This window comes from Erigeron canadensis, chromosome 1 (genome assembly GCF_010389155.1).
Source record: "Erigeron canadensis isolate Cc75 chromosome 1, C_canadensis_v1, whole genome shotgun sequence".
In the NCBI taxonomy this organism is placed as follows: domain Eukaryota; kingdom Viridiplantae; phylum Streptophyta; class Magnoliopsida; order Asterales; family Asteraceae; genus Erigeron; species Erigeron canadensis.
The window spans coordinates 41,609,550-41,680,310 of record NC_057761.1 but is presented as its reverse complement, the minus strand read 5'-3'; the positions used below and the strand labels follow the sequence as shown (position 1 = coordinate 41,680,310).

General features: G+C 33.6%; 9 protein-coding genes across 13 annotated transcripts; 5 read left to right on the top strand and 4 right to left on the bottom strand.

The window, feature by feature from the left end:
* Positions 1–260: 260 nt before the first annotated feature.
* On the top strand, positions 261–2,717 carry LOC122581609 (probable 6-phosphogluconolactonase 1). Its single transcript, XM_043753855.1, has 3 exons — positions 261–481; positions 579–714; positions 2,004–2,717. Exons 1-3 carry the CDS (start codon positions 309–311, stop codon positions 2,496–2,498), a joined length of 804 nt encoding a protein of 267 aa, XP_043609790.1. The 5' UTR covers positions 261–308; the 3' UTR covers positions 2,499–2,717.
* A 3,182-nt stretch (positions 2,718–5,899) lies between these two features.
* Positions 5,900–8,638, bottom strand: LOC122610315 (cytochrome b5). Its single transcript, XM_043783311.1, has 3 exons — positions 8,384–8,638; positions 7,103–7,169; positions 5,900–6,335 (listed from the first exon to the last, which is right to left on the bottom strand). The coding sequence occupies exons 1-3, from the start codon at positions 8,468–8,470 to the stop codon at positions 6,091–6,093; spliced, it is 399 nt and encodes a 132-aa protein (XP_043639246.1). The 5' UTR covers positions 8,471–8,638; the 3' UTR covers positions 5,900–6,090.
* A 2,166-nt stretch (positions 8,639–10,804) lies between these two features.
* On the bottom strand, positions 10,805–12,136 carry LOC122607397 (protein BIG GRAIN 1-like E). The gene has a single exon (XM_043780366.1). It carries the CDS (start codon positions 11,886–11,888, stop codon positions 10,896–10,898), a length of 993 nt encoding a protein of 330 aa, XP_043636301.1. The 5' UTR covers positions 11,889–12,136; the 3' UTR covers positions 10,805–10,895.
* A 7,918-nt stretch (positions 12,137–20,054) lies between these two features.
* On the top strand, positions 20,055–29,528 carry LOC122600284 (nuclear pore complex protein NUP155). Of its 2 annotated transcripts, none has more exons than XM_043772990.1 (13): positions 20,055–20,434; positions 21,257–21,426; positions 21,579–21,705; positions 21,810–22,072; positions 22,859–24,473; positions 24,894–25,106; positions 25,199–25,446; positions 25,845–26,256; positions 26,803–26,993; positions 27,417–27,741; positions 27,830–28,048; positions 28,584–28,912; positions 29,319–29,528. In XM_043772990.1, exons 1-13 carry the CDS (start codon positions 20,276–20,278, stop codon positions 29,434–29,436), a joined length of 4,389 nt encoding a protein of 1,462 aa, XP_043628925.1. In that variant the 5' UTR covers positions 20,055–20,275; the 3' UTR covers positions 29,437–29,528. The 2 variants fall into 2 exon arrangements, with proteins under 2 accessions (XP_043628925.1, XP_043628932.1); XM_043772997.1 differs by having other exon boundaries at positions 20,264–20,434; positions 21,247–21,426.
* Positions 29,529–32,310: 2,782 nt separating this feature from the next.
* On the top strand, positions 32,311–39,670 carry LOC122583672 (protein VAC14 homolog). The gene is made up of 20 exons (XM_043756055.1): positions 32,311–32,478; positions 32,551–32,664; positions 32,768–32,833; positions 33,490–33,579; positions 33,659–33,778; positions 33,871–33,899; positions 33,992–34,134; positions 34,235–34,329; positions 34,506–34,592; positions 34,691–34,798; positions 35,781–35,872; positions 36,026–36,107; positions 36,216–36,281; positions 36,385–36,500; positions 36,612–36,732; positions 37,546–37,707; positions 37,856–37,984; positions 38,163–38,231; positions 38,627–38,875; positions 39,265–39,670. Exons 1-20 carry the CDS (start codon positions 32,389–32,391, stop codon positions 39,370–39,372), a joined length of 2,136 nt encoding a protein of 711 aa, XP_043611990.1. The 5' UTR covers positions 32,311–32,388; the 3' UTR covers positions 39,373–39,670.
* A 616-nt stretch (positions 39,671–40,286) lies between these two features.
* On the bottom strand, positions 40,287–43,585 carry LOC122592691 (ankyrin repeat-containing protein At2g01680; the record flags this gene model as incomplete). The annotated part of the gene is made up of 3 exons (XM_043764983.1): positions 40,287–41,419; positions 42,013–42,422; positions 43,195–43,585. Coding segments are annotated over 3 exons (1,668 nt in total), but the record flags the coding sequence as incomplete, so codon positions are not given.
* Positions 43,586–50,451: 6,866 nt separating this feature from the next.
* Positions 50,452–51,065, top strand: LOC122592682 (probable calcium-binding protein CML25). The gene has a single exon (XM_043764971.1). It carries the CDS (start codon positions 50,523–50,525, stop codon positions 51,063–51,065), a length of 543 nt encoding a protein of 180 aa, XP_043620906.1. The 5' UTR covers positions 50,452–50,522.
* Positions 51,066–59,784: 8,719 nt separating this feature from the next.
* LOC122585147 (actin-histidine N-methyltransferase) lies at positions 59,785–65,106 on the top strand. Of its 4 annotated transcripts, none has more exons than XM_043757254.1 (6): positions 59,785–60,164; positions 61,261–61,427; positions 62,508–62,801; positions 63,137–63,400; positions 63,850–64,229; positions 64,786–65,106. In XM_043757254.1, exons 1-5 carry the CDS (start codon positions 59,813–59,815, stop codon positions 64,219–64,221), a joined length of 1,449 nt encoding a protein of 482 aa, XP_043613189.1. In that variant the 5' UTR covers positions 59,785–59,812; the 3' UTR covers positions 64,222–64,229; positions 64,786–65,106. The 4 variants fall into 4 exon arrangements, with proteins under 4 accessions (XP_043613189.1, XP_043613190.1, XP_043613188.1 ...); XM_043757255.1 differs by having other exon boundaries at positions 64,770–65,106; XM_043757253.1 differs by lacking the exon at positions 64,786–65,106 and having other exon boundaries at positions 63,850–64,353.
* Positions 65,107–66,289: 1,183 nt separating this feature from the next.
* On the bottom strand, positions 66,290–66,877 carry LOC122585145. The gene has a single exon (XM_043757250.1). It carries the CDS (start codon positions 66,732–66,734, stop codon positions 66,456–66,458), a length of 279 nt encoding a protein of 92 aa, XP_043613185.1. The 5' UTR covers positions 66,735–66,877; the 3' UTR covers positions 66,290–66,455.
* Between the last annotated feature and the right edge of the window lie 3,884 nt (positions 66,878–70,761).

The following is a 70,761-nucleotide window of genomic DNA, read 5'->3' as shown; positions in this document are numbered from 1 at the left end:
TGTTTTTAGTTTTTTGTAAGTTTTGGTGGGTTTTTTTTTGTTGGTTTCTTGACATATAGAATTTGTTCTTTTATTATCTTGATTCTGATTCCAAATTCACTATTTATGTGTTTTAGCATGTTCTTAGTATTTTTCTTGAGGATCCATTTTTGTTTGCTAATTATTTACATACATACATACATATATTCATGAATGTTTGCCCAAAAATGTCACATTTTTGGTTAACTGTTTTTGATCTTTTGAGTCTAATATAGAATTATGGTTTTTTGTTGTTTGATTATTTAGACATTATTAAGGTTTATATAAAGATGGCTCTTTTGGAATCAAACAAAAACAGAGGAGAGGTAAGGATTCATGAAAGTTTGGATGAACTTAGCACAGATTTGGCTGATTATGTTGCTGAATTATCTGAAGCATCTGTTAAAGAACGTGGTGTTTTCGCCATTGCTTTGTCTGGTGGTTCACTCATTACCTTATTGAGGTTACTAATTTTTTTTTTATGTGTTTGATCAGTTACTTAAAGTTTGTTACTTTAAGTTTGTATATATTTTGTATTGAATGATTTGAGTTGAAAACAGGAATTTGTGTGGAGCTCCATACAACAAAACTGTCGATTGGTCGAAATGGTATATATTTTGGGCCGATGAACGCGTGGTTGCGAAAAATCATGCTGATAGCAACTATAAGCTGGCTAAAGACCATCTTTTGTCTAAGGTAAATTTTAGCCTAGGCACATTTTTTGTTATATGTTCTTATCAGCTTTATATGTGCATAATGTGTCAGATTTAGGATCATTCTTCACATTTGTGATGTAAAGTTTCTGCATTTTGCACAGATAGACTGAAAGTGGTCTGGGTCAATCAAGCCGACCCGACCCATGTATTACTTACCTGTTTTAACTTGTTATCCAACCCGAATTTTTTGGTCAAATTTCAAGTATGCAATCTAATTATTGCAGGTCTTATTTTTTTTTAATATAAAAAGTTGACGTATCTTGCACATTTATAATATAAATGTTTATAAATCCTGCACATTTGTTAGATAAAGTTTGTAACTTTTGCTTAATTAAGGCTGGAAACACACATATATTATCTATTGCAGGTCCTTATCTTTTGTTATATAAAAAGTTGACGTATCTTCCACATTTATAAAATAATTGTTTATAAATCCTGCACATTTGTTAGATAAAGTTTGTAACTTTTGCTTAATTAAGGCTGGAAACACATTATTTTTGGTAAATAATGTTGCATAATTATGATAAACTATAATCTTGATTCTGCCTTATCCATTTCTTGGTTCTAAAATCTTAACTACATTTCCAGCTGTTACCTCACATTATTGATTATCCCTGTGATTGTTTAATTGGTAATTGTAGTGGGACAAAAAAGTTCCCCATCTTTATATTAAATATTCACTTGAGGCCAACAAATTAAGGGTCTATCCATTTACTTCAGTTCCGTTTTTGATTTGTAGTTTGTTCGGCTTTTTGTATACAGTAGGATGGATGGACCACCTTTGACTTGATGATATTAGAGGTGGCCTTTTTAGTTTTTACCCATTTACTTATGAATAGACATATTCCGGCTATATTTATCTCTAATGGGGCGAATGGGTAGGACTAATAAGTTTAGTGCAAGTAATATGGGTCAAATGGGGTGGGTCAAAAGTCACTCAAACGATATTTTTAGTGTATACGAATTTACAAACCGAATTCTTTGGTTCAACGATAGATAATTATAGGAAATGATGTTTATTTTTGTAATCTTGCAAGACATATATTTATTATAATTTATAAAGAGTTGGACAGGTAGTGATCTATGTAATGCGCCCAACCCATATTAAAGTAGCAGTTACCCAACCTGTCTGACATGGTCCTTCTGGACAAAGGTGATCCGGGTCAACCCAACCCAGCCCGTATATTACTTATCCATTTGACCAGCTAACAACCTGTTTGACTAGTTCTTATTTGTTAAATACTAACTATACAAGCTCTCCTTTTGCAGCTGCCTATTGTTCCGAGCCATGTACATTCCATCAACGATTCCCTCACTGCAGAAGAAGCTGCTAACGAATACGAGTTTGTGATTAGACAACTGGTCAGAACCCGTGTGGTGAATGTGTCTGACATCAGTGACTGCCCGAAATTTGACCTGATCCTACTAGGTATGGGTGCGGATGGCCACGTGGCATCTTTGTTTCCTAACCATTCAGTTCTCGAAGAGAAGAATGAATGGGTGACATTTATCACCACCTCCCCAAAACCACCACCCGAAAGAATCACATTCACACTGCCAGTTATCAACTCTGCAACCAATGTAGCAATAGTCGTGACAGGTGCTGGAAAAGCGGAAGCAGCCCGTCTGGCAATAGACGATGTGGGACCTGAGTGCCCAGTTTTGCCAGCTAGGATGATTGAACCAGATGTAGGGAAACTGGTGTGGTTTTTGGATAACCAGGCCGGGTCAAAGCTTAAGGGCTTTTCTCAATTTTCTAAGTAGAGAAGGTTAAGCTTAAGCTCTGTATGTGTAGTGGAGGAACTCAATACTTGTTTATGCTCCTGTTCATTTTTCTTTTTCTGTTTTTGGAAAGTTTTCTGTTTGAAGTTTTTGCATGTTTTGAAGGGGCTAGTGGCAAAAACTATGATTTACCCATTTTTGGGTTTTTTTTTCTTAGTTGGAAGAGGTGTTTGATAACATTACCCTTCAATTTACTCTTCAGTTATTTTGTTTTATTTTTTTAAGTCATGGACTTTAATTCTCTAATCATTAAGTAAAGGTAGTTTTTTCATAAATCCATCTCAATTTGTTTATATCATGTCTCTGTCTTTTTATCTCTTTAATCATCTATGCATGCGTGTTTTTAATGATTTGAAATATTAGTTTATCAATTGCTTGATATACATCTACATTCATCCTTATCAAAATCCATCTTAACCAAATAACTAAAATAGTGATAAAGTAGTTTATGTGTTAATAAATAGGTGTCATTAAAGGTATGGAAGTATTTTATGTGATAATTTTTTTTTTTTTTAATCCTTATCCTATTCATCTATCCATCTTTATCAATAAGCCTTACAAGTTAGGTATAAGGGGTCCATTAGTTTAACCAATTTAACACCACAAAAACCACTTTATTGGCTTGAAATTGATACGTTAGTTTTTTGGTTAGCAATTGGTGTGACTGATTGAGCTATAAAAATGGCATCTTTTATGCTAGAAATATCAAAAGGATTCCACATAAAGATGAAAAATAAAAAGGAAGTTTGTCAGCGCCTAAAAGAGACCGTGAATAATAATCCTGCTTGTAAAATAATTTCCGAGGAGTGTAAGCCCACCAGGCTAAAAAAAGTCAAACCCCGACCAGGTAGTATTAGCGGCGACGTCGCCGCTAATACTGCGGGCCCCCGTGTCCTTAATGGTAAATCTGGCAGAGAAACTGTCAGTGTCAGAGTATTAGCGGCGACGTCGCCGCAAATACCTTGGTCGGATTGACTTTTGCCTAGTGGTGTTACCCTGTGCCATAATTTTGCATATATTAGAATTGAACAAGGAGAGGATCAAGACTATTAGAAGATGAACCAACAAAGTGCCTGATTGAGTATATATGTTGTCATAAACAAAATATTTGAGAGCAAAATGATGTTATGACTTATGAGTTATGACATTATTGTAAGCCGTGTTCATATGTGTATTCAACTCCAATTCTAATATGTGAAATTATACCGTTTTTACTTGTAGGATGGTTAGACGTTGTATGGCTTGACGAGCATATGAATCACAATGCAGTCACTAGAATCGAATAACAGTATATTACTTGTTCAAATAAGGATTCTTGAAACATTAGTTTAGTTCATGATTTAAGTGTAGTAGTTCGCAAAATGTATTAGCAAAAAATGCGCTACTAAAGAGTTAGTATATTTTTATTAGCATTAATTTGTTTCCCATGATAGTACAAGAATTCACATCAATCAATAAAGGTGTGGAGAGGGTCTCCCCGCCACTCCCTAAATGCAAGGAGTGCTTCCCCACCCCTCCCTCCTCATCATTTTCTACTTAATTTTCTTTCTATTTATTTTTTATTCAGATAACTAAAACTTTTATTTAATAAATAAAAAATACAACCTAAAGTACAACTAAAACATATAATCTTTTATTCAAACACACAAAACAACTAAAACATACAACTTAACCATATAAACTAAGGCATATATCGGTCATCCGTATTTCTCACACATGGTGTGTTTCTGCGCCAACACCATCTCCAACAAAGGCCCGGTGAGGTGATCGTGTGACCTGGTGACGAAGTCCATATCGTTTATGATTGTTTGGGGGTGGTGGGTTTTTGCGACGTCTTGGAAGTTCTGATATAGCTTTTCCTTGATTCATTTTAGTGAATTTTGAAGTTGTTTAATTGTTTTTGGAAGAATTAAAAGAGAGAAAGAAAGAAAGAATTCGACGAAAGAACAAAAAGGAGGAAAGAAAAGAAGAAAGAAAAGAGAATGAAGAAGGGAGAGATTGATTGATCAATTGCATTGTGAGCCCCATTTAATTTTTATTTGTATTTATTATTATTATTTTTTTTTAACGGTCAAATCCCACCGGCACCACAACCGGTACCACCCTTCCCAAATCCCTCCCCACCCCACTGGTACCGGTTGGACGGGGCGGTGTTCAAACCAATACTAGACCGGTACGTACTTATTTCCTCACCACCGCACTCCGTCCACCCTAATATATGCTAATGTAGCCAAGTGTTCTTCAACATGGTTAATACATCATGATTAAGTGAACATATTAATCTTACATGTGTCAAACAATCTACGATTATCACACATTATAATATAATTTGATTAGTCCTACAAAACAGAATGATTAGTTCAATCTTTTAAAGCCAATTGGTATAAAAGTTTTATGCTTTTATAGTTCTATAAAAATGGAATTGCTATGTGCACTAGAAAAATGAGTAATAATGTTACATGTACTGTAAATAAATCATATTTAAAGAACAACGCACTAAGTATTATTTATATACCATAAATTTAATATAATAATAATAATGTCACAAGCACTATAAATCGGATTTAATGAACAATGCACTAAATATATTCTTATAACACTGCAATATGCACTATTGATTGCTTCAAATAACATGGTTACATGCACTATGAATTTATACGTGGAACAATGCTAGGTGCGGGACGGACCTTATTTAAGAACCTTGACATAAAATAGTGTTTAAATAAAGTGCCGACACATACAACCTAGTTTATTTGCCACGTGCAAACATAGATATGTTTTCCTCTTTCGTGGACACAAAAAATTGTGTTTTATGGCTAGAAAATTGAAATTTGGTGTTTTATGTAAATAACATGGTTTTCTGTACATAATAATGTATTAGGGATCGACATGACCTTAGGACGTAATTAGCAAAATCCTTTTAGCGTGTGTGACAATGAAAATGTAATATTTTACTAAAAATATAAAGCTGCTAGCCTAATATAGATTATAAGCTTTATCCATAGAAAACTTCCATTTTCATCTCTCTCGTCAAATCAAATGCTAACTTCAGTACTAAACATCAAATGCTAACTTCAGTACTAAACAGCCTAACCTTCAGTAATAATCAATGGGACAAAGGTGTCATTAGTCTCATTTATGTCTTGGGCACCTTGCAGGTGCTTCAAATTTTCTACATAGCCTGCCCCAATAGGCCCTAAATTGATTGCTTTTTCGTGGCATCTTGAGCATTAGTCATAAACAGAGAACAAGCATACACATGAAAAGGAACATTTTTTGGATTTGAAACGAATACAATGCAAAATTCAAGGCGTGTATGACTTTTGAACATTAAGTCTATTCGACATCACAGCTTTTTCTCAACTTTCTCATTCCAGATTGAATTGAGACAATGGCATGTTTATTTTTCTTTGGCAAAACCGAAAATAATATTGTCAAATGGCCATGATGACACAAGAAGTGCTGCAAATTCATATCCCAGCAGATTTCATATATCTTTACTCAAATCACAAATTTTCCAATGACAAATGCTAAGCCTGTATTATGGTTCAAAATCGGCTGAATGCAAAAAATCCTACTTCTTGCGCAAGTACACGAATGTGACAACCACCGCTATGCCTACAGCTGCTGCAGGAACCACCCAGTATTGCTTACCAAGGTCAACGAGCTTGTCAGGGATGTAACTTTTTTGTTTCTCTGCAACAACTTCAAGTTGAGGAATGTTTGATGTGTCCAACTCCCCGACACAGAAAGTCTCCATGAGTTCCCTGGCAGTTTTGCTATGCCCTGCATCTTCAAATTCATCTGTGGCGTCTTTCCCTTCAAAACCATATAGGTTCAGAATACAAAACTTGTATGGATAATGTTCATGCTTTAATTATAGTCACCAGAGACAAATATTTCTCCTTTTAAACCGAAACCATTAAACTAAAGAAATACACTGAATGTTGGTTTCTTTAAAGTGGTTAGAGCTTTCTCAGTGTAACTCAGAGGTCCAGGGTGAGTTTGAACTTCAAATCCTGGCAAGTTTTTGGATATCCAGAGAAAAAAGATACCGAACTTTGACCCTTTGCAGGTAGATGGGTCAATTTGGCTTATGCGTTGGCACTAATGTATAAAATGTGTAAAAGGAAATTCAAAAAGAGAAGGTCTTAACGGGTCACCAAAGTGTATTCAATATGCATAAAACCTCCTGAAATGATCTTGATAAATTCAAATATAAGATATTAAATATTTTTCAAGTTCAAGAAAAGAACATAATGTGTTTGAGGCCCAGCCTAACACCCTTTTCATCTGTAAAAAACTCTTTACCCGTTTTCACCTATTTACCCAACATGTTCATTTTGTCACCTCTAAGGAAGTAAGGATAACCTTACCTCTGTGAATAATTGCAACAAAAATAGTCTAACCTCGTGACACTTCAAAATAATGAAACCAAATATCTTGTAAACCAAATCAAACAGTCCACATGCTAATAAATGAGTTAACTTAAAAACTTGTTGAAAGCAGGGATTGCAATAAAAAATGACAACCAAACTGTTAATAATTTGCTAGCTTAATAGGATGTAGGAGGTACAAAGACTAACCAGTAGCCTGAAGGAGTACATCATCTCCACCGGGATGTTCGTCCAGATACGATGACACATCATACACCTGGTAAAGGGACAAATACAAAAGACAATAGTATTTCAGTTTCAGAAACACAGTATATGCAACACTTTCTTATTCAGGCCATTATTTGGTCATGCATTTTTCTCAAATTCTTTTATTTCTTTCCAATTCTCTCTATTTAAATTTATGCAGTCAACCATTTGAGCTATCTCAGCTGTATACATACAACAACCAATTCAGTGACCAAACATCTATCAACCTCTGAAAACTATTATATGTTCATTTATTACAGCATATGCAATCGAATAACTCCAACTTATACATGTCTTTACCGATACATTCCGAATCCATAGTCAATCAAGTATACAAGAAGTATGGCATAACTTCCAAGAATCAACTTCAAATATAATGGTTCTACAGGTATCTAAAGTACGAACGAGATGGATGTTTGTTGTCCCAACCATTCTTGTTAGTCCCGTTAGCATTCCTTCTGAGCCAGGATGAAGCTCTTGTTTTGACTATGATTTGGCCCATAACTTCATTAGTATTAGTAGTTCTAATAGTAATTATTACTGGGGAAGATTCATTTAAGAACCAGGAAGGCAGTCCAAGTCCTCAGATCATATATGACAGATCAAGATTCATACATCACATATGCATATAACCCATGTGCTTAAAGACACACAGGTGTGAATAAGCATAGTCACATTTCATGACTATACTGGCCACACGTTTATCAAGTGTCCAGAACGCTATCCTATTCCATAAAAATTTTTCCCCTGATTTTAGCATGAACCCATCCCTATAATGACTAAACCATATTTGCCGTTCTTTTTCATGGCAAAAAGTTGATAACTGGCAACCCAAACTAGCCCTCAATCAGCTGCCTATCCATAATGTGGGGGGCATACCTAGCTTACTCAACCGTTGCGACTATGGGGCATACCTAATTTGCGGCAATGATGCCCCACCCGTTACCAATTGAGTTACACATTCTTTTTATGTTTTATTAATCTATCTTATAACTTTATCATGACTTAAAATTAGAAAATAAACCAAAAAAAACGGGCATATCACTTATGAGCTAAGGCCAACCACCGGCTACGAAGTGTTTGAATCTAAAACCCTAATATCTATCATTAATTTAATTAATGTTACAAAAAGTAATAAATTCATAAGTATAACATGATGATATATACGGAAAGGTGTATGTATAGATATAGAAAAAGAGTAAAGGGAGAGAGAGAAAGACAGACCTTGCCATCGACAACAATCCAACAATCACCGGGTGAGTTATGTTCTGAAGCTTCTTTCATCGTGTACAATTTCGTTAATGTTGGCATTCTTTTGTTAATTTAACTCCTCTTCTCAATCTATCTGATTAATTAGCTAGATATATATCCCATAATTTATATTTATATTGGATTGGATTTGTTTAACGTTGTTGACTTGTTGGGACGACGACCGATCAGTAATGTACGATAAACTAGCCCTAGATACATGGAACTTAGAAATCTTGTCGCTCAAGCACATATTAATCAATCAGGTTATGTTTATTGGGTTGGGCTCTTTAGGCCCATTGGGCCTTCTTCATCCGATATCTTGAGAATAACTAAAGTAGTGTTGCACTAGGACTAGTGTATTTGCACTTTCACGAAATCATGATCTCTTTCGAAGATCTTAATTAAGTCTTGTTCGTTGGCTTCAACTTTCTTGACTTTTTCTAAATTTTTTTTTGGCCTCCATTTCGGGTAAAATTTGAGTAGTTTGACTAACCAAGTCATAATATTCGTTGTGAGTTGATGATTGTATGGTGATAAAAATGGATATTTGTGTGTTTAAAATTGGATGAACTGGAAAGCTAATGTTATGTACATATGTATAGTATGTAGCTCGATATATTCGAATCGTGACATATATACAACATAGTGGGAGTATGAGGTGCATTTGAGAAGGTGGGATAACACGCTTGGACCCTCCAAGCACTTAATTGGGCGTGTGGTTTCGGGATCAACTTGAAGTTGGCCGGACCCAGTTTGGTGCATGCATCATTTTTTGATATACATATGCACAAATCATTAAACTATACCCAGCCATCTCCTAGACACACATATATTCATAATCAAGTAAATTAAGGTGAATGGTGATCGATCACTATTATCATTATACTTGTTATATTCATATTATATAAATGTTATATTTGTATAAATTGTATAACCACATTTCTAAAAGCATATTAAAAGTCTGTTCGCTGAAAAATCATATACATAAGGTTTTAAGTATGTTAAACTTTTCACTTTTATATGTCTTTTGTTCATTTTCGGTTATTTTAAACAAAAGTTTTGGGAGATTTATTATAACTCAATTAGAAGCGTGACATATACAAGCAAAAAGGTATATATATAAAGGGAAAATGCATCAAACGAGTTTACCGCAAGAACATATTTTTATATAAGGATTAGTTCCCTCGAATGTAAGAAACTTTGAACGAATGTATATAGTAGAAAATAACTAAAGTTGTGTGTATTGTATGTAAACAACTTTGAAATAATGTTTATTGTATGTAAGAATTTCGTTTCAACCAATTACAATCCGACAAGTGGCACCTGTATATGGTTGCCACGTATGTTTTCTTACATACAATAAACATTTTTTCAAGTTGCTTACATACAATACACATAACTTTAGTTTTTTCCTACTATAGACATTCGGTCAAAGATAGTTACATTCCAGGAAACTAATCTCTTTTATATATTACGAGTAACTCTTCTAATTTATAGATGATACAAAATCCTTTTTTGATTTTCATGGTGCAACCAATATAGTTGCAGTCAATAGCAGGGAATATAAGCCCATATATAAGTATACAAAATAAATAGCCAATTTTATACATGAAGTATATTAGTTTTAAATTATGTTAACTGTAATGATAAATTTAAAAATAAAAATCATACTATGTGTCTAATTTAGTTGGGTAAAAAGAGAAGCTAGGGTCAAAATTTTGGATAATATGTGTCTAGGCACATTTTGCTAAACTCGTCTCACTTCATTGACTTAAATAATTTAACCAGTTCTTGTAGATCCGCCTCTTGTTATTCTGTTTGGTTTTTGTAGTTTGTTACTTAATTTTTTTTAATGAAACCAAAATATAGATATCTAATAAACTTGTGATGTGATCATGTAAAATCTGTAGGTTTGCTCCAATAATGCGGGGCCCGTGGGAGTTTACTCCAAGGTCTCGAGTTCAAGCCTTGGTAGGTTTTCCTCGGCGGTATTTTTCAATAAAGGAGGTGGTATGGTGAAATAGATTATTTAGGATCCGCTTAGTGCGGGACCCTTTCATTGTGCGATTAGCATACATCATACGCGTCTGAGGTAAAATTCACTTGTCAAAAAATAAATCTCTAGGTTTGCTTGAACTCGTAGATACCCACAAGGCCACGAATGATGGATATATGAATGGAACTCAATGACGATTGATGAATGTATGTGATTTCGTCCGAAAAAGTAAATAATGTAAAGTAAAAAAATAACTAAGATTTTTATAAAAATGTAAATAAATCTAAACTCAAAAAATGTAAAGTAAATGTTTATATATGTGTGCAAAAGGTGAGAACCAAATTTGTGATGATGTGCTATGGCCGGATGGGTTGAAGAAGTTATATAACACCAAGAAATCACGAATAAACAAAGAGATATTATTGATAAATTTACCATATATTTTGATTAATTTACCACAATTTTGATTACAAACATGCATACACACACTTAGCTTGAGATAGGTGCACCTCTCTTGATACTATGCATATGTGTAGTTTCATAAACAGGTAAACCACTTGAACTATAACCAAAATCACAACTAGCTAACTCAAAAAGATCAGAACTTGAATCGCTGTCTCCATCTTCGTCGTCATTAAACCTCTTGAATTCTTGAATATCTTCTTTCTGTATACACTTATTATGAGATTGATAATGGTCTTCTTGTGTTTCATCAAACATCTTTACTTTCTCCACAAACCCGTTCCCAAAAGTCGTGTTTTTCTCAATGAAGTCACACTTTTGGCTGGCATTGTCAATTTTGTTGATATTTCCATTGATGGGTGCTTTTGTAATTTGACTTTGTGGAGGCTTGAGATACGAATAGGCTTTAAAGTGGTCTTTATAGCTTGAGGTCTTTGTGGGTGTGTGTGCTACTTGATAAGTTGGTGGTGTTCTATAGCCCGAGCTTGACGAGGTTGAAAATAAAGATTTCGAATCGGAATAATGCATGTTGGTGGAGGTGGTGGATGTGTTTGAAGTCATAAAATGGCTAATGCTACTTCTTCTCTTCCTTCTCCAACCACTTGGATTCTCATCTTCATCCTTTGTTGATTTTGTTTTAGACTTTGATTTCTTTGAAGATGTTTGGTTAAATAGGGAATTCAAGAAATGAGCCAACTTTCCTCCCGGTGAGCTTGGTTGCTTGAACTTCTTCTCTTTGTTGATCATAATAGGATTCTCCAATAACATGGCTTGTAGGGGAATGGGATTCCCCCCTTTTGGCATGTCAAGACTCATTCTTCCAAAAGGCCTCATGCAATGCTTTTGTGTTGTGATACTGAAATTCCTGGATTCGTTACTGATGTTTTTGTGGGTGCCAGTAAAGCTTTCACTGACCCCCGAGAAATAGCGAGTGGCCTCAAACACATCAAGTTCGTCTGAACCGTTTCTTTGGTGAAAAGCTTTTTTCGGTTGGGATGAAAATGGGATATTGTCCGACATTGTTGAAACGAAATGGGGAAGTTTTTTTGAGAGAACAAACAAGATGGAAAAAGGTAGCCACTAATCCAAATTATATTAACAAGTACTCTTAATGTATTTAGGTTGAAGTATTATGTTAGCTTCTTTTCAATAAAAGATGTATCTTGAGTTGGAGAGAGGAGTGAATGAAAAGCATAATAAAAGAAAGAATGGGAGAGATCAGAAATGTCATTGAGTGATATGGATAAGTGCGAGTAAAGTTGATTGCTTTTATAGCAATCTTTGCCATCCATGTGTTCAAGATATGTGATTAATATATACAAATGCACAACTATTTATATTGATCATGTACAAGTTTGTGTTGGGACAGTGAAAATGGTTTGGTTGGCAGTAGGACATTGATTTTTGTGGTAATGGTAGTTTGTATTGGAGAAAATTGTAGGACTCAAAAAGAAGTGGAACACTCATTAGGTTAATTTGAGTAAAGGGACATGTAGGGTAGAACGGAGAACAGAAGCTGGAATCTTTATATCATTTTTCTCTTGGTGGGTTTAAAGCCATAAATTTTTGCTATGTGTTGTGGGGGACAAAGGATGATCCAAGATCTATTGGATTCTTGCTATTTTTCAAAAGACTAATATTCTCATACGGTAGCATTTTTTGTTTTAGGAACGAATAATGCATGGTTCCATGAACTATTTCCTTGATTTGGTTTTCTTGATTTGATATATATGAAAGCTTAGAATGAAAATTAATGCAATTTATTCAGTCAATAAATCAAACAAAATACGATAGTTTTATTCCGGTTTAAATTCAATCAAATCAAAACCATTATGCAAAGTCATACTACATATTATTAGCATAAAATGACATTAACAGATGGTTCAATTTGGACGGTTCTTATGATATTTTTATGCTTATTGGTGGTTTCTGATTATGGTCAGTGGTCAGTCATCACCAACAGTCTCTAGTGGTCAGTGACGGAGTTATGTGGTGGTCAAAGGTGGCAATGACAACCTCACAAATTCTATATAATTTGAGATTTCTAGTACTCTTTCTATGTATTTATTGAGTTTTAAGGTAATTAGCAACCCCATAAAATATCCATTTAAAATCTCATGCCTTCAAATAAACTTGTTATTATTATGAAAATGGTTTGGCAACCCTAGACTCAAAATCCTGGCTCCACCACTACCAGTGGTTCATATACCTTATCCTTGTACCACAAGTAATCTAGCAGACAAAAATATCGAGTGAAATTGGTGAGTGGTTCCTTTTTCATACTCGTAATAAGTATAAATCAAAAGTATACATTATGAAATCGATATCGAAAAAAGATGATGACTTATTAATATGGCAGAAATATTGTTGAAATTTCAAATATAAAAGAACAACTAATTAAATTATTTTGTCTTTGTACTTTGTGTTTTACATTTACATTTTGCATAGTTTGATTATTTTATTATCAAGCTGCAAAAATGGGGATGCAGGAACACATGCTTTAGAATGATACAAACAGATCTGCAGTTAACAATGTCATTGACAACTTGACTGCCAACAAAGCGGCACTCGCAGCCGAAATTGAACAACTTGAAGCTGCAGAACATGCTCGCAACACCGTTGAAGTTGAGTACATTATTTATCTTCGACAGCACATCGACTGACACACACAAGCTATTTTTCAGCTTACCGCAGCTACTAACACGTTAAACCACACTATAGACCACGCATTATACTGGCAAGGCGCTATCGGTGGTGGTCGTCCTGATGATTATCTGACTGAACCCGGGGAGGAGTACGCATCTCCGCAACCAGGCGACCATGTCGGGTCCCCTGAACGCTATCGGTACATTCATCGCAATGACGGCGACAGTACTGTGGACTCGGACTACTCCGAGGCTTAGTCTTATGTATTGTGTTAGTATTAAGTGTGTTTATTAGTAACGTGTTAGTGCTAAGTGTGTTTATGTTTTTATTGAGCACATGTTCGTATTATGTAGTAATGTTTTTATTTTACTGTATTGTATGTTATTTATTAATGAAATGTTTAAGTGTGTTTTTTATTAAATTATTGAACTTGTGTAAGTTAGAGGGTTAAAAGTGTTTAATTAAATAGATGGTAGAATATTGGGTTGAAAATGTAAAATTAAATAAACAGTGGGTCCTATACTAGTTTTGACATTGTGGGTGTTTTGGGGATTAGTCCTTGGTTAGTTCTTGGATGATGTGGAGCTGATGTGAAGCTGACAAGGATTAATCCTTAGAGAATAAATAACACCCACTGTGAATGTCGTTAGCTTCAATGAATTGCGGCTGCTTGGAATCAATGTATGTTGTTGTAGGTGTTTGACATTTGACGCATGGTTGCATTGAATTAAATGCGTGGGTGTGTGTCCGCACGTGATGATAGAAAGAGGTCCAAGTGTAGGTAGTCATATATAGGACCATTTTTTATGGCTTTTGTCTTGTACAACTTTGAACAGTCTTATTCGATTTTAGCCCGTTGTCACCTTCAGTCTTCTAACTGATGAGCAACATATAGGCCAATAGCATGTGGTTGATTATTGTTATGTTAAATTATTATACAGTCACCTTCAATCCGTCTAACTGATGAAATTCCGTTTGTATCCTTCTCAACTAGGGCTGTTAACGATTCGACTTAATGATTATTACCAGTGGATCTAACTAACTATGATTAAATGTTTACATTGTGTAAAAAAATCATAATGTTTAATTGTTTATGTCATGTAATGAAGTTTTAAATCCCGGTTATTAGATGTACACGAGTATATATTGCAACCATATAAACTGTCACTTGTGTGTTTTTTATTGATTGGGTACATTCAATAACCGAGATACGAAAGTTCATTTACAAGACATAGAATTTTTACAAGATATTTACGTAGCATAGACATTTGTTTATAATTAATTACATTCATATGTAATAATCTCTCCTTTTTTTAATTTTATTATGTTTGATTTTCTTAATTTGACAATTTTGACTAAAAGCCAAATCCATTTGAATAATCATAAACAAACCAAACCAAAATACCAAATGCAAAATGAGTTGATTTTGGTTTGGTTTCGATTAAACCAGACCAAATGAAATCAAACAATTTCAAATGATGTAGGTATTCTTTTTAAAATTATTAGTAGATGAAAATCTTATTATGACCAAGAGGTCTTTCTCTCACATCATTTCGCCTGCCCGTTTCACTTCTGTTCTGGAGGAAATGGGATTTAAACCCATTATACAATCTTCTTATATATCGATTTAGCAAACCAATGCCTTAAGCCACTCAGCCATACCTCTAAGTTTTTGATCGGAATGGAATTTGATGTGTCTGGTTTGGTTGGGTGCCCGAAAGGCTATCTGATCCGATCAACTGCGTAAGCCGTAGCGCGCTAGCGCGCGTACTATTCCCGGGACTCTATCCAGATCTATGGATCTCTCCATCATCTAAGCAAGACTCCATCAAAATCTGTCACTCTTTGGGAGACGTCTTCTTTTATCATTTATAATCACCAAATTTATTAAATAAAAAGAATATAATATATTAATTATAAAGCAAATGATATTGGTATCATTATAATAATTTTATCTTTATAAATAACTAAGAAAGAATATAAAAAATCATATATATGTTATACATTTATTTAGACGACAAATAAAGTTTTTGCTTAGTTGTAATTTTTTAAATATTGGATATTTTTTTCATGTCAAGAAAATTATTAAAATAAATTCTATACTTATTTCTTTGTAATCATTCAATTTATTTAATATATTTAATTTAATATATGTATCTATAATTAATTTATTTAATCTCTCTATATTTAATGTGTTCATTTCTTGGAAATTAATCTTGCAGTTTATGGTTTACGCATTGAAATTGAACTTATGTTGATGGTGTATTTATAAAGTATATTGTATATATTTTATTCTTTGATTTCATTTATTATTTCATGGTTGTATGATTTAGACATTATTAGATAAACAAGACTATTGATTAGTATAAAAATATATTCATTTATGCCTTTAATAAATAAGTTTATATTTGAATACATTGTTGCTACAATATTGTAGTCTTACACTTTAAATTTAGAAGATGCATTATTTCTTTTTAACAGATTTTTACGACAACAATTATTAACCATGCAACGCATGAGTTTAATCTAGTTTTTGATATATGTATCACATGTAACAATTACAGTTGATTATACAAGTTAGGTATGCATAGGTTGTGATACATCAATCAAAATAAGTGGTATTAATAATACTTTCCTAAGTATAAACCTTTCTAATCATTTAAGAATAGCACGGTACCCGCATAATGCGGCGGTGGTCGTGGCGAAGATGGTGTGGTGGTGGAAGCGACTAGGTAAATACATATATATGTATTATTGTTTGCTACATAAAAAGAAAAAAAAAAACAAGTGTACAAACAACAACTCTCTCACTAGTTTTTAAATTAAATCGTGAAAACATATCAATCTGAAGATAACATGTCAATCGATCCTACACCAAATTAAAGCCCACAATGACAAGTATATAAACCAGTAGTCATCGGACACCTCTCGTGGACTCCCACATTGCTACCCTAGTCTAGTATTGCCTCTCTTGGATCATGCTAAAGATCCTAGATGGTCATCTAACATGGCTGGTTTTGATTGTTTCACCCAAACAAACAAACATGTTTAGTTGCTTTCTTTTACTATGCACCATATATACCAAAGTCACAATTCATGGCCACTATTTGCCCATGAGTCTATCTCCATTAGTTTAGCTCTTGACTTCTATCTTGTACCCTTCAAACTTCACATTGAGTAGATCGATCGACTATTCATCTATAATTTGATATTCATATTTGTTAGTCCGACGATCAGATAATTAGTGATTAGCTAGCTGATGAAAGGACTTCGTGGGAATAAACAAGTTTAACATTGGTTATTTTTTACATGGACTAAAAATACATTCTCATTTTTGTGGGTAAAAGAAACAGGAAAAATATAAAGAGTTTGGAGAGACTCTCTATACGAGTATAATTTATAGGCAGCATAACACGAAATGAAAATGGTTACAAATTTATTCTAGCTATTTGAAACAACAGTAACATATGAAGTCTCAAAAAAATTAATTCTCGTATTTGAATTATAAAACCACATGACATGAGCCTACAAGTTTGAGCTGTTTTGACCCCTCGTGTATAGATTATGCCAACCACTTGAAGACATAATCAAACATACAACGAGCAACCCAATTAAATCGATAGTTTAATCAAAAGGATAAACTTAAAAAGACCTTCTGTAAAACGTGGCCAAGCTATTTTCACATATAGTGGTGGTATATTATAACCACTTCTTTAATGTGTTGCCCTCAAAAGTGGATAGTTTAAAAAGCGGCTTTTTCTATGCACACTTGGAAAATTGATGTGTACTTCTATGTCAATCTATGTGTACTTGTTGGCCGTTCTCATGTAAAAGACAAAAAAGTTTATCTTTAAACTAGATATTAAGATAAGATATGTTTTTCTTGAGAGGAAGAAAAAGGTTTAAGTTATAAGTTATGAGTTACTCGTATCTATTAAATGCTCCTTAACCATGATTACTACGTAGTCTCACTAATTCACTAAGTTCACCTAAACGAATTTCTAATTCTAGCTAGATCGATAGAAATACCTTAATTCCTCCTTTAGGCCAAATTAACTCTGTTCTAAAGACCGATATCAGGCAATGTGCATCATATGTTTTTAGATATCATCCCAAGAAGTTGGTTGCAAACTATTGTAGTTATGTTTTATAGAAGCCTTCACAGAATATTCGAATTCAAATACAGTAAGTAAAAAGCGATTACTATTCATCAAATACTTTTCTTTCTTTTTTTAAATGCCATTTTTAAACGAATAATTCACTCAATATAAGCCCTACTTTACACATTTATTTATCTTCTGAAGAACTTGAATGCACGATTGAAGTTAGACCAACTATGCCATATATATATGCGAAACTACGATTATTCCTTTCTAACATCTCAAAGAAATTCCATGTCCTTTTAGCATATTTCACCATAACTTTATTACATGTGTTATCACAAGGTCTATTCTCAAAATTAACGTTATATATATCAGAGGACGATCGAAGCTCTTGTTTTCTTTATACATATTTAACTTAAAATATTGTCACGCGAATTTAAAAGGTAATAATTGGCACAATAAACTAGTAGATACAACTTCTCTTAAGAAAATGTATTTGATGAGATGGAGAAGGGCAACAACACTTGTCGTTATAAGCCCAACGACAAAAAAAAAGGGAGGTTTTGCAGTTAGAGGTGCAAAAACTATCCGGCATCTGAAAACCGGTAAAAAAAAGGCGGGTTTTTGTACGGTCAAACTCAAGTTTGACCAAAACCAATACGGGTTTTGGAAAACCTGACGGTTTAAACTTGATTTGGAAACCCCATTTTCGGACCGAGTGGAGACTAGGTATTTAAAAAAATGACTAAAAAAGTATGTAAGTAAGTAACTGCTTAGTGTCGCCTTCTGCGGGTTTTGAGCCCTAATACCTCGAAGGTGTATGAGGGAGGTTAAGATGTAGGCAAACCTTACCTCTAGCTAAGTAGAGGGGTTGCTTCCAGTTTCTACCTAAATGATAGAAAAGACCCTCCAACCTTTGCATGGGATGAGGATTGAACCCTTGACCTCCGTCTCTAGAGGCAAAGATGTTTACCACTGATCCAACCACGCTGCTTTTAAAAAAAATGACTAAAAAACTTGGTAAAAAAACTAGTCCACGTTGACCAAGAAACGGTTAGAAACCAATTCAGGTATATGATAAAACCTGATTTTCATCCCGTTTACCAATAACCGGGTCGGGTTCGGATCGGGCAAAACCCAAATAATGTAAGTTGGATCAAACATAATAACCTTTTCTCTAGTTTTTTGCATGGGCCAAAAATAAAGAAGACGTGATGGACATCAAATGGGCCAAGTACAATCGATAATTAGTCACCAACACCATAATCTAATCTAAAAACAAACAAACACTTATCAGGCTCGTAACAAGCTAAAAAACTCATCACCAAAACCATAATCCACTATAAAAAAAAACAAACACTTATCAGGCTTTTAACAAGCCAAAAAGTTCTGTAAATGTGGATGTTGAAATTGTACAAAACTTGCTACTTGCTAGACCGCCTAGACGTTTAAATTTTGAAAATGATTTTGTTGAAATTGTACAGAACTAAATGTGGATGTTGAAATTGTACAAAACTTGCTATTCTAGATGATTTATGAGCTCTTTTTTAGTTTAATAGTTCCATGCTTATTTAGTTCTCATTTCCCTTTTGACTCATAAGTTTGGTATTTATTGTCAGCCAATGAAGGAACAAACGTTAGCGAACTAGACATATGAGCTTAACATAAGTGGCTATATGATTGATTGAATTACATAATCTACTGAGCTGTACTCTCTTATATATAAGTACTACTCCCTGTCTCCCTCCGTCCCATCATATGTGTCTTACTTTGAATTTTCAAAATCTTCGTTTTATAACTTTGACCATATAGTATTCAATAAATGTTATATAAAACAACAATTTGACCTTGAAATATTTGTTCAGAAAAGTATCACGTCTGACTGTCTGAGGAGGCAATGAGAAAAAAGCAACGCTCCACAAAAAAACGAACCAAAAGGTCATGCTAAGTTTACAATGCGAGTTTAGCTAGGTATGAGCACTGGTCAATCCGACCTGGCGAAACCCGAAATGTCACAAAATGCAGACCCGAACTAAAAGTAGGTCCAGCGGGCTCAAAATTGACCAGTTTCGGGTCAAGCTCTTGATTATTTGTTGAATTCATTCTTTAAAAATAAAGACAAATTTATAAATATAATAATAATACTAATATTTGATATCTTGCAAGTTCCGAAAACAAAAATTTAAGGTTGTCCGAAATCTAAACTTAGGTATGAGGTATGAAACTCCGTTCATACTAAATTTGTACTATTGTTGACGCCTGACCACTAGTATAGTATATAGTGTAGATAGATATAAATTTATAAAATTTTAAGGTTTTTCAAGGATATGAGAGTAAATAGACATTGAAGCATGACCAAAATTTGTTTAAAGAATTTCCAAAAGGTTTGACACATCGCTTAATTTGCCCGCCACTATTTTCTCACCCCAATTTTTATCCTCTTTCTTTTCACATACATATAAACCCTAATAATAATAACAACAACGACTTCACTCCCCCAAATTTATTACTTTACAAAAAAAAACCTAACCATCATTCATTCGTTCATTCATTCAGCGATAATCAAAACCCTAACAGTCATTCTTTCCAGTTCAAAGTTTTCCAATCATTATAAATCAATTTAACATATCTATATATTAATACGAAGGAAGAAGAAAGATGAGTTGGGAAAACGACGTCGTAATGCGGGATATAGCGAAAGCAAGCGTAGTAGTAAGTGATAGAATAGGCAGAGATGTATCCGCACAGCTGGACCTTGAAGAATCACTCGAAGCTTCTAGATATACTAGCCATCCTTATTCTACTCACCCTAGAGAGGTACTCTCTATCTCTATATCTGTCTCTCTCTCTCTCTCTCTCTCTCTATATATATATATATATATTTTAATACTTTTGGTGATTATTAAAAAGTAATAATGCTGGCTTTGAATCTAGGAATAGTAATAGTTTTAGAAATTTAAAAAAAATTGAAGTTTAGGTTAATGAGATTATTTACATGGGAAGTTGATTGCTTTTTAAAGTTTGTTAAGTGGAAGCTACCGAAAAGATTAAGTTTTTGTTATATATGGATTCCATGTGGCTTTTTGGTTTTCTCAGTTTTAATTGGGTGATTAATTGAAGTCTTTTTAGTTTAACCTAAGACAATGTGTGCTTGGCTAAAAAAATTGAGTACAACGAGCTTAGACAGGATCGTGTATTCCCCGAGAAAGACATGTGAATTCATATTTCTAGCCACATTAACTGATCTCCACATTTGTATTAATATATCTTTGGAGGGTTATTGAATTTCGCTACACACTTTCTTTTCTTTCCTTTTTTTTTTTTTTTTAATTTTCGGTGGAAAAACAGTGAGTTCCTATCTGTTAATTGTATGCCGAAAAGTTACGCATTGGTAATTGCCAATGTGGCATATAAGTACTTAACTTTAAACTTAAGCTGAATATATTCACTCCTAAACTCCTTAAATTGCCTCTCGAAAATATAACACCAGTTTTTTTATAACTAATGCATCATGTAAAAATCACTACAAAGTACAACTTGCCTGCTGCCAACTCATACTCTTTGGCATCAGAGTACATGCAACATTGTCATTTGTATAGTTTTTTTCTTCCATTCTCATGTTGCATCAGCTTATTGCAGTGGCCTCCTTTGGTTGAAGTAGTAGATAGTAGGGAGTTGCCTTCAGTACTTATAGAAAGATATAATTCTGCTGGAGGGGAAGGCACTGCTTTATGTGGAATATTTCCCGAGATTCGTAGAGCATGGGCATCTGTAGATAACTCCTTATTTCTTTGGCGATTTGATAAGTGGTGAGTATTGTTGTTTGATACTAATTAGATTTTCAAATGGTACTGGCATCCTTGTATTTTTACATGGCCTGTTTCTTTTGAGATATTTGTTGAATCATTAGTAGCCAGTGTTAACTACTTAAACTGTGTGATATTGTTATCTTTTGATTTAGGGACGGCCAATGTCCGGAATATAGTGGCGAGGAACAAGCTATATGTGCCGTAGGTTTGGTCAAAGCCAAACCTGGGATTTTTGTTGAGGCTATCCAATATCTCCTAGTCTTAGCTACTCCTGTTGAGGTAATCACCTATGTCTTTTTTAACTAATCATGTAATTTGTTTGACATATGGTACATGTACTAAAGTTTAGCTTTCGTAAATCACTTTATGTCTATGATTGTCAGTTGCTTCTTATTGGTGTATGCTGCTCTGGAAGTGGTGATGGGTCAGATCCTTATGCAGAGGTTTCATTACAGCCCCTACCCGATTACACCATACCATCTGATGGAGTTACCATGACATGTATTGCATGTACAAATAGAGGTCAGATATTTTTGGCTGGACGTGATGGACACATATATGAGATGCATTATACAACTGGTTCGGGTTGGCACAAAAACTGTCGTAAAGTATGTTTGACTGCTGGTCTTAGTAGTGTTGTTTCAAGGTATGTATAAGAGTCTATATAATACTCTTTTCACACCTTGTCAGATGTTTATGCTTCCCACATGCTGATGACTATTATTTAATCTGTAACCGGGTGCTTGGATGTGTGTTTTGAAATTGATTATGTGATACTGTATGAATACAATCGGATAGCCATCTAATAATTAAATAATAGTATGGCAGATTCTTATTATAAGAAATTAATAGATGGAATCAAACTGGGCATTCTTTATACTCTGTATCATTTATATGGGAAATAATAAATAATATCTATCCTTACATGCAGCAGCAACAAATTTTGAGTGAGGAGGGTATTTTAGGAAAGAGTAGTGTGAAAGGAGGACGAGGTCTACCCTTGCACTTCCTGTTTAAAAAAGGAGGAACCAAAATTGAACTTTTATGATAAACTAGTTTGTAGTTTTCATAACTGCTATGTATTTTTTTCATGGTATTATTGACAACAAAATTTTGGTAAAATGGAGGATTAAATAGGAGCCTTAATATATCTTAATCTAATATCAGTATTGCTAGAAAGTATTAAATCCAATTATCCTAACTGATGATTTGACTACTGCATATTCTAGAAAGTCATATTTTTAATTTCCTTCCAAACAATAAACTTCGGTCCTATAAGCTATGGTCGCAATAATCGCTAATCACTTGTATCATTACAACAATCGCTAAAACCTGAACATTAGTACTCCCATTCAGGGTTGAGGAACTGATTTTTGTTGTGTCCTTCTCAAACATGTTTATGCTATTTTTTCCTTCCTATTTTTTTATTCAGGTGGGTGGTACCGAATGTATTCAAGTTTGGTGCTGTAGACCCCATTGTTGAAATGGCTGTTGATAATGAGAGGCATATATTGTATGTCCGAACTGAAGAAATGAAAATTCAGGTTTACACTTTAGGTCCAAATGGCGATGGACCACTTAAGAAAGTGACAGAGGAGAAGAATTTGATTAATCAGAGGGATTCACATGGCGGCAGCAGGCATGCTGCAGCTGCTCGATCGACAAAAGCTTCTATAGTTTCTATATCTCCTTTATCTACAATAGAGTCAAAATGGCTGCATCTTGTAGCAATCTTATCAGATGGTAGAAGAATGTATCTATCAACTACTAAATCCAGCGGAAACAGTGGCTCGTTTAGTAATAATATTCAGAAACCAAGCTGTCTAAAAGTTGTCACAACCCGACCCGCTCCTCCGTTGGGGGTGGGTGGTGGGTTGTCATTTGGGGCAATATCTCTAGCAGGTAGATCTCAAAGCGAAGATCTTTCTTTAAAGATAGAAACAGCACATTACTCGTCTGCGACACTTGTTCTATCTGATTCATCTCCAACTACGTCATCACTTCTGATTGTGAATAGGGATTCAACTACACAGTCATCATCTTCCACTAGTTTAGGGACAAGTGTTAGGAGTTCAAGGGCTTTAAGAGAATGTGTATCTTCTTTACCTATTGAAGGCCGTATGCTGGCTGTTGCTGAAGTCCTACCCTTACCAGATACAGCTGCAACTGTGCAATCACTGTATTCACAATTAGAATTTTGTGGGTATGACAACTTTGGTGAGTCATCTGAAAAGTTGGCTGGGAAATTATGGGCTAGAGGTGATTTGCCAACTCAGCATATATTACCTAGGCGCCGGATTATTATTTTCAGTACTATGGGGATGATGGAAGTTGTTTTTAATAGACCAGTTGACATTTTAAGAAGGTTACTAGAGTCTAACACTCCAAGAACAATACTTGAGGACTTTTTTAATCGATTTGGTGCTGGTGAGGCTGCTGCGATGTGCCTAATGCTAGCTGCAAAAATAGCACACACGGAAAATTTTATAAATAATGTTGTTGCTGAGAAGGCTGCTGAGGCCTTTGAGGACCCGAGAGTTGTAGGTGTACCCCAGCTTGAAGGTAGTGGGGCATTGGCTAATACCCGGACAGGTGCTGGTGGGTTTAGCATGGGTCAAGTGGTTCAAGAAGCGGAACCAGTTTTTTCGGGTGCTCATGAAGGGCTCTGTTTATGTGCATCACGATTGCTTCTGCCGGTGTGGGAGCTTCCTGTCATGGGTTCCTCTGATGCTACAAGCGGAGATGGGATAATAGGATGCAGACTTTCGGCGGAGGCAATGCAAGTTCTTGAAGATAAACTTCGGTCTCTAGAGAAGTTTTTAAGATCTAGAAAGAATCAAAGAAGAGGACTCTATGCCAGTGTTGGTTTGGGGGATATGACCGGTTCTATTCTGATTGGGGCAGGTACTGATATGGGGACTGGCGACTGGGGTATGGCTAGAAACTTATTTAGTCCGTATTCTCGGGGTTTGGAGTCCGGTAATGCTGCCACATCCAATAAAAGGCAGCGGCTTCCTTACAGTCCTGCAGAATTAGCTTCGATGGAGGTATTGAACGTTTTAAATAGCTTTATATAAAATGGCAAGTTTGGTGGGTAATGGTCAAAACAGGAATTTTTGCTAAGTGGCAAAGTAGATTGGGATTGGTTCGCTCAGAGCACTCTTTCCCAAATTTATAATCTTTTAAAAATGAGTTGTATGTCAAATATGATAACAGTGTAAATATTAATATAAATATATATGTTAATCTACATTTTGTTTAGCTAAACGATTTATGAAGTTGCCTTCGGAGTAGAAAATCGTTGTAAAACCAAGTTAAACCATCGGAGAATAAACACAGCCTGAATCAACCTATTTATGAAAAAAAATTGGGTTGAAGTTGCCGCCTTTAAAATATTTTATGAAGATGTTAGATGATGAGTCGCAGCTTGCCAAAATGTTTAAATGTTAGTTCTATGTGGATTGTAGGTGAGAGCAATGGAGTGTGTAAGACAGCTGCTTCTTAGATGTGCGGAAGCGTTATTTCTTCTCCAACTTCTTTCCCGACATCATGTGACACGCTTGCTTCAAAGCTTTGAATTAAATATTAAACAAGCGTTACTTCAGTTGACTTTCCACCAGTTAGTCTGTTCTGAAGAAGGTGACCGACTTGCTACAAGACTTGTATCTGCTTTGATGGAGGTAATTATATCTGGAAACAAATTAGGTCATTTGCTGGAAACTATCAGTTCATGTCAATGATATCCCTAATATTGGATCCTTGAATCCTCCAGTATTACACAGGTCCAGATGGAAGGGGAACTGTGGATGATATCAGTGGCAGGTTAAGGGAAGGTTGCCCTAGCTTTTATAAAGAATCTGATTATAAATTTTACTTGGCTGTGGAATGTCTTGAGAAAGCTGCTACTGCTTCTAATAATGAAGAGAGGGAAACACTCGCCAGAGATGCCTTCAGTAAATTGAGTGGAGTTCCCGAGTCCGCAGATCTCCAAACGGTGTGCAAACGCTTTGAGGACCTAAGGTATGGTTAGGTTGATGAAAGGCGAGAATTGCTGTCAAAACTGGCGGGTTGGGTTGACTTCGTTAAAAAAAGTTTCCCCTAAATTTTTAAAACTTGCATAAATGTTTAGCATGTCAAGCATGATTAGAAAAATTACAACTCCTCAAAAATACTTTGTTATAGGATCAAGTAATCATATAACCCGAATGAAGTAACCTTACATCTTTAGAGATAAATGTGACCCATTTGACCTGTTTCCATTTATGCAATTTATTTGTTAGTACACATTTGACTTAATAGAGATTAGTGTAACTCGAATGAACTGCTTTATAGGTAAATGGGTTGAGTTTGCCATCTCTAAAGCCATCTACTACATTTTTCTTATTGTCAGTAAAATTAACAAAGAACCTAAACTGCAGATTTTATGAAGCTGTGGTTCGCTTGCCTCTTCAGAAGGCACAGGCTCTAGACCCTGCAGGGGACGCTCTTAATGAACAGGCCGATGCTGGAGTTCTAGAACATGCACTCGCTCAGAGAGAACGGTGCTACGACATTATAATCAGTGCTTTACGCTCTCTAAAAGGGGAAGTGTCTCTAAGAGAATTTCGTTCTCCCATCAGATCATCTGCACAGTCTTCCCTTAGTCCATCTGATAAGAAGAAATACATATGCCAGATTATTCAACTTGGTGTGCAATCATCCGATAAAATCTTTCATGAGCATCTGTACCGGTCCCTGATTGATTTAGGCCTTGAAGATGAACTCCTGGAGTTTGGTGGGCCTGACTTGGTACCCTTCCTACAGAATGCTGGCCGTGAAGCTACACAAGAGGTTTTCATCTATCATGTGGTTAAAATTTTGTTTCATATGAACTTGCTCTATGTGCGTGGATGTCAAAATCTTCCTGAGTACTTTACCAGGATTGCAATGTTGTAGCATCTTTGTAGAAGTGGCAAAATAGATGTGCTCGGTAAAGGGTCAAAATAGGTCGGTCATGATGGTGGGTTTGTATCTGTTGAAGCAGATGTGTCTGGTTGACTCGAAATAATTTTTCCCGAAAATTGGTAGTTTTTAAAAGAATATTTTGTAAGTAAAAGATAGTTTTTGAATAAATTTTTTATGTACTATGAATTGGTCGTCATTCAACTCTCTACTTCTTTGGCCTTTTTTTAATACAGTATCGACCCAATCCTCTTGAAATTAATTTATTTTGATTTTCTTTCCCATAGATAGAAGGTAACACACATCAACCATTCATTATCAGAATGGTTGAAATTGCCACCTCCTGTTTTTTACTCTAACAGATATTTATTGAAGAGATAGATCTTACCACCCAGTTACTTACTGCTCTTTTTGTATTGTAATTTATGTCTACAGCACCAGGCTGCTGCTTCTTTTACAACAGGAGTGTCACCATTGCGCTATTCAGGAGCACCAACAAAATACTTTGAGCTTTTAGCCCGATACTATGTGCTAAAAAGGCAACATGTTCTTGCAGCTCATGTACTATTACGGTTGGCAGAAAGGCGTTCTAGTGGTTTGGACAATATCCCCACACTTGACCAAAGGTATCGTTACTTGTGGTGATGTCAGTAGAGTTGTGGTTGGGTAATTTGTAAATCAGATGGTTTGTAAATAGATCCATCAGAATGGCGTTTGTTGAAAAATTTTTTTAGAGTGTCATATATGGCTAGAGAATATATTTCAATAAATATCTAGTTTTGTGGACAAGTCTTTTTAGGCCGTTCTGTTTTTTAAATAGATTTTTGACAGTTTTCAACCTCTTTGAGTCGTTTCACTTTTTCTATAAGTTATTGTTGACTCGAGCGAACCATTTGTAAATGGGTCGATGTTATTTTCCTTTGCACACTTGATCTTTTATTAAATATAATTTAGCTTATATCAGGCTCTCAAAAGTTTGTAAGTTTGTTTTTTATATGTAAATAAATAAATAATTGAGCAATTTTCTACTTTATACTTTTCAATATTAGGCGCCAATACTTGAGCAATGCCGTCATCCAAGCCAAAAGTGCAATTGATGGTGATAGTCTGACAAATTCTTCTAGAGATGGTGGACTGCTGGATTTACTTGAGGGGAAGCTAACTGTTCTACAGTTCCAAATAAAAATAAAACAGGAACTTGAGGGAGTAGTTTCTAAGATAGAGGCTACACCTAGTACATCAGAAGCTGCCTCAAATGATTCTATGGCTGAATATCTACAAACTATTAAGGAAAAGGTGAATGAATTGTCACTGGATCTGAAAACCATCACCCAGTTATATAATGATTATGCTGTTCCATTTGAGCTTTGGGAGGTATAGTAATATTTTCTCTAGTTCATTATCCGAGTTCTTGCATTTAAAATCATATTCTTACTTACCTTCTATTGTTGTCCAATTTCAGATATGTTTGGAAATGCTATATTTTGCAAGCTATTCTGGAGATACTGATAGCAGCATCGTAAGAGACACGTGGGCACGGCTCATGGATCAGGCTCTCTCAAAGGGTGGCATTGCTGAAGCTTGTTCGGTACTAAAGAGGATTGGTTCACATGTTTATCCAGGAGACAGTGCTGTTCTACCTTTAGATACATTGTGTTTACATCTTGAGAAAGCTGCAATGGTATGGTCCTTTTACCTTTCTCTAATTCATAGATACTATTGGAAGTTTGGAATATTACTAGTTTCCTTTGTTGAAGTTAGTTAAAATTACATATTGTGCATATATGATTGTTACAAATCAATGGTAAGATTCGAGTCCACTGTCCACGAGAATTTTCTGTTACTTATCTATTATCAATGATGGTTACCCTAGAATGACTTTAAGCTTACTTTAAACATGCTGGCTTCTTTATTTTCTTGACAGGGTGCTGATATGGCGCCTAGAAACTGTTAGTTTACTATACCACCTTAAATTGATACTTTATGTAACATGTTTAAAGGTGAATTTAAGTTCCTTATCTGAAATGTAAATCTATCTAAAATACGGTACTTTTTTTAATGCAATTTACTCTATTAAAGCGTATACAGACACAAAAGTTTACTCAAACCATTTGTCACATCAAAGGTTGCGTTCTCTATAGCACTAGAGAATTGCACCTTAGAGCCATGTGTGTCTCTTATGTCGACCCTGAGAAAAGAATTGGTTTATTTGGCAGGATCGATTGGTTTCAGGGGTTGAAGTTGTTGGTGACGAAGATGTTGCAAGAGCTTTGCTGGCAGCTTGCAAGGGAGCAGTAGAACCTGTTTTGAACACGTATGATCATTTGTTATCCAATGGTGCAATCTTGCTGTCACCGAGTCTGAAGTTAAGGCTTCTGCGGTCAGTACTAGTAGTGCTTCGGGAATGGGCGGTGTCTGTTTCTGCAAGAGGAATGGGCACAAGTCCAATGGGGGCGTCTCTCATTCTTCGTGGAACTTTTTCAATGGATCAAAGAACTGCTATTAACCATGGAATCCGTGATAAGATAACAAGTGCTGCAAACAGGTAAACTTTTATTCTACTTTTGAGTTTTGGTAGTAAATCTATGTGACAATCCAAATTTACCATGGCACATGGTCCGTTGGGCAATCGGTCAAATGAGTTATCTCTTGTTCACACAGGTCAGATTGGGTTTATCCGAAACAGTGTAATTTTTTTTTTAAAATATAGTGAATAGTTGGTGTGTGAGTACAAGATTCTGTTAGTCTGTTACTTCGATAGTAGGTATACCAGTATAATTTTTGTTTTAAAAAAATAAAGACTCGAACTTTTGTGCAATAAAAATTAAACTGCGGCCAACTTTTTACTCTTTTGAGCCGTTTAATTATATTTTTACTTTTTAGACTTGTTAGTGGCATAATCTGAAGGCAAGTAATTAAATATCAAACCCTGTTCCCTGTATGATCAACAGGTACATGACTGAAGTAAGGAGGTTGGCGTTGCCACAGGGCCAAATAGAGGTTGTATACAGAGGGTTTAAAGAACTTGAAGAATCCTTTTTAACTTCTTTTTCTTTTGAGCGATTTTAAATTTTGTTTTGTACTTGTTCCTTATTGTATGTGCCATATGTTACGATTATATCATTTAAAAGAACAAGACTTGTTAGATTTGTTTCTATAAACGTTGGTAATTCTCCAATCCAAAGCACCAAATATCAAAGGCAGCATTATGCATCTTAACATGCCTATTTTATGTATTTTGCTGAACGGTGGACCGGTGGCAAAAACATTACAAATTGCTGAATTGATAGCTTTTATGAAAGAATTTTTTAAAATCCAAATGTTCTTAGGTTCTCGTGTTTAATTAGCGTAGATGTGAATAGACAGAAATTCTGGTAGATTATTTGGATCAATTCATCAAGTGATGGCAAACATGATTGTCCGAATGATGATCCATGTATATTGTGTTATCTCTCCCATCGATTTATAAATCTTGCAAATTAACTTCGGCTACATGTATGGACGGTAATGGCCTTATGGCTATATTGACTGCACTTGTTGGGTACTTGGGTGTAAAGCACTTTTTTTTTTAACCTTTGGGACTAAATTTATGCAATGTCGTTTTGAATATGATAGAGATCCCCAGTTTGTAAGAATGCAATATTGTTTTGAATACGATAAAGCCGAATATAATGACATTTTAGTTAAATATGTCTTGTTCTGTAGAGAAACAAATTTGTTTTGGAAAACGACTATAGGAAAAAAGGACCATTTTTTAAGATAACTTGTCTTATGCAGAATCTTTAGATTTTATGCATTAACATTATTTTTTGGATGATATTGGGGTATGATAGATTGATAGTTATCTACAATCTACTTATCTTTTCTAGCCATTTTAATACTAGTAGTTAGGCTATTTAATTTAAAACTGTGACAACTCGTTTTGAATGAAATTTGTAGAATTGTGGCTATTAGTTGGTGGATATTAATAAATAATTTTTATATAATAATCTTGAGTTTGGAAGTTTATAAAAAAGGTTATCCAAATTGGTGAAATTTGTTTATTTTATTTAACTAACTTTAATGACGTCCATGTCATGCATTGTAGATAGTTATGGGATTGATTGAAAAGTCCAATTAATAACATATAATTCTGGATGAGGTAGACTTCATCTTGTTTGCATATTAATAGATTCCCGTTGAGATTATATTAGAGTTCGTTTCTAGTCAAATATTTGTATACACAAAAATTCCATCTTTTAATTGGCTCAAAAAACAATCTTTTGGTCAATTTTATTAATGGTAGAAAACAAATATTGCACGTATTTTTTTAATGTAAAATTTAAAATATATTTATAACCGAAATATCTCATTTTGAGTTATATAAAATTATATAAGGAAAATGATTAATCCTCTTAAAAATAGCCTAAAAATTATCATAAAATTTTGATTATGCAATTCACTTATTATCTTTCTTCATCTCCTCTCTTGATTTTTCCATGTGGCATGATCTTGTGATTAAGAGAATTTTTAGGCTATTTTGTTAAAAGGATTAATCATTTTTCTATTATATAATGACAAACTAATTACAAACAAAATTTTACAAATTTACAATGTTCGGATCGAATATCACAACGGAGTGTCTAGATTATGTTGTCTCACGTTAGAGAGCCCGTTACTTAATACAATCTAGAAAGAAAAAACCCCAATTCGGAATACCTTGCACCTTAGACTCGAATTTGAGTTTTTTCAAGTTAAAGCTCGCACAAAGGAACTTTATTACCGCTGAGGTAATAACCTATTGATAAAAATTTACATTTCTCTCTTGCTCTTCTGTATAAATACAACATAAACAACATAATAATAATTTAAGAGTATCTATACCCCTATTAAAGATTATAGCTCGCCGTGTTAAATATTACTCTTTTGGGACATACAAATTGTCAAATTGCATTTAATGAATATATTTTACAATTAATTTTTATCTTCTAAAATATCCATCCTTTAAAAAAAAAATACCCACACAACTCGACGTCAACACCGCTACCAACACTCGCTCCCAATACTATCGGTCGTCAACACCGACCGATGCCTCCACAACACCGCCGTTGCATTGTGTGAGTACCTTTCTAAGGTAATATAACAATAAATGCGCAAATCAGAGGCGGTACCAAAAAAAAATCTCAGAGGGGGCAAAATTAAAAAATCCGTGAAATATAAATATAAAAGGAGTCAAAATGTTAAAAACCTACAAGAAAATTTTTAAAATCCATGAAAATTTTGAAAATACATGACAAAATATAAATTTTGAGGGGGGCATTTGCCCCCTTTGCCCCCCATGTGGTACCGTCCCTGGCGCAAATCATAATTTATTGTGCAGTTTAACATAATAAAATGGGAGTTACAAACCAACTGGGTTGAATCAATAATTGGAGCCCGTATATTTGAAGACAAATGTCATGGGTCGATCCTCATGTATAACAAAGTTGGATATTTTTTTCTACGTCTGAGATAAGTAGATAACCTTAGAACAACTTTTCTATGTTTAATAGAGGTGATAAGTAGATAACCTATCCCATACATTATTGAAAATGTTTTTGATACTTAAAATCTATGAAAAACGGCATTAGGAGTTAATTACTTACTTAAAATGGAAAGTTACACATTAAAATTAGATTATACAAACAAATTATAAAAAATTGAAAATATATAAAAAAAAACTTTTACTCTACATTATTCTTTTATTTTCCTCGACATATAATAAAGCTGGCAAAGTGCTGTGATCAACTTCCCGTTAAACGACGTCGTTTATACAAATCTCAAAAAACACCAAAAACACACAATAAAAACATACATACAGAGACTCGATCTTCATTTCTTCTTCTTCTTCTTCCTTTTTTTTTATTTATATAAAAATAAAAATGATGTTCCGTTTCGAACAAGAAAAAATCAGAAAAAGAATTTAAATTTCTTCTTTATTTCCACTTATAAATAATTTAACATTTTTATTTTTTTGAAATTTTGTTTGAATTTTGTGGCGGTATGTCGGACGGATTTACGGTAATTCCGGCGGCCGTACTTCGGAATTTATCCGATAAGTTATATGAGAAACGTAAAAACGCTGCACTTGAGGTATTTTATTTTTTATTTTTAATTGATTTTGACTTTTAATTGAAGGTTTGACTAATTGATTTTGAATTTTAGGTTGAAGGAATTGTGAAGCAATTAACAGTTCCTGGAGATCATGATAAAGTTAATGCGGTTATTAATTTATTAACTCATGAGTTTACTTATTCTCCTCAAGCTAATCATCGAAAAGTAATTATTATTATTATTATTTACTGAATTTTTTTTATACATGTTTTTTTTTTTTTAACAAAATTTTAACATTTTTTTTTTATAAAAAATATTGAATGTGTAGGGAGGGTTGATTGGACTGGCAGCAGCTACTGTTGGTTTGAGCTCTGAAGCCGCACAACATCTCGAGGTTTGTTTTTATGTCGAAATGTATGTTGAAATATATATATATATAATAGATTGTTATTTAGATGTAATGATATATGTTAGGTTGTTTTCGATAAGAGTTGATTGAAATGCATAGTTAGTTGATCATGGGTTTTAAGTTGAGTTAGGGTACTAGTGCGTTTTTCTAAGTGTGTGTAGTGTATTGCATTTTTGGGAGACAAAATGCAGGTTGAAGTGTTTGGCTATGAGTGAATATCGCTTGTTTTTTAGACGGACGAGTACTGCTTATCTTTAGGGAAAAACGACACTTAAGATTTTTTAGCCAGATGTGTGCTCTGCTTATTTATCCGTTTTTGTGGTTAAAAAATTGGGTAGCCCCGAACATCCTCTAAATGTGTATCAAAATGTGATTATGTAAAAAAAGGATATTACCAGGGAAGCTACATTTGTAAAGAGTCAAAAGATTCCCAGTTTTAGTTATCTGAACTTAGAGGGAGTTGCTTGTACAAATAGTATATTTAAAACCTAACTTGATGTTACACGGATGTTATTCTTGAATATGAATCTTTTCCGGGTAAGCATGCTGCAAAAATATAAATATGCAACATTTTAGTGAAAACAATGTTAAAACATAAATGAAGCTCTCTTCCTTATCTCCTTTTGCAACCTATCTGCCAGCAAATTGTGCCACCGGTCATCAACTCTTTCTCTGATCAAGATAGCAGAGTTCGGTATTATGCTTGTGAAGCCTTATACAACATTGCAAAGGTAATCATGGATTATGTCTTTATTGAGTGTGAATAGACGGATAGAGTATACCTGGAGTTTAGCTTTTGCCTTTTTGCAGGTTGTCAGAGGAGACTTCATTGTGTTTTTCAACCAGATATTTGATGCTTTATGTAAGCTTTCAGCAGACTCGGATCCCAATGTACAAAGTGCAGCTCACCTTTTAGATAGACTTGTGAAGGTGAATGTCTTGTTTTTTATGTAACCATGTTGCAAGTGCTTAGTGAAATCAGGAAGAAAAAAATTAATATTATTTTTCATTGTTGGGAACAGGACATTGTGACAGAGAGTGATCAGTTCAGGTACTATATCTACAATTTTTGTTGTTCCAAGTTTTTATTTATATGTGGGTTCCAAAATAATCCCCTTTTACTTTCGGCTTTTCCATTATCAGCATTGAAGAATTTATACCTTTGTTGAGAGAGCGAATGAACGTGCTAAATCCATATGTCCGACAATTTTTGGTGGGATGGATCACGGTGTTGGACAGTGTTCCAGACATAGATATGCTTGGCTTTCTTCCTGATTTTCTAGATGGTAAATGATCTCACTTCAGAGTTAAATGGTATTATTTGTGAACAAGCATGTTTTTCTGTTTCAGACCTTTGTTGCAGTCTACTGACATGTGGAGTTTCAGGTTTATTTAATATGTTAAGTGATTCCAGCCATGAAATTCGGCAGCAAGCTGACTCAGCACTCTCGGAGTTTCTTCAGGAGATCAAGAACTCTCCAGTATGACTTCTGTAACCAGTCTTCTAACATTTATCCTATATTTTGTGCTAAAGCACATAACAACTAGTTGTACTAGCATTAGTTATCAAGACAAACTAGTAGCTGTCATACTTTTACAGTAGCAAATTTTATCATTTATTTGAAAATTTCTGACTTTAGCAGTGCTACTCATGAAGTCTGTAGATTATGGTCGCATGGCAGAAATACTTGTGCAGAGAGCGTCATCCCCTGATGAATTCACTCGATGGACTGCGATCACTTGGGTATGGATACTGTCTCTTGGTTTGTACTGCGTCCTTATAGTTGCACCTATCTTGTTTCATAGATTGATTAGACATTCCTTTTTATCTTTTGTCTGTAGATAAACGAGTTTGTTAAACTTGGTGGTGATCAGCTTGTTCCTTATTATGCGGATATATTGGGAGCTATCTTGCCTTGCATAGCTGATAAAGAAGAGAAGATACGAGTCGTAAGTTGGCTTCACTTTTTCAACTAGCAACAACGGTCTCAAGAAATAATAAAAGGGTCTATGTAATTGTAGACCATAGCAGCTTTGTGCCTCATGGCTTATAAATTTATTTGAAGGTTGATAAATTCACCACATCATGCCACATCATGCCTCATGGCTTTTAAAAAAACTGACCTTTTCAGAAAGTTTAAAACTTCTCTTAGACCTTCCATTGGAGGCTCTTATCCAAGATGTCCAAATTGTTGAAGTGTTGGTAGGTTTTTTAGTTTTCTGTCAGCCTTAAACTTTGCAATTTTTTAATTTTTATTATTGTTATTGTTTGTGTGTGTGTGTGTGTGTGGGCTCCGTTTATAATAAACCTTTATAAAGATGTTGGGGATACGATTATAAAAGGAAAATGTTTTTTTGTTGCTGATGTGTCATGGCAAATTGTATAAACCTTTTAAAAAAATCTAACCTAAAATGTCAAGGATACCTTTATTAGGTTTCCAAACTTAGATTAGTTTGCTGGTAATTACTTTCCAAATATATAAGTTTCATAATTATCTCATAATATTCGAGATACTAATAATAATAATATAATAATAAGGAAAATCTTCTGTTAAGCAATTTAATTGTGGACATGTATTACTTAAAAGTTTTATAATTACGTTATTACTCAAGATAAGATTAATATAACTAGGTATTAGATATTTTATCAAATTCATATATGTAGATCTAATGTATTTACAGGTTTTCATCATCAAAAGAAACATATTTTGTTTTTTTCCCAAGTTATCACATTAAATCGCCTGTCAAAGAGATTTTTTTGATCTTTTTGACAAGCTTCCAAGATAACAAGCAGCATCAGCTTGTCTAGAAGACCATAAGTTTTCTGAAAATCTCTCAATGGGCAAGTCAGTTATTTTAATGTTAAACTTTACAAGTAAAAAATTGGATATATAGTTCTGAATCCTAAAGATGTCATTTTTTTAACTATCAGGTAGCCCGCGAAACAAATGATGAGCTGCTTGCAATCAAGGCTGATCCTGCTGAAGGATTTGATGTTGGAGCAATCCTTTCCATCGTAAAGAAGTTAGTATTTTTTTATATGAGTATGAGTTTCAAAATTTACTTATGGGGTTTATAATCTTTGAATAAAACGAAGTTAATTTGCAAGGACATATAGGGTAAAGAACATGCTGCATGTATGATTGAGTGTTGGTTTTTTCCCCCTCAACTTAACAGGCAGTTATCTAGTGAACATGAGGCCACTCGGATTGAAGCGCTGAATTGGATTTCAACCCTTCTAAATAGACATCGGACGGAGGTGACTGTTTTAGCTTTGCAATTGTGTTTTTACCCAAAAATGAATTTATTGTGCAAGAAAAAGAAAAGAAGAAAAGATTAACCAGGAAAACCTTTTTACTTATCACAGGTCCTGTCTTTTCTGAATGATATTTTTGACACGCTTCTGAAAGTACTGTCAGATCCCTCTGATCAGGTAATCTTTTCATTGCTGCTTCATTAATTTTGCATATTTATGTATAGTTTCTATGGGAAGTTATATTTGTGCATATGGGTTTATTTATGTTGTAAATTTCTAGGTAGTACTTCTGGTGCTGGAGGTGCATGCTTGCATAGCAGAGGATCAATATAACTTTCGTCAACTTGTTATTTTCTTGGTTCATAAATTCAGGACGGATGGCGTACTCCTAGAAAAGTAAGCTTTATTTCCTCTGTGTTCTAATTTATAAGATTGATCTGATTTTTAATTCTTTCCACGTTTGGGTTCATTCTTTTATTGACCCATTTCTTTATCATATTCTTATAGGCGCGGTGCTTTGATAATCCGCCGGCTTTGTGTGCTTATCGATGCTGAAAGAGTTTACAGGGAACTGTCTACGATTCTGGAGGGGGAAGCCGATCTTGACTTTGCATCTACTATGGTTCAGGTTCTCATTTGTTTCTTATATTCTCTTCCCCATTAAGTATCCATTTACGGCTTTAGAAAGTCGAACCTAGTAGACATAAAAATAGTGAAATGGATATATCTAGGCTTTCAGCACAAACTTTCTTCAGTTTTCCTGTTTTGTAGATTAGAGGTGGTATTGTATGAAGGAATTGAACACGTTAAGGTTGCAATATGAACCCACTCACTTATGAATGAGTCCATTTGGGTTGTTCTCAATATCAAATGGGTCATATAAGAACAGTAAGCTTGCAGGAATGATTCAAATGGGTCAAAAGGATCTAACACCTCTTCAGCTGTTCTATACAAAGTTTTATGTTATTAATGCTACACTTATCTGTAAAGTTTCTGAAAATGTACAACAATGTTTTGGCACTTACCTTGCGGAAAGTGGTTGCTTTACTCGCTTTATGTAACTGATTCCTTTTATGAGCTAAATCAAGTTTTTGGTCCACATCAAAGTTAATTTTTTGATCTCAGTTTTCAAAAGCCCTTTCATATTTTATCTCTGGAAAGACCATATTTCTTTTTCCCATAACCAAAACTTTTCTCTAACAAAACCAAAAAAAGGAACCATTTTGGCTCTTTGTTTCTTTTCTTTTTCTGATTTCTTCCATGGCTGCTACAATTACTATAGTATTAAATTGTCACATGTAGAGTATATGAGAGGCAGTTTTCTTTGCCTCTCGCCTTGACTACAAGGCCTCTATTGCCTCCAGTCGCCTCACGCTTTTTTGAACCAAGTTCAATATAATGTATCTGCAGTATCTGACTCCTTTTGTTTTCATTAATTCAGGCTTTGAATTTGATTCTGCTAACTTCTTCCGAGTTATCTGACCTAAGAAACCTTTTAAAGCATTCACTGGTGAATACTGCTGGAAAGGACTTATTTCTTTCACTATATGCCTCATGGGCTCATTCATCAATGGCCATAATAAGTCTATGCTTATTGGCACAGGCAAGTCATATCGGTTTTGTTGTTGGTAATATGTCTATATTTATAGCGTAAAGATCCCCCAGATTCTACGAAAAACAGAAAGAGTACCAGGATGGTTTATTATCATGTTAAGTCTAATGTTCTTATTCTATTTTGCTTTTTCTTGTAGGCTTATCAGCATGCAAGTTCTGTTATTCAATCCCTAACCGAGGAAGATATTAACGTCAGATTTCTGGTTCAGCTGGATAAACTGATACACTTGTTGGAGACTCCAATTTTTGCTTATCTTAGGTTGCAGGTACATATTTTGTGTTTTCTTTGTCGACTTTTTATTCTTTTTATTAGATAAATTAAATTTGTTCAATTTTTAAGTTACAGAATTATATGCAATGCTATTATTATTATTCTTATTATATTACTCTTTAAGTTATTTTTTGATTATCTTGTGGAATCATTTAAGTCTTTTCATCTTGCAGCTTCTTGAACCCGGGAGATATATATGGTTGCTAAAAGCCTTATATGGTCTTCTTATGCTCCTTCCCCAGGCATGTCTTCTTACTATGTCAGTTATATACTTGCTGTATAGTTGACTATATCAACCTCTTTACTTAAGAATGGCTCGATTCAGGTTATATTTTATCTTTAACGGATAATTAAGAAGTTAGCGAGAAAGTGGGTCAAACTTGCCTTAAGTATCTATTTTTTAAAATAAATTTATTCAAATTAAATAATTAACATCATAAATAATTTTACTTTAGTTGAAGTTGATGCAAAAGAATTGGATATAGGTGTTTCGGGTCAAGGTGCGATCCTGGTCTGTTTCCATTGTCACCATATATTGTTTTGAACTGTTACCCAGCTTGCCTGTATTGTCACTGACTTTGCACTGATGCATGCATGTTTGTATTCCATTTTAGTGACCTTTGACTCCTCATTGCAGCAAAGTGCAGCCTTTAAGATCTTAAGGACTCGTTTGAAGACGGTCCCGGCGTATTCCTTTGACAAGGAGCAACTTAAACGTACATCATCAGGGATGCATTTTTCTGATGATGGTAACATGAACGATGATTCTAAAAACATGCATAATGGAATAAATTTTGCATCTTGGCTTCAGCGATTTGAACAGATGCAGCAACAGCATCGTGTGCACTTCAAATCACAAGCACATAACAGTTCCACGTCCTCCAAGGTTCCTCTCTTTGTTCCTTTTCACTTTGCTGTGTACTTGAACAGAAAATCCACATGGACCGTGTACATAGGGCATCCAAGTTCTAAAAAAGATCATCCCAATATCAAAATCAGCACACTTTGGGTCACTCAAATGTGAGAACACCAATAAAAAGTTAAAATTTGGGCTTTTTAGAACATCAATTTGTTACTTGCTAAATAGAACATACAAATATTCTTTAGTTTACAGCTTTCTAGCATGTTTTTGGCCAGAATTGGCAGAAATGAGACCAGATTTATCTTGGGTGACTCTATTTGGAATTTGAGGTGTAACATATCCAATAGTTGGTGGCTTGGATTATTAAGAAAATGATGATGAAATATAATTGGGGATAATTCACTTCTCTGCAGGTCAAGGAGGTTCAAAAGCCTGAAGAATTCAGGGGACCGCCTGTGCCTGAATTGAGCAGGCCTCCTTCAAGGTTATCTCGTAAAGGCCCTGGACAGTTGCAACTATGATGGATATGATCAAAGATGAAACTTCAGTGATGAATTGTAGATTGTATATTATAGTATTCTTTTCATTTTCATTGAACTTGTGAAGGTGGTTTTTTTCTTTTATTGTTTTTGTTTTTCCCGGTTTCAGAATCGTGCTTGGATATCTCTGAGCTATTATTCTTTACTCTGGACTATTGTTCTTGTGGTTGTATAATTTTTGTTAAAAACCACAGAACCAGAGATCAGGTATATTGAGTTAGAAGTTGCAAATCCTTCTGATAATATTCTTATAATAAGAAATCTTGAAGGCCTTTTTGTTTGGTTCGTTTGATGTTAATTTTAAAATCTTATTATTTGATTTATATATGTGTATTGGTAGAATCATGTGAAACAAACAATCGAGAAGAACTTTAGATTGTTAGATCTTGAGGCCTTTTTATTCGACACATTTGGCTATTTGGGTCTCCTGTTGCACGTCAATATCAGCGTCCAGCTACCATAACTTTTGCAATAAGAGCAAATGTTATACGATAGTGCACCTATTTATTGTGCCTTTGGCAAGATTATGTGCAACAGACTATTCTATATTTCTATGTCTATATGCCACAGAATGGATGAGAATAGTACGTATGCCTTGTTCATAGGTTTGGTAATCCTTAAATTTAGTTCAAAGCAGGTCAGGTCGACCTTAGAACCCATTTCGTCTTTATTACCTTATCATCAACAATATATAAAGCATAATTAATAAGGCAATAATTACTTAACTCGATTGATGAAACTATTAACAGGTCAAATTTGCCCTTTACATGCAATATCTTGTTCATTGCATCTGCCTATCAGGGCATCAACCATCTTTTAATGCTTTTACAATATCTCAAGCTTCATCCAATACAGTCAATATCAATGGATTCAAGGTGATGATGCGTAACGAGTAATTAAGGTGGTAATTACTATGCGACACTATATTATAATTCATCGAAGGTGTATAAAGCAAGCCGCCCCATTGGTCTATTGGGACGATAACATGCTACACATGAGGCATACATATGGTTACATCAACCAACCATGGTTAAATAACACTAGGACCGAAATTCCTATACATCGATATGTACATAACCTACAAAACGGTAGCCTTCATATATATGAGAGAGTAATAATCTGGGTTTCTTTTCTCCTTGAGGACGAATGGCAAGTTCATAATTCACAGGGCGTATATCTTTTCGTGGTCTGATTCATCATCCGATATGTTGGCAGAATACGACAATGAGAAAGACCTACTTCCACTTCCCCTCCTTATCTTTCTCTGAGAATCACTCCCCCCCAAGTACCCATGTTGCCTCAAAACATGATAAGACAGAGTAACAAGTGTCCCAAGAAGAATCGGAACACCAACAACAGTAATCGTGATAGCCATCCATGAATTTCTTTTCCCGACCACCACAAACGCAATGGAACAAAACGCCCCACAAGTGCTAATAGCAGCCGCCCACATTAACTTATTCACAACAGAAACAATCTGTCTCTGGGCACTCGTGTCCCATGCCACCAATGTAATTTGAACCACCACTACCGCTAATGATATAAAGAGTGATGTGGCATTGAACAAACAAAAAGCTCGAAAAGCAGGTGTGTGAGCAATGTCAGCTTCACCTGCTTCTTTACCTGTATTTTTATACTGCCCGGGAAGATTAAAAATAGCTAAGAAAGCTATGGACGCGAATAAAACTGCTATAACAGTTAACGAGTTAATGGTATTTTGAACAGCTTCCCGGTGGATCTTTTGAAGCTCTTTAGCGATACCAGAAACACGTTTTTGGGTTTTTTCGTTTTGTAAAAGTTGTGAATGGACTTCATGTCTGATGTCACTAACGGTTCGTTTCAGTTCCATCTGTTCATCAATTCTACCAACATCTCGTGCATGTTTGGCACCGACTTCACCAAGAGCTTCCATGATTTCTAACTTTGCAGTCCCGTAATTAAGCTTATCGGCTATATCCATAGCGGTTTCTTGTTGAAAGTTGATTACATTAACACTGATTGAGGTGAAGCTCAACAACAAGCTTACAATCTGCAGATATTTATAAGACAAAATTTCAATACAATTATTGAATCCACAAAAGAGAACCGAAGATGGTTTTTGCATAAGTTGAGGTGGCAATATGGGCGGGTCAGACGGGTAAGGTAGCAGTCAAAGCTAGTCCTTTTAGTGTATGCTGTGACCGGCTGGGCAGGTTTGGGTTGACCCTCAAACTTTGATCTTTATCAAAGATAATTACCAAAACAGATGCACTAAGATTATGAACAAAAACTTATTGTAATAATAATCAAAATGGCTTAGGAGGAGGTTGTATGCATTAAAAATTACTCTAGGAGAGTTTCAACACTTTTTGACCCTTTCAACCATTTGACCAATTTCTCCCCTTGGCTAAAAGCCAAAACTGTTTATTTGACTCGTTTGACCGCTTTGGAATAATACTTAATCCAAATCTATACTACAAGTAAATGAGCTGATTTGTGACGTTCTCTATATTATGATCAAGAGAAGAGCTTCTAAAAATAATAAAAGCAGTGTCATAACAATTACATTTTAATACTTGTTTAAGTGTTTATAGCATAATAAGAGTACGAAATATGCAACATGTTTTAAAATAAAAAAGTTACCTGTGATCGTCCTTTTCTAGTAGCAATATGAATAGCGGTGCTACCCTTCTTGTCACGTTCGTTTAAAATGGAGTGATCAGCGTTTAACAAATCATCCACAACATCAGTACTCTGCCCTTTTACAGCCATATGAAGTGCAGTCTGACCCTTTTTATCTTTAATAGATACAATTCCTGGATCTCTGTCAATTAGTGTTTTTACCATGCTTGTTTTGCCATATCTAGCCGCGGTATGCAATGCAGTTTTCCCATTCTTCCTCACTATCCTTATGCAAGTAGGATCTGCATCTAAAATGGCATTCACAACATCCAGATGATCCTTCACAGCTGCTGTATACAACGGGCTAGTGTTTTTCACGTCACATACTTTACAAAGCTCTGGCCATAATTTCAGAAGTTCCTTCACAATTCCTGGACATTTTACATGTCATTAGTCGAAAAGATTTAATCTTTTTTCACTTAAATGCTATATCAGGCAAAACTTTGAACCCATTACTGCCCATTATCGTTACCAAGAATTCACCGCATTAGTTACTATGGAAAAAATTATACAATCTTTATCTATATCCAAATGATATGCAGCATCAGACATAAAATTTTTTATACACTACCCAACTTTTAGTCCTTAACATACACCAACAAGAGCATACATTATTGTATGAAAACAATATTCTTTTCCCTACCCAAATGATTAATAGATATATCACCACGATCCCATTAAGGCGATTCCAGCTAACAATATATTCGGTTGTAGTTCTGCTATTTGTATATTTATTCAACTAGCCTGCTAATTGTATATAATCTGTCATACAGTAAAAATTCCCTTCACACTTTATTCTCATGAAATCAATACCTTGAAACACTACAAATATAAACACCTAAATTGTTATAATTCATAACAATACACAATAAAGTTAGTCTTTATAATCTAACATAACAGACAATTAGATAAACACAATAATCATAATTCTAGTAGTATTTAACCATTTCAAAAAATAATAATAAAAAAAACTCACAAATTTAAACAAGTTTTTTTTTTCCACTTGTAACACAACTAAAAACATACAAGTAGCACAAATTTCAACAAAACAACAAACACCCACAAAACCAATTGACAAGATCTATGTTATAGATACAAAAAACAGAACAAAACACAAAAATATATAAATAAGGTGAAAATTACCTAAATGACCTTGAGCAGCAGCAATATGGAAAGCATCAAAATCTGATTTAGACCTTAGTTTCAAGACTTCAATTTCGTCACAAAACTTCATCAAGTAACAAAAAATATCTTGAAAATTATTCTGAGCTGCAATATAAAAAGCAGTCTCACCGGCATCATTTTGCATACCCATTAAACCATTTACCAAATCTTTATCAGTTTCTTCATTTATTATCAATTTAACTGATTCAAGATCATTTGATCGGACGGCTGTAAAAAAAGATTGGTGTGATATAAATCTTAGTGATGATTTAAAAGATGGGACTGAATCCATTATAATCTTTCTAATTCTAGAAAGAAAAAAAAATGAAGTTTTTTGATAATGTGTTTGTGTGTGTGTTTTTAGTGTTTGTTATTATCTTGTTTAGTTGCTTAATAGGAACGAATTCAACTGTGTGAAGAAATAAGGAATCTTTAGTGTGTGTTTTTTTTCTTTCAATAATTGAATTATTGATTGTGGGGTTGGTTTCTTTTTGGTGAATTTAATATTAATGTAATTAATAATTATATTTTTGAGATGATTTGTTGTTTTTTTGTGTAAAAAGTTATGAATTTCAACTGTGTAGTTGTGTTTGAAAATGATGTTTCTTCGTGTTGTTATTAAGTTTTGGTTGTTAAAATAATTTAAACCTTTGGCGGTAAAAAGTTTGTGCAGGTGGGTAAAGTCTTGAAGTTTACCAACTAGTCCTTTACAGTTTTAGAATGTTCAAACTATGTCCCTTATAGGATTTTGACACTTTCTAGAAAGAAAGAAAAAGTTAAGAATGGTGAAGAGAATCTTAACCCTATCCCTATTTGTCTCTTGGGCCAACTGACCTTTTCATATAAAGTTTTTTAAGATTAAGTTATATAATTTCTTGACGGAGTCAAGAAAAATTATCAACCGTCTATAGTAGGAATTAATTAAAGTTGTGTGTATTATATGTTAAAAACTCGAAAATAATGTTTATTGTATGTAAGAAAATGTATTCAACCAATTAAAATCAGACAAGTGGCACCTCTATATGGTTGCTACGTATGTTTTCTTACATACAATAAACATTTTTTAAAGTTGTTTACATACAATACACAAAACTTTAGTTATTTCCTACTATAGAAATTCGTCCAAAGTTTGTTCATTCTAGGATACTTATCCCTATAAAATATCCTAAAATACAATACATCTCATAAGTGTAGTTAACCGGTATAGCAAGATGCATACTTGTTTTAACATAGGCACTAAAACCATCTCTAGTCTCCACATTATGGCCGATTTCATGGAGCCATAACGTCAGTTCCCAATTTTAAATCGTTGGTGTGTCGTTTTTAGGATCAATTTTATGTGTTCATTGTTATATTTATAATGTTGTGTTGTATCTACCACCATTAAGATATGTAATATTTTTACTTAGCACTAAAATATTTTTACTTACACTACACCTTAACATTAATGATTACGTTATACTATTAATCCTTTATTTTTTAAAATATCCCCATTAATAATCTACATCAATCGACGTCTCATCTACCACAAATAGTTGCATCTACCACCACATCGTCGCCGCCACGACTACCGCCGCATTGCGCGGATAACGTGCTAGTGTTTATTAATTAAAATGTTGATTTACTAAACTTAATAGTTGGAATTAAAAAGTGGTTCAATTAATAAATATATAATGATGTGTTAACATTGACAGTATATAACTAAGATATGGGATATAATTAATTTTAGGCTTTGAAATGATCTAATGGACAGATAAAAGAAAAACATCCACCGAGTGAAGGGAAAAAAAAACATATATGTTTATCTAAAAAGTTAAATTCTGAAGCTTGTAATTTTTAAAGAAGTTCATATTCTGTGTAAACATCATAAACTTGATAAGCTTTGCAATTGGCCGGATTTTGCTTGGAACTAATGGGGTCAATCTAGTATTTTGGATTCTTAGAAGTTTTCCTGGTGGATCAATAAAGGCTTCAAATGTAAAATTCAAGCTACTGGTCTACTAGAATTCAAGCCTTTCCAAAAATAAATAATAAAAAATTAACAAGTCTACTAGTACTTAATTAATGAGTTAGGTCGTTTTGACCCTTCTAGTCGTGTGGTGGCTTCGCTCATGAACGCTACTATGAATCTATATGGACAACTGTTGTTGTACACATGGCCGGCTCAATAGTGTTGGTGGATTTAGTGGTTACCTAAGGTCTCGGTCCCCACATGCTAGGTAGTTTTGAGTTCATCTTTACATTTTGGGTTAATACTTCAAAGATTTATGCTGTAAAGTAGAGTATGAAGATTTAATCAAAGATTTGCTTCTAAAAAAAGTTAGAAAAATAAAACATTTTTTACATATACAAAGATTAGATAAAAATAATAATAATAATAACTTTGCCATTTATAATTAAGCCTTATAGTATTCAAGACAAATTAAGAAGGTGGTTTTGTCAGAAACTTCATATAACAAGCCCCCAGTATTTGGTCTCGTCTAAACTCACCAAAAAAATTAAGCCGACGTTGGTTTTGTCCGACACCTTAGCTTAGATATGAAACATTTACATACTTATTTTTTAAATTCATAAACAACATGAGGCCAAACATTTATTAATTAAACAAAATTTTAAAAAATTAGTATATGAGAAGGAGTTTCATACCTAAATTTAGGTGTATGACAACTTTATATTACTTTTCCCATTATATATTAGTATTAATAGTAATAAAACATAATAATATTGGTCGTAACTTTTAACAACTCATATTGTTCTGGTACACCTGTAGGTTGCAATTAAGGTCGTTAAATGTATTTAAACAAGGGATTTAGACTTTAGAGTGCTCAGAGCTAGAACTTCAAGTGAGTAGATGATAAGATGCATGCTTTATAAGTTACCTATGTTGGTTATAATATAATCACATATAAATTAAAGATCGAACCCGAATAAGGATTTTGGGTATGGTGGAACGAAACGAAAAAAAAAAAAAAAAAGAAACTTCTTTCATTTGATTGAAATAATGAGTAATACTCCACTTAAACATACATCATCTGAGTGAATATTTGTCATGTCAAGACAACCCAAACAAGAAAACTTTATTTAATCCAAACCTTGAATTATAACATGGTACCTCATTTTATTCATTTCATTATATAATAATGTGACACGATAGCGTATCTTTTACCACTTAATAATAGTATGAGATGCACTCTTTCTTCCTTTTGCTTACACCTCAAATCCAAATCCTTTTTAAGCACTTCTACCACTCGGTCCATTGCTTCCGTAGTTCCGTACTAACGGATACCAGCAAAACTGCCAAAAACCTCTAACAATTATTATTAAAGAAACTAATCACATTCGTAAATTTACATATATACGATGCCAGATTGCCAGTGTTAAAAAAAATAAAAACAGTTGTGCTTACGGTCATTTTCAATCCAGGTAATGAATGATATTGCTCTTGCTCACAATAATGTGATTATAACTTGGCTCAACAAAAATGCACAAAGTGGAAATTATTTATTTATGAAATTGACAATGACTTTGGAGAATTTGACTAGCTATTGTATGGTTTGCTTTATTTAATTGCTTGAAATTGCAAAAGTAATCTAAACAAATGGTGAGAATTTCTTGAATGGCATAGAACGATACGTGTCAAATAATCCAATAAAACACGTAATTTTAATAAACCTAAAAAAAAGAAAAAAAACACATACACACACAAAATAAGCTTTTCTAGAAGAAACCCCCTCAAAAAAAAAAAAAAAAACAAATTATGTTATCATAGCGACAACCCCACCTTCCCGCTAGATCTCTTGTCACTAAATCCAGAGAGACCCTCCAAGAAATACTATAATTGGGTTAATATCATATATTTCGCTAACCTTTCAAAAACAAAATTATTTGTAATAAGAAAGTACACCAATTAAACACTGACATTTTCATACTAATCATCACTTTCTGTTACGTGTACTAAATGATGATTAAGTATTGTTCAAATTTTATGTTATGCATGCTTGATAATAAGCTTAATCATTATTTATCCTTCAGAATTATGTTGAGCAAAACATTTCAATCAAACCTTTAGTTTGACACTAAATACTCATAATAATAAGCTTAATAATTAACTTAAAACTATGTTTGTCAAATTGAATGTAACCAAAAATGTAGGATTAATATGCAGGTGTCTATATAGGGGGAAGTTCTAATTAATGTTTTATAAAGCAGGAGTACCTTTTTATATAGGAAGATGATATTTGTATTATTGTTTTTGATTGATGTACCACAATATACAAGTTTTACAGCTGACTGTACAAGCAAGTATTGCATAAAAATGGTACATCAATGAAAACAAATGGTACTAATATCATTTCCCTTTTATATATTGTATTCGTTATGGATGACAGCCATAGTTTGTTGGAAAGATGGTGACAAATTGAGGTTCAAGGGACACATTATGTAAAAGGACAATGATTAATTAACCTAACTCACATGTCTAAAAATTAACCTAAAACCTTAAGAAGTTGACATGTGGATTCCACTAATTCTCTTTTCTAATCTTGCCCACTGATTTTTCCACATGTCATAATCTTACGATTAGACATATTTTTAAGCACACCAATTAGGTAGATTTATCATTATCTGAGAACATATGTTTTAATTTGATCAATGACAAAGATGGATAAAAGAAAAATAATCATAAAATTATATGTCAAATATTCAATGCATTAAGCTTATTTTTAAACCTATAGTTTTAGGCTTATTAAAAAATACTTACTTTTAAATACATGCAAATTTAAGATATGCGAGGTGAAAAACCACTTAAAGGCTCAAATCATTATGATCATCTCATGATTTATGGAATATTTTTTACAATAAGTTAACGTGTTATATGGAATATTTTTTACAATAAATTAACGTGTTTTAGGCTCAAATCATTTGATTTATGATACTAGTTAGTTTTCTATTATGCTTGACAGAAATTAACGTGTTATATGGAATATTTTTTACAATAAAACAAGACTACTGTTGCTTTGAGATAAACAGAAAGTGATAAAAACACTTGTTTGGTTCATATAATAAGTAGAAGTATAGAAGAATAAAACGTGGCAAAAAGATAAAATATTGAGGTCAAATTAGAGGGGCCTAATTAATTCTAGAGTGAAAGATAAATTATAAAAGACTTGTGTTAGTTTTTCACATGATGAGTTGGTCAAAGTTCTTAATACCAAATTACCGATTAAAAGATCTTAATTAGGTTAGGATGAAAAATATGCTTTGGTTTCTCATGATCACTAACAATTTTAATAGAAAGAGGTCGGTGTCTTTAACTAGAACTAGCTAGGCCAAGAAGGAAGGATTAACTCTTGTGTTTATCTTTATAGTTGGTTCGTTTTCGCAGGTTGTTTGGTGAGGCAATATGATGACGTGGACTGCCTCATAAGTAAAAATGATGATGCGGCTGTCTACATGGATATAGAAAAGTCGGCAACCTAGGTAAAAGAATATATCTTTTTGAAAAGATAAACTTGATCATCAAATGCTAAATTGGATGATGTGATACCTACAATGATTGTTGACATGGACAAAAGTAATCATCTATACTAATATACTTTTATACTTCTATACTATTATAAAAATTATACCTTTATGTTAAAAAACTTATAATTTTAAAACATGCGAAATCAACGACGGAACTTGAACATCATAACGAGGGGGTAAAAAAAAATCCCATTTTTTTGAGGGGGTAAATGTATAAAAAAATTTTTTTTAACCCAATACATATGAATAATTGCTAAATACTAAATTTTTGGGGGGATCTAAACCCCTTCTTGCCCCTATAATGTTCCGTCACTGCGTGAAATTATCATTTTACCCTTAATTAATTAACTTACACAATCATTCTATAATCTTTTAAAAGATATTCACTATCCTTAAAAATCAAATATCTTTGTATCAATTACCAACACTACTTTAATTACGCCGACACCACCATATCGCAACTAATATCATCGCCGCCGTATTGCATGGATACCATGCTCGTCTTCTTAAATATACATGTGGTCTCACATCTGTTTCCAATTCAATGACCATTTTCTGGAGTTATCAGATTGAATGTTAGTAATTTATTATCATGTTATATTTGATATTTTAGTTCAATCATAAATGATCCTTACACAATAACGAGTATATTTTATCATACACAAAATATATGCATGAGACATACTTTAATGACCAAAATATATGGTGCATATACATTTTTGTGTAAGTATTATCGCCATATCTTTATTTTTTTTTCCTTTTGTAGAGCAAATTCGTCTCTTCCTCCTTCCCAATACCGAACCCTACTCATCCCTTTAAGTATTACTACTTCACTTAACTCCTTAAGTAATACTCTAAACATACTTGAATGAAATAATTTACAAAATCTATCAACTCATCAAATAAATACATTATTTTGTTTACATCAATAACCTATACTAGTCACCGTTACCACAACTGTTAGTCATTGCCGCCACCACAACATCGTAGTCATCACTACCACCACTTTATGCGTGTTCTCCTCTAGCTTGTCCTAATATATGTAAGCATTTTTATTTAGTACTCGTGTAAAGTACCTTTCTTATTCAAATTATAATAAGTTATTAATATGAAGACTTCAAAAAATTGAGTTTACGATCTGAAATCATAAGGTTATTTGCCATCATCCACTATGCTTACAATTTCCGATTTAATGTGTTCTAAAAATTTAAGGTGAATCTAAAATTCTAATTAAACATATATTATATTTATCATTACTGTTTATTATAATTTAACTTCGATCATTGATCTACTTTAACAATAATTTATTTTATACTCAACGAATCATGTATGAGGTAAATTTGGATTTCTTTATGATACAATCTATATAAATAACGTACATCGTACGGGTATTAGAACTAGTATGCATTAATAAATGTTGACTAGTTCACATTAATGAACTTACCATAATTTTGTTGTTTTTTATTTACTAAAATTTTTAGACTCCTTATTTATTGATTTACCATAAATACATTATTTAACGGCTTTATATAGATATAGATTTTTCAGATATATGTAGATTAAAATTAAGAATACAATTGTATTTCGTTTAGTATTTCCGAATCGTAAGGGCGTGCACCCATCAATTTCACTCGCACACAAATTCCTCGTGAATCTTTCCTTATACAAATACAACAATCATGTTTATAAAACGCAAACCCTCCTCTAATTTTTTTGATCATTCGACAATCGACATAAACCCTTCTATACCCAAAAGCCTCTTCAATTCCTTAAATCGATCGACCATGAGTTTAAGAAAATTTTTCAGCCGAAAAACAAAGAAGCCCGGTAAAGATAACACCACGGAAACCACGAACACTACGCCCCCAACGACATCCCATCCTTTAGGAATCAAAGATGAACTAGAACATGTGTTCAAAAAATTCGATGTCAATAAAGATGGCAAGATTTCATCAACCGAACTCGGATTAATTATGGGAAGCCTTGGCCAAAAGCATAGTGAAGAAGAGTTAAAAAGAATGATTAAGGAAGTGGACGTGGATGGAGACGGTTTTATTGATTTGCAAGAGTTTATTGAGATGAACACAAGAGACGTCGATTCTAATGCCTTGTTGGAGAGTTTAAAAGAGGCGTTTTTGGTTTTTGATGTTGATAAAAACGGGTCTATAACCGCGGACGAGTTAAAGAAAGTGTTGAGGAGCTTAGGTGAACAATGTAGTATCGATGAATGTCGAAAGATGATTGCTGGTGTTGATCAAGATGGTGATGGGATGATTAGTTTTGATGAGTTTAAGGTGATGATGATGAAAGAATCGAATCAAAATTAGATGTAATTATTTGAATCATTGGATTATGTTAAGTTGTTAACTACTTGATTTGAGAATATGTTAATTCTATTATAAATGTTACTTCATATCTTTTGTAATCTCTCCATATTATTGCATCAATTTTAGGTTAGTCTCCATATATATAGATACAAAGGTTTATGTTTGGAAAAAGTACATTTTTCGTCCCCGTGGTTTTTGGAAAAACGACGTTTCATCCATGCCGTTAAAAACGTGCTTTTTTCATCCCTGTGGTTTATATTCCGTTAAAAGAGTTCGCCCCTGCCGTTATGTCCCCTCACGTGCAAGTCACGTGAGGGTATTTTTGTCCGTTTAGACCAAATGTCTAGGCCCTTTTCGTCTTTTTGCTATCTTATCCTTTTCATATTCCTTTCCTTCTTCATTTTCATCCCTAATAAAAAAAAGGCGATCAAAATTACACACACACACCACCAAACCTTTCCCTCCAAACCTTTCCCTCCAGTATATCGCCATGGCCGAAGACGATATTGATAAGCATATTCGATGGAGATTCAGAAAACAAGCAGTCGAGCCTAAAGAGATTTATTTAGGTTCGTATATAATAATGAAAAAATGATTTAGGGTTTTTTTTAATTTGGGTTTATGTGTTTTATTTACTTCTTTTTTTCATACAGGAAGGAAAACGGAGGATGTTTTCACCATTCATCTTCATCATGATGGAAAATTCGTTTCAAACCCTAAAAGATCATATCTTGATGGAAAGGTAATTACTTTCGACTTTATTGAGTATCAACAAATGAACATGCTAGAAGTGTATGCTATACTTAAAGAAGTAAACTGTTTTGATCGTATAGAGGAATGTTATTTCATGAAACCTGGAAGTGACTTGGATAATGGACTTAGATCATTACAATCTGTTAGGGATATCAAAAAGATGTTAAGATTTGTTCCTAAGTGTAGAGAAATTGATGTTTATGTGGGTAAACTAGGGGATGAGAATACAAAAACAGGGGGCTTAATTGAGGAAATTGATGCTCAGCTAAACCTGACCAACTTTAAGAAACCTGTTCAGATTGATCCCATTTTAGAGAATGAGAATGTTGTTTGTCTAGACAATGAGATTGATGATGAACTGAATGAGGGAGAAGATAATGAGACAGATGAGAATGATGAACATAATGAGGAAGAAGAAAGTGAGAGAGATGATAGTCAGGATGAGGATTTTGTACCCCAGAAAGAAATAGATGATGAGGGAGAAGAAATAGATGGGAGTCAAGCACTTGAGAAGGAAGTAGATGGGGATTATGAAGTTGACATGAGAGGTTTTCAGTTTAATTTTGAGTCACAAGCTACTAATATGCATGAGTTTACACCAAATATTGGAGAGTTGACAGTGAATTAAGAAGTAATAGCTATAGACTTTGATGAATTTGATAATGGGCCTGATGATGATACAATTGAAGGTGAAAGGAGGAAGAGGCTGAAATACTTGAGGAGGCAAAAGGCAAATGATCCGGTAGTTAAAAGCAAATTCTTTTTGACTCAATCATTTGATTATAAACAAATTGTGAAAGAAATGGTGAAAAATCATGCAATTGATACTAGGAGAGACATCAAATTTGTGAAAGATGATAAAGATAGGGTGAGGGCAAGATGTTTTGGGAATGTTCCTGTACCTAAGCCAGTGATGACAAAGTCTTTGATAAAGGAGACACCAAGTAAATTAGCATTTGAAAAGGGTGTGAGGGGTAAAGATGCAAATGCAGAGGGTGTGAAGAGTAAAGATGATAAAGGAAAGGGTGTTGTGGGGGAAAGTGAAGATTCTGTTGTAGAGAAAAAGGTTATACCAAAGCCCACTTGCCCATGGACTTTACATGTGTCTAAAGGTAAAGGTGAACATAGATGGATGGTGAAAACATTAAAAGAAGAACATAAATGTCTTCAACTTAGGGAGCTTAGGCAGTGTTCTTCTACATTCATATTCAAAACAAATCTTGGATACAGTTGAGGCAGATCCAAAAATCAAAGGGGCAACAATTTAGGATATTGTTTCAAAAAGGTACTAATATATATTTTGTTTTTAATTTAATTTTCTCTTTTTAATTTAATTTTTTGTTTTTAATTATATATTCTCTTTTTAATTTAATTTTCTCTTTTTAATTTAATTTTTTGTTTTTAATTATATATTCTGTTTTTTAATTATTTAACTGTTTGAATTGGTAAACAGATTTGATTTGGGAATTAATAGGATGACAGTTAAAAGGGCAAAGGCAAAAGCTAAGAAACAACTGGCTAGAGACCATAATCAACAATATGAAAGGCTAAGAGACTACTGTTTGGAGCTTCAAAGAAGAAACCCAGGCACTACAGTGAAGATTGAGGTTCAACCTGAACCTAACCCCAACTCAGAAACTAGAGTCTTTAAGAGGATATACATATGCTTGGGGCCTTTGAAAGAAGGATATAAAGCTTGCAGGAGAGAGTTGATTGGATTAGATGGTGCCTTCATGAAAGGTCCATATCCGGGACAAGTTCGCACAGCTGTGGGGGTAGATCCTAACAATGGAATTTATCCCCTAGCTTATGCTATAGCTGAAGTTGAGACATTTGATTCTTGGAAATGGTTTTTGAGTTGCTTACAAGATGACTTGGATTTACCATCAAATGCCAATTATACCTTCATTTCAGACAAGCAAAAGGTAATTATTATTACTAACTGCCAATTATACCTTCATTATTTAACTGCCAATTAATAGTTTTACCTTCTTTTTTAGGGATTGATACCAGCCTTGGCAAAGATTTTTCGAAGTGCAGAACATAGATTCTGTCTTAGACATATCTATGAAAACATGAGTAGGACATTCAAGGGTGATTTGATCAGGGAACTGTTGCGGAAGTCTGCTACTAGAACCACTGTAATTGAATTTGATGCTGCTATGGAAGAATTAAGGAAGGTAGATGAAGCTGCATACAAGTATTTGAAGGTAATTCCCCCCATCATTGGAGCAGGGCTCATTTTTCTGGTATGTAATGTATTATTTGGATTAAGGTTATACTATTTTGTTTTGCTAGATTAGATTGGTTAACTCTTATTTTAATGCAATGTAATACAGGAAGGTCTCATTGTGATATTCTATTAAATAACATTTGTGAGAGTTTTAATAGTAGATTAGTTGAAGGAAGAGAGAAACCAATCATTAGTTGTTTAGAGTATACTAGGGAATACCTCATGAAAAGGATTGTGACAGTTCAAAAGGTTATTGATAAAGAAAAAGGACCATTGACACCTGCTGCTACCATTTTATTTGAGGGAATTAAAAAAGCTGCAAATAAGTGTACTGCCATATGGAATGGGTCTAATAGATTTCAGGTTAGGGATTCTTATAGGGAGCAATGTGTAGTTGATATTAACGAGAGAACTTGTACTTGTAGAAGGTGGGACTTGACTGGGATGCCCTGTAAACATGCAGTTTGTGGTATATGGGCACATTATACTGAAACTGGTAATAAGGGGATAGTTGAGGATTGGGTTCATCCATGTTATAGGTTGGATACATGGAATGAGGTTTATGGGTTTAAAGTAGAACCAGTGACTGGATATACCTCATGGCCAAAGAGTGAGTGCCCAACTAAGCTGCTCCCTCCTTATCATAAGACTCAGATTGGTAGGCCAAAGAAAGTCAGACAAAAGAGTGCAATGGAGATTGAAGCTGCAAAAATGGTTAAGAATGGAAAGGTTAGCAGGGCTGGAAAAACTGTTACTTGTGGAAAGTGTGGGAATAGGGGTCATAATTCAGTAACTTGCAAGGGTCAAGGAGGAAGTCAAACAGGTCCAAGTCAAGGTGTGAAGAGAAAGAAAGCTGGTGGTCAAGATGGAAGTGAAACTGGTACAAGTCAAGGTATGAAGAGAAAGAAGGCTGCAAGTAAAGCTGTAAGTCAACCATTAAAGAAAAAGAAAGTTACAAAACAAAATGGAAGCCAAGCTGCAAGTGAATCTTGTACTCAAGGTGCAAGTGCAAGTCATCCACTGGGATGCGAATGAATTTAGATTGGTTAAACTGTTATCAAGTTGTTTATGTTTAATCTTTTGCTAAACTGTTTCATTTTGCTAAACTCTATGTTTGATCAGGATGTTTAATTTGAATTTGGATTTGGATTGTAAGACCATTTTTACCAATTCTGCACTTCTGCTATATAATTACCATGTTTTAGTTTCAATTCTGCTATATATTACCAATTCTGCACTTTTGATTGTCAATTACCTATTCTGCACTTTTCATTATGCACTTTTGCACTTTTCATTCTGCACTTTCGCTAAACTGTTTCATTTTGCTAAACTTTTCATTCTGCACTTTTGGAAAAACTCTATGTTTGATCAGAATTGAAATGACATCATTGATTAATATTTATGATAATGAAAACAGTTTAGCAAAAACCCTAATTTGGATTTGTATTTGGATTGTAAGACCATTTTTACCAATTCTGCTATATATATATTGTGTTGCCAATTCTGCTATATACTGCACTTTTGATTGTCAATTACCAAGTCTGCACTTTTCATTCTCAATTACCAATTCTGTATTTTAATTGGGTTGCCAATTCTGCTATATATATATATATCATCACTTCTGTTATATATATGATATTAAACCAAATGTAAAGCTATACATATATGTATATAACAGTCATATATACATGTGATTAAACCAACACTAAATTTTCTACAACAAATTATATACTGAAAATTTGCAAATATTATTAGCATTATAGTAGAAGTACATGATATTTCACTAATAAACTTGAAGCACAAAATTACATTATTCAACCCAACTAAGACCTACATATCCACACAATTATGAAAAAAACCCAGCTAAGAATCAACCACTTCTTCAATCTACCAACTTGAGCATTCTTTTCCTTCAATGATATTTCCAAATTGTTCTTAGCTCTTAACAATCCAGGAATAATTTCGGTGGATCTTTTACACATTGGGGGATCAACCCATCCAAGAAAACCACAATTCTTTGATTTCTGGTAACAAAGAAACCAACTTTGACTTTCCAATTAAAAGAAAGAAACTAAAATTAATTAGAATTAGGGTTGAGAAATCCTTACATTTCGTGAACAACAGTAAAAACGACGACCTGGATTCAATGGAGTCCATGATGTTTTCACCACCGAATGCTTCCCACACAAACAATAAGCAACCATCAATTTGATTGAGGTTCAATTGATTGGATTGAATTTGGGGGAGAAATTAATTCGGGGGAGAAATTAATTTGGGAAATAGGTGGGTCAAAATAAAGGGTTGGGTCTTATATTAATAGGCAGGCACATTTTTTTTGTTAATATTTGGTCTAAACGGACAAAAATGCCCTCACGTGACTTGCACGTGGGGGGGGGGGGGGGACATAACGGCAGGGACGAACTTTTTTAACTGAATATAAACCACAAGGATGAAAAAAGCACGTTTTTAACGGCAAAGATGAAACGTCGTTTTTCCAAAAACCACAAGGACGAAAAATGTACTTTTCCCTTTATGTTTTAAACAACTTTAGTTATTCTGCCTTTGATTTTGATAAATGTACCAAATAAGGCTTAATTAAGAAAAAAAATTAATGCATATGACTAATTGATGAGTTTACAAATATACTTAAGAACTTTAGGCCCGTGTCTATTTTGAATAATAAAAAATTGATCTATATATCAACACTATGAGTTTTATATTAAAATATTTTTTAAAAGTATAATTATCGAATTTGTTTAACTCTAAAATCTTAATTTATTTACATTAAATTTTATTTATTTTTAATTAATTTATTTTATGTTTATATAATAAAACACACTATTGGATAAATATTAGTTATTATTCTATTATATATTAGTTATTATTATTTATTTATTATATTAAAATTAATAGGTAAAAAAATGTAAATTTGTGATGAAAAACAAAAAAGTGTACATTAAAATCAAAATTAAAAAGAAAAGTCAACCTTAAAAAATTAAGAACTGTGATTAGTCTTATTAGAGCAACTGTGTTTTAGTATAATAAATCTCTTTAAATTTTGGCACATTGGAATTTCGATCATATTTACAAGTTTATCAGATTAAGAAGGACTTTTGCTTTAAAGTTTGCCCAGAATATTCGTTTATACACTTATCATAGTATCAAGATTGTTAGCAAAGTCCGAATACATATTAAGTTAATAAGTTATACATATCCAAACCCAGCAATTGCCGGATTAGGTACCGTTGTTGCTCACTTGTTGTTGCAAGTCTATAAATAAATACTATTGACTTATTGTCCTTTTATGCTACAATTTTTTTACGGGTTAGATTTATGGAAGGGATTTTCTTTAAATTTTCCAACTTGACTAGTCAAGTTAGAGAGATATTGACCATTAAATTATAATCAAAAGTCAAGATTTATAAGTAATCATTAAATCTTGAACTTTGATTATAATCCAACGGTCATGATTTCTTTAACTTGACCCCTCAAGTTGAAACAAACTTGAGGGGATTTTCACCCTAGATTTATATTGTTACTGTTTTACTGTCTTTTTGTGTTGCATGTTTTCTCTATGGATTAACTCCATTGTGTAAAAGTTATTGAATTGTCTAATTTGCCTTTCTAATTTACACTACCTTCACATACCTTGTCATTGAAATTCCGAAATTACCCTTTAAAAAAACCCACATTACCTAGAAACCCCATTGTGAAAAAAACCTCATTTAAATCTAAAATTATTGCTGAAGGTATTGCTACGGATAAGAAAAAATATCTTAATTGTCATAGATTATATCACGAAATGTTTAAAGTTTAAACAATAATTACCTTTTTATAACTCACGAAATTACTAACCATTAAATTTTAATCTTTGACTATTTAATTTTTTAATTGCACCTAATCCACGACTTATTTTTAGAATGAATGATACGGTTAGATTTGCATTGACGCATCTCATGAAAGTAACCTGAACGCTATAAACCGTTACGGTGTCTGACGCGCTATAAACTGTCGCCGCTGCAATGCGCAGACAACACTCTAGTTTCCCTAAATTATTAATATCATACATATATGTGTGCCGTGAAAGATTCCCCGTTACTTATATGGTGGCAACGGTGGGGTAGAGGATGATGGTTGTGATGGTGTAGATGGTTGAACCGGGAAAAAAAGACTTTTTTTTTTTTATAAATAAACATAAATTAGAATTAGAAAGAGGTGTCTATTTATGGTTGTCGTGTCTACGGACAAGTGGTTTAGTGGTTTTTTTTTTCTGGAATGTGGAGTTAAATTTTGTAAAAGCTATGTTCGTCAGGGTTAGTCCTGTAGGTTTGTACTTTTTACCTGCGCATCAAATACCCGACATCATATCAATTGGTCGTTAAGACCACACTCAACAAGATTGACCTGTTATACATACTAGTCATTTGAACATCTCATTGGCAACTAAGCCTTCAAAAATCTAATACTACGAGTATATTAGTTGTCATCCCGTAAAAACATTTAAACTCATATATATATATATATATATATATTATATATATATATGGGACAATCAAATAAGAACAATCTTAAAATAAGAACACGGTGAGAATACTTAAAAACTACATTTTGATGCATTAAAAGTCCATAAAACTGACATAATGCATAACTAATTATCATTATTTAATTGTTTAACAACACATTGATCCGTCAAAATCGAAAAAATCATGTTTTTTATTGGATGCATCATTTTGATGAATATGCATCCAAGATTGATGCACAAAACAAAAAATGTGATTTTTTCGATTTTGATGCATCAATGTGTTGTTAAACACTTAAATAATTATAATTAGTTATGCACCATGTTAGTTTTCTGGACTTTTAATGCATTAAAATTATGTTTTTAAGTGTTTTCACCGTTCTTATTTTAAGAGTGTTCTCACCGGAGTGTTACCCTATATTATATATCTATGAGGGCAATCAAATAAAAACAGTCTTAAAATAAGAACGGTGAAAACACTTAAAAAAACATCATTTTGATGCATTAAAAGTCCATAAAACTAACATAGTGCTTAACTAATTATCATTACTCGTATAACCTATGAAACATCTGTGCTATTAGAAGCACTTATCAATTTTTTTCATAAATCTCACACACATATATTTGAACCACTACACAAGTAGATAATGCATGACTATAGTTGATTAATAAGAACTTACCTCGTTGAATCCGTATTTGGCTTTGTTAAACAACAAGGACTGTAAGATCATTAGTAAATGTTGGTTGACTTGACAGGTGAAAGAAGGGTGAAAAAAGATGAATTGTTAAGGTTACAAGGTGTAAATGCTAGGTGAAAAATGGAAGGTGATTAGGATCACCTAAGGTGAAGGGTTAAATGTAGTCATGTAGTCTCTTTGTGTGTTTTGTTTTATTTTGATTGGTTATTAAGGTATATTGTGGGGTATAATAAGGATTTAAATTCGAAGGTTAAAGGGAAAAAAAAGGTCATGTTGATGAAAAAGTAATGCTAATGTGATATGAATGTATAAGTAAAAAATGTGAACGGTTAATAGTAGTCTAAATGAACCGTTTAAAAACGTCAAGATAAATTATTGAGTAATAAAATCATCATGGGCCAAAATCTTCCCCAAAGTCCCAAACCCTCCAAAGTCCAAACTATTTCTATCCAAGTAAATCAAATAGTCCACAACCTATTCGGAGCTCCAAATATAAAAACAAAAAAAATTGTCGAATTCAGTGATCTCCACAACCAACAAGATAATGTTAATCACTACAAAAACCCACCATTTCACTCTATTAAACAACCCAACCATCATTCCATCTTTCCACCGCCGGCTAACCTGCTCCGCCGCCGCCGGTGCTCCACGGCTAGTTTCAAACCCACCTGACCTGATCAAATGGGTCAAAAAAGAAGGTGGATTCGTACACCCTTTTGTTCGAATTGCAGATTCCGGCCCATTTGGGCTTGGATTGATAGCTTCTGAAGAAATCCCTAAAGGGTCGGAGCTCATTGCCCTGCCGGAGCACATTCCGTTGCGGTTTCCGGTGACTGAATCTGATAATGGTGATGGGTCTTATTCCAGTTTGGTTAATCTTTCTCGCCATGTCCCTGGTATGTCATACTGTATTTATTATTCTTATTATTTCTGTAATGAAAGATGTAATTTTGCAATTTTTTTTTTGTATCATAAATTACTGATATTTGTAAGTATATTTGATTTTAGTGTTTAGAACTTACTTGTATTAGTGTTTGTAGCTAACTAGTATGTAATGGTACCTTTATCTAGTAGGGTTTAGACTTAGACCTCCTCCATACCCACCTTTTGCGATATCGAGTTTCGTTGTTGCTGCTGCTATATTTGGTAGTTAGATTGTAATCAAGTGTCACTCGTGGTTACAAAAAACTGATCTGTGTCGATACTTCCTCCGTCCTAAAATAAGCGGGGATAGAAAGAAAAAAAAAAAAGAAGACAAGTTTAGAAATGCAATGCAACATTGATGCATTATACAAAGGGGATGGGAATATGAGGCTGTTAGGCATCTAAGTTGGGTGAAAAACCCCTCGCATACCTTTTTTTAAACTATAAAAATCATTGGGGGCAAACATTTATTCAAAATATTAAAATATTGGTATGTGAGGGGTTTTTTCACTCAAGTTAGGTGCATAACAACCCCATATTATAAAATAATATAATATAATGAGTTAAGTGCACCAATATGTAACTCCTTAAGTTTTTCTTTTGTGTGTATCCGACATGTACACCATCAATTGTGTGTATCAAACTATTTTAATTTACTGTAATTGTATGTATTCAATTACCTCTTCATCATGTAATGGTAATATTTGCTGACAAGATGCCGGATAAGTTGCCATGTCATTTGCTGCATCATAATCAACAGAGCCACATCAGCAATGCATACAATAACATTGAATTGATATTTAGATGCACTCAAAAGACGTTGTCAAAGTGGCAACTGGCAAGTATATATGTTTTGGTGCACTTATTATAGCTGAATCGAAAATTTAACCTTTTGAAATGTATCTGGCTTTACGGATGTAAAAGTTATCACAGTTTTGTGATAATGGAAGTCTTATTGTCCAATCGACGTTTGTGTTTCCCAATATAGGTTGGTAACTCTATTTTATATTATTTGGCGTAATTTAGGCTATCTTAAGTTCTGAATAAATGGTGTAAAGCTTTTGGCAGAGGAGCTATGGGCTATGAAGTTGGGATTAAAACTTCTTCAAGAAAGAGCAAAAACAGGCTCCTTTTGGTGGCCATATATCAGCAATCTCCCTGAAACTTTTACGGTTCCCATTTTCTACCCAGGGGAGGATATAAAGAGCTTACAGTATGCCCCTCTTCTTCACCAGGTACATTTTACACTTGGAGAATAATCTATATCTATTAAATATTAGGCAGTGTTTGGATCTACATTTTTTAGGTTTGGAATTATCTGATAATCAGTTTTTGATGTTTGTATAAACAGACACCAGTATTGATTATATCGATATTTTGAGGTCGAAATAATCAATTTTTTTCAGTTGCAACAAAACTGATTGTTTAATGGTAAATTAAAAGGGCAAATTTCATTAATAGATAGTGTACTTCAGGCAGGTTTTCTTTACGAGTAATGAACTTTGTATCCAACCTCAAAGGTAACATATTTTTAGAGTTTTGATTCAAGCCGGCCAACTCATAATAATTTTAACTTTGTGTAATCTAACATGGTCAAAATGATGATGCAGCAGCTGACGTTGTCGGTACATTAGATCATGTTGACTTTGTCAACCTGGCGCTTATATGGCATCCTAAAACCTGTCAACTTACATGATTATTATAAATAAAAGTTTTTGAAAGTTTTTTTTTTTTTTAAAAAGCTTTGAAAGTTCGTTATCCTAATTATGAAAGCAGACTATGGTAGATAGCCTTTTCATTGAAACCCAAACCGAATTACCAATCTAGCCATTTTTTATAACCTAGTTTAAGAGAGTTATACTCCCAATGTCTAATTTGTTTTCTTCACAAAAGTTGTTGTTTTATTAATTTCTATAATAATATAAGCCCGTGTTTGGTATGCCGTAATGGAAGGAGGAATGGAATACCTTATTACGACGGAATACTAAAAACATGTTTGCTTAACAATTTGGTATGGAATGGTTCATTGCTTAGGGAATGTGATTCCATCAAAAAAGTATCTATTTTCATTCAAATGGGGGTCCTTGCTTTTTCCTCATTTCATCATGGAGTGGAAATAAAATTACAAATATAGCCTTCTAACTTCTCGACAAACCCGTTATTTGTTGGGTATTTTAAGTCTTTTTTGGTTTATTCCATTCCATTTGATTATTCAATTAGTACAATCACTTTCAAAACGTACATCCAAATTCTCTTTTAACCTGTATACCCTTGTATGTGCAATTGTGCATAAACACATCATCTCATACGTACAGGTGAATAAGAGATGCCGTTTCCTGCTTGACTTTGATAAAGCAGTGAGACGTGAAGTTGAAGATGTGAATTTACAAGATCATCCTTTTGGAGGCCGGGATGTTGATGCATCTTCATTGGGGTGGGCTATGTCCGCTGTTTCTACTAGAGCTTTCCGTTTACATGGGATTCAGAATGGAAACCATGGTGATATTCCGATGATGCTTCCTCTTATTGATATGTGCAATCATAGCTTCAACCCCAATGCGGAAATCGTTCAGGAACAAAGTTCAGGAGATCCAAAGATGCTAGTAAAGGCACGTGCTTTACTTTCTATCACCTTTCTTGAAACTATATGGCATTTAAGGTCATACAAACTAAAATTTAACCTTAAGTTGAAACGGTTCACCCTTTGTCTGGATGGACTGAAATAAATGTGTTAGTTATGATTTCAAAATATAACCCCTCCGCTATAATAATCTAAATCTTTGAATAAAATGGTTTAGGATGGTGTATGCTCTAACTTTCAACTTGTTTAATCCTGATAGTTCCACTCATAAATAAATGGCTCGAAATTTCTACCTCTACTCAAACTACATATATTTCTAGCAAATTTATTAACTGTTTATATCTGATGGTTCATTATCTATAGGTTATTGCGGGGATGAATATCAAGGAGCGTGATCATATGACTCTTAACTACGGGTGCTTGAGCAATGATCTTTTTCTACTAGATTATGGTTTTGTGGTGCCATCAAATCCGTATGATTGTATTGAACTCAAGTATGATGGAGGTCTTTTTGATGCTGCAAGCATGGCAGCTGGGGTTTCAAACCCTAATTTTTCTTCACCCGCTCCTTGGCAACAACAAATTCTATCAAAATTGAATTTAGAAGGAGAACAAGCTCATCTCAAGGTAATAGCTCTCAACATTAAACTAGTTGTCCATGGATGTAGTTTTTTTTCAAGATGACTATTGTTTTAGCTCATACTTTATCTCTAGTGGGTTGAATGAACAAATCTAATGTCATCCAAAGCTTATTCAAATGTTCTGCTATTTCCTAAAATCAATATATAAAATGAAAAAACTGGATTCATTTCTGTAATCATATTTAGCACATTAGTTATTTTTTTACTAAAAAAATGAATAATCGAGTTTTTTATGTGGACAACCAACCCATGTTGAATGGCCTTAAATAATAACTATCCATCGTTGTCCTAACTCCTTTGATCTATGTTACCTGACTAGCCATTAGGCCACCTCTGAGTTTTACTGTTTACTTAATTTGTGAAACTAATCTACTTCAACCGGTACTTCCTATTTTGATTTATTCTTAATCATATAATCTTTTTCTTCTTCTTTAGGTGACTCTAGGAGGACCCGAAGTAGTAGAAGGTCGGTTATTGGCTGCCTTGAGAGCACTCCTAGCAGACGATGTCGAAACAGTACAAAAGCATGATCTAGATACACTCAAATCACTATCCATTAAGGCTCCGCTTGGATTATCAAATGAAACAGCTGCTCTTCGTACACTTATTGCATTATGTGTGATAGCACTCAACCATTTTCCCACCAAGATAATGGAAGATGAATTGCTACTTAAAGAGGGCATTTCTACCTCAACCGAGTTGGCTTTACAGTTTAGAATCCAAAAGAAATCACTCATAATTGATGTTATGAGAGATCTTACTAAGAGAGTGAAGTTACTTTCTTCAAGTGAATCTCTTGCTTCTTAAAGGTCGAGGTAATCTTTTTACATTAGTTGTTTCTTTAGGCTCATTTTTGGCTGGATTTTTCAGTTTTGGACTTGTTTATGGCATCGCCTTCTGTAACTTTTTATAATGTAGTCAAAATTTCTTTTTGAGAAATCTTTATCAATCTATGGAATTATTATGATTAAGTAAGCCTGGTAAAATACGAAAAGTTGGCTTAAAAGGAAACCATCTAGGTGAAACTGGTTAAAAGTCACCAAGGTGTAAATGCATAAAACCCTCCTCTAAATCATTTGTTTTGTAAAATTAGATTATCATAGCAACAATAGAAGCTTTGTAATAATAGTTGACAGTTTGTTATGCTTGTATATATTGTATAATTTGTTTAGATAATTTTGGCAAGAATTGTGTTGGGATAACCCAACCTGACTCAACTACCAAAAGTACCTATTATGAACCATTGTACAAACCGTTTGTGTTGCCACCTCTAGTTTTATATGGAGTATACGTATAAACTAGACTTAATTGCATATCATTTGTTAATCATGTTACCGTAACCGATCACACTCTAGACATGTTCAAACCCAGGATTTGATGACCTATACCAGACAAAGTTATAAAAGACATGGATTGGCTATGGCATATGAGACCTTGGCAGGCCCTCTTTTCTGTTCAAGTGTAGAAGCAAAACCATTTTGGAATTATGGGATGCTTGGTTAGGACTGAACTTTCGGACACAAAGACCCTGATAGTAACAGACTTCTTTAAAGAACTGCTTCTCACCCTAGTCCGGTTTGCTTCTTGATTGGTTTGTTTATTTACTCCAATTGATTAGTTTTTTTGAACCCTGATAAACATTATTTCAAGTTTATGTTATTTCAAATCACAATAGTTCGGTGTTTGGTTAAATTATTGTTTGTTTGTTTTTGTTGGTTTGATCCGGTTCAAACCCAGTAAGCGGCAACCTCAAACTCAACCAGATCTTAGGTTGATGCTTGATACCAATACTGAAAAACAAATATACACCAATATCTTGTAGATGAGAAAAATGATATCTGTAGGTTTAACTTAGAAGCAAATCAATCTCTTTTTAGGCACAACAACTTTTATCACTTTTATATATTAAGCAAGTGTTGATTTGATTTCAATTTAAAATAGATACAAATCTGTTCTAACTTTTAATGGTAAAATGAATGACCATTAACACTTGTTTCAACAAGCACCAATCATCAATAGATGAATTGGTATATGGTGGAGCCTGAGACTAAGAGGTCTTGGGTTCAAATCCTGGTGTGAGCAAAATGCTTCCAGGAACGGAGACAGGGGTTTTCTCAGTATGAGTTTCCTCTGGAATTGAAGTTGGGCATATGAAGAGACATGCCGCTGAGCCCAAATTTGTTGTTAAAAAAAAAAAAACAAAAAACAAAAACCTTGTCTCAACAAGCATATCCATACAGTAAGTTTCATATATAGAAAAATAGTTGATGGTTTAAAATTCGTAGAAAATGAAGCAAAAATAGGTGCAAGTATATAAAGATACAGTTTATATCTTGTCTATTAACTCGAAGTTATGAAATTTTTTTTTCTTCTAAAAAAGGGTCTAAACTATTGCATCAATAATCTGAGAACTATCATGCCTATAAATTGTTTTTTTCTTCTTTGCTACACACAAAAATATATGCAACATAAGATTGTAAAAATAAATTCGTGTAATACATAAAACAAAGTTTTGTGTTTGGATCATTACGCAGATATGAACCGTGTATAGGGCCATAGGGGTGCTATAAGCATGTGAATCATGATATTTTTATCGACAAGAAACAGGTGGTTGATGTTGGTTCCATCCTTTTGTCACTTTGCTTTTGGGATATGGTGGTGGGTGAGATGTGGCTGTTTTTAGTTTGGTTGTTACAAACAATTTACAAACACTTCAATTGTAGAACTTACGAGGCACATAGTACAACTAATCAAAAACTTTTCATATTTTTCAACTCAAAATGTTTTCCTACCTCTTACCGGTTTGTAACCAACCAAGTAGCTAGCACAACGCATGATGAACAAGAAGATAAATCTAAAACTGTAAATATACTCATGACAGTAAACATAAATGTTTACTATTTATCCTTTAAAAGTAACTATTTACATCTAAAGTAAGTAGTACAAAACAACATGCATACAAACTACAAAGAAGGAAAATAAAAAGGAAGAAAAAAAAACATAAACATGTGATCCTCGATATAATCTAAAACTTCGAGAAATTAATTACCAACCGAGATAGGTCGGTTGGTAATTCCCAAGGGCGAGCGAGAGCGCTTCGGCTGCCTTGAGAATTCTCGTAAAACAGATGTCATCTCCGGGTGCTCAAGAGCAGCCGGATGCATGGTTTTCTCCAACTCTTGTTTAATTTTCTTGACTTGGCTATGTATAGCCACAACACCACCCACCATATAATTGATTGCAACATGATCTTCTTCATCTATGGCATGGTGGTTGTTGGAGGTTGTGTCAACCATGGATTGGTCTTGTCTTTGCTTCATGAAGAAAGAGCAAAAACTCACACCCTTTAAACCTCTCAACTAATATCTCCCTGCGGGCCGGTTTGTATATGTGTGTAGGATAGGATGTTTATATGGTTTAACTTATTGACTCAAGTATGATATATTTATATGAGATATTTTAGAAAGAGAAATGGCCATGAGAGAGAAAAGTGTTGTGCCACGATGATTTCATGAATGATTAAAATAAATAATGTGAATTTTCTTTCCGTCTCTGTTTTGTGATGGTTTACTTATTTGAGATGGTTTCGTCAAACTCTAAGGTCGCGTTTGTTTCACATAATTTGATGGAATCTGATGGAATTGAAATTGAATTCCATTCCTTAGTACGTTTGGTTGTTCAAAGAAGGAGGAATCTCATTCCGTAGGAATGTAAACATTCCATCATTTGATGGAATCTCCATTTCATGGGGATGAAGGAAGGAATTTCATTTCTTCCGTTACTTGAATTCTCAAAAAGTCAAAAACGTTCCGTCAAATTCCATTCCTTCAGATTCTAATTTCTTCGAAAGATTCCATTCCTTTCAAAAACATTCTATGAACCAAACGCGCCCTAATTGTCTCTAGTTTCTGTGTACATATTAGATTGTTGCAAATATTATTGTTGTTTATATTGTATGTAACACTACTAGGATGTTAGTGGCTTGAGTTCGGGTCAACAGGTCAAAAACTTTCAACCCGAACCCAACTTGATATTAAAATCGGGTTGAAAATCTCAATCCAGAACTGCCAACTCATCAACCCGATCCAACTTGAAAAAAAATCGGGTTGATAGGTCAAATGAATTGGTAGGTTAAGGTGTCGAGATTTAGGTTGGTATGTTAATTTCAGGTAAAATAGGTTGTGAATTGATGGTGGATTGATCTCGGGTCAAATGGATTATAGGTTAGAAGGTTAACGGGTCAATAAGTTGATGGGTAAACCTATTAAAGTAATTGTATAAATTTAAAATATACAGTTAACAGTTAATCTGTAAACCATAAATAAATTAGGTTGGCGAGTAAACAGATTACGATTTTTACAACTCTAACCTACTTATTTTCATGTCAGTTTTAAGTCTCAAATTTTAAGTTGAATCGAATATTTCAGCCTTATGTAGTACCCATGTTACTTTAGTTATCTTCATCTTAATTGTGGTTTGGTGTTGAATCACGACATATTTTAACGTGTATAAAATAATTTTACTTTTATCAAAATTAAGATGGTAAATTTTGTTGAATAACTTTTTTATGCATATAATGACAACTATTGTAGATAAAGTCAACATTTTTCGTTCTAGAATTAGGGTTCTTTTACGGATGGGGATTTTCACAAGATAAAGGTAACTTTAGAAGTAAAATTTGAGGGTTATTGACAATTGATTTTTAATACATGGTCAAGATTATTTAAGTTTATCCCTTAAGATACCCCTAACTTGAGGGGATCTCAACCGCTTTTTTACTTTTATAACAGGTGCAAATCGAATATCACAACAGGCGACTAAACTATGTTGTTTTAACCGAGTTCACGGTATAGAATTTTCTCAACCAATACTTTTTTTCAAAAAAAAAAACCCTATTAATACATCCAAAGACATAACGATTGATAGGAGTAAACCTTATTCACTCAAGACTCGAACCTCAATCTAAGTCTTAATTGAAAAAAAATGGCATTGTCACTAGGCTATTAACCCAATAACTAGAATTCTCTTATAATAATTGTAGTTTCTATAACAATAGTAGAAAACAAACAAAAAAGTGTTAATTATATACTTTAAGAAATTAATTTATGTATATGGAGACGGAAACAAACCCCTGTTTGGCCACGGAATGGGAGGTGGGTATGGTAATGTATGAGTGATTGAGGATGACGTGTATGTATTGAAGCGTGTTTGGTGATAGGGATGATTGTGGAAGTTTGACTATCATTATGTTTATCTATATATTTTTGTTCCAATATTGCCCTTGTCTTGGATGAATAACTACCATCAGGTTCGTTTCCTCTTTGTTTGACCAACGCTTTGCTACATATTGTTTATTCACATTCATATACATATATGGGTCAAGTGTATTCTACCTGATCATTTCTCACTTACATTGTCTTTCTCTTCTTAGTTGTACATACATTTATGCGTATGAAAGTGTTCGATTCGTATATGTGATGTTGAATCATTAGAAATCAAATAATGTATCATTAGGGAGGACAACGGGCCAAGTTTAAGCCAGGTCTATAGGTTATCCCAAACGTGGTTCCGATTATAAAGACGGTTACCAAACTTGCTAACAAATCCAGTGGATTTTCATTTACTAAACCCCATCAATCGTGTAAAACATTGATAATGACATATCTTTCAAAGTTATTATCTCGACTATAATTGAAGCCAAATCAATCATGTCATCTATATATGTTGTACGTTTAGTTTTTGTAACATCTTCGATGTTGATAACATATATTCACGTATGTACCTTTGACAAAGATCGCTACGTACACCTTACAGATTGTCGAATCACTGATGTCAATTTAACTGGATACATGCCCACTTCAATCAATAGCTTTAAAAGTACAACAATACCACCACTAGTTTAATTGTTTTAATTACATAGCTTTCATGATAAATAGTTATCAACATATAAGTATGTCAAGCTTGACACATATTTACGTTTATTTAATTATCAAGTACTTGTAAATTTAACATAGGGCATCTCACATATTTAAATTCTATTCAAGATATATTTTTCAAGTTGTTTTGTCTAGTGTATTCTTTTTTAAAGATGAGGAAATATGAGTGGACGGTTTATATAAATATAGAAAAGGTGAAAAAAATGAAAAAGATTGGCCAACCCCCTTCTACATTATACACAACCCAACCCTAACCTAATCTTTACTTTGACTCCAATCTTGTCCATGCTCCAAATAATTGTTTGACGTTTCTTATACTTATTTGTGTTTTGGGATGATTATTTAGCTTAACTTATACATTTTAGTAATGCTATAATAATATACTCATGTTATATATATATATATATATATATATATATGAATATGAGTAATAATTAAGAAAGGAGAAGTTTATCAAAGAAGAATGCATGTATATATCATAGCTTAAAGGCCTTACAAAAAGGAAAACATCTCATATATATTTGAAAGTTTAACATATATAGATAACCTTTTTTAGTTGGAGAGTAACTAAAACAATATTGGTTTGAGTATCATAAGTACTAGCGTTGTCAATAATGTATAATTGCATGCATTAAAGTAGTACTATGTCATTTTTTGGAAAGAAAACTTAATAATAGTTCTTACAATAATATTCAACATAACCATTATGAATGTGAGACTAATTATAACTTTTAGAATTGTAAACAAAGCAATTCCAAATAAAACAGTATAAGCCTAATTACAACAAACCAAATAGTCTTTCAAGAAAATAATGTTCCAACAAAAGTTGATTTTTAACAATTTTCAATAAACCCGTAGGAGACGACCCTTTAATAGTCAACGATTTTGCCAAATTAAAAGGTCAAACAATAGTATAAAAAGCAAAGTCAACATGGTAAACCTATAATTATATGTATTCCAGAAACCAACCAATAGCTGCCACGTGTGGATCTCTAGCCTAAATCAGAAAGGGGTAATTTGGATATTTTTAGGACTAAGGTGGATAGAGTGATGACGTGGTCAAGATGTAACGGCGCGAGTAAGTTGACGTGGATAGGAAGGAGGTTGGTTACGGCGGTTGAGTTTGTTAGCGGTCGGCTCATTATGCCGTCAAGTTTCATCTATCTTCATTGCCACTTGTTTCAATCATAATTTACCAAGTTATTATGGATTAATCGTTAATTATACATATTTGTTATGCTTTTAAAAAATATAAAACATATAGATTATTGTCAATTCATACTTTCTATTTATGAAAGTCCTTTTAATTTTGAACTTTATCGGTTTATGTAGCATGGTTGGATTTAATTGTTTAAAAATTAAGTTAAATATATAATCAATTTCCATAATACGAAGTCTTATTTTTCTTCTC

Bases quoted from the DNA above. Each gene is read 5' to 3' on its own strand.
- LOC122600284 (XM_043772990.1), top strand. From the start codon at position 20,276: ATGAGTTGGGAAAACGACGTCGTAATGCGGGATATAGCGAAAGCAAGC. The intron at 20,435-21,256 runs GTACTCTCTATC...AGCTTATTGCAG, and splicing joins ATTCTACTCACCCTAGAGAG to TGGCCTCCTTTGGTTGAAGT. The intron at 25,447-25,844 runs GTATGGTTAGGT...CCTAAACTGCAG, and splicing joins AAACGCTTTGAGGACCTAAG to ATTTTATGAAGCTGTGGTTC.
- LOC122610315 (XM_043783311.1), bottom strand. From the start codon at position 8,470: ATGCCAACATTAACGAAATTGTACACGATGAAAGAAGCTTCAGAACAT. The intron at 7,170-8,383 runs GTCTGTCTTTCT...TCCCTTTACCAG, and splicing joins GGATTGTTGTCGATGGCAAG to GTGTATGATGTGTCATCGTA. The intron at 6,336-7,102 runs GTTAGTCTTTGT...ATGGTTTTGAAG, and splicing joins TGTACTCCTTCAGGCTACTG to GGAAAGACGCCACAGATGAA.
- LOC122607397 (XM_043780366.1), bottom strand. From the start codon at position 11,888: ATGTCGGACAATATCCCATTTTCATCCCAACCGAAAAAAGCTTTTCAC.
- LOC122581609 (XM_043753855.1), top strand. From the start codon at position 309: ATGGCTCTTTTGGAATCAAACAAAAACAGAGGAGAGGTAAGGATTCAT. The intron at 482-578 runs GTTACTAATTTT...AGTTGAAAACAG, and splicing joins TCACTCATTACCTTATTGAG to GAATTTGTGTGGAGCTCCAT. The intron at 715-2,003 runs GTAAATTTTAGC...CTCCTTTTGCAG, and splicing joins AAGACCATCTTTTGTCTAAG to CTGCCTATTGTTCCGAGCCA.
- LOC122583672 (XM_043756055.1), top strand. From the start codon at position 32,389: ATGTCGGACGGATTTACGGTAATTCCGGCGGCCGTACTTCGGAATTTA. The intron at 34,330-34,505 runs GTATGACTTCTG...CTACTCATGAAG, and splicing joins AGGAGATCAAGAACTCTCCA to TCTGTAGATTATGGTCGCAT. The intron at 34,799-35,780 runs GTAAGTTGGCTT...TTTAACTATCAG, and splicing joins AAGAAGAGAAGATACGAGTC to GTAGCCCGCGAAACAAATGA.
- LOC122592682 (XM_043764971.1), top strand. From the start codon at position 50,523: ATGAGTTTAAGAAAATTTTTCAGCCGAAAAACAAAGAAGCCCGGTAAA.
- LOC122585147 (XM_043757254.1), top strand. From the start codon at position 59,813: ATGTTAATCACTACAAAAACCCACCATTTCACTCTATTAAACAACCCA. The intron at 60,165-61,260 runs GTATGTCATACT...AGCTTTTGGCAG, and splicing joins TCTTTCTCGCCATGTCCCTG to AGGAGCTATGGGCTATGAAG. The intron at 63,401-63,849 runs GTAATAGCTCTC...CTTCTTCTTTAG, and splicing joins GAGAACAAGCTCATCTCAAG to GTGACTCTAGGAGGACCCGA.
- LOC122585145 (XM_043757250.1), bottom strand. From the start codon at position 66,734: ATGAAGCAAAGACAAGACCAATCCATGGTTGACACAACCTCCAACAAC.